Source organism: Perca fluviatilis, chromosome 14 (genome assembly GCF_010015445.1).
Source record: "Perca fluviatilis chromosome 14, GENO_Pfluv_1.0, whole genome shotgun sequence".
Classification (NCBI taxonomy): domain Eukaryota; kingdom Metazoa; phylum Chordata; class Actinopteri; order Perciformes; family Percidae; genus Perca; species Perca fluviatilis.
The window spans coordinates 34,965,499-35,037,587 of NC_053125.1; the positions used below are offsets into that span (position 1 = coordinate 34,965,499).

General features: G+C 41.0%; 4 protein-coding genes, 1 long non-coding RNA gene and 1 pseudogene across 5 annotated transcripts in view; 5 read left to right on the top strand and 1 right to left on the bottom strand.

Moving 5' to 3' along the window:
• The window catches only part of LOC120572767 (polyunsaturated fatty acid lipoxygenase ALOX15B-like), a 14,935-nt gene extending 13,001 nt beyond the window's left edge, over positions 1-1,934 (top strand). The window contains exons 14-15 of the transcript XR_005641491.1: positions 1,468-1,503; positions 1,671-1,934. The gene's annotated coding sequence lies outside the window, so the exon portion shown is untranslated. The remainder of the gene's footprint in view (positions 1-1,467; positions 1,504-1,670) is intronic.
• Positions 1,935-15,889: 13,955 nt separating this feature from the next.
• On the bottom strand, positions 15,890-20,706 carry LOC120572628 (asialoglycoprotein receptor 2-like). Its single transcript, XM_039821950.1, has 6 exons — positions 20,652-20,706; positions 19,748-19,846; positions 19,321-19,386; positions 18,283-18,437; positions 17,821-17,930; positions 15,890-16,192 (listed from the first exon to the last, which is right to left on the bottom strand). Exons 1-6 carry the CDS (start codon positions 20,704-20,706, stop codon positions 16,036-16,038), a joined length of 642 nt encoding a protein of 213 aa, XP_039677884.1. The 3' UTR covers positions 15,890-16,035.
• Positions 20,707-26,593: 5,887 nt separating this feature from the next.
• LOC120572629 lies at positions 26,594-40,400 on the top strand (annotated as a pseudogene).
• A 6,381-nt stretch (positions 40,401-46,781) lies between these two features.
• On the top strand, positions 46,782-57,149 carry LOC120572765 (polyunsaturated fatty acid lipoxygenase ALOX15B-like). The gene is made up of 15 exons (XM_039822192.1): positions 46,782-46,900; positions 47,070-47,238; positions 49,019-49,211; positions 49,387-49,468; positions 49,758-49,880; positions 49,986-50,089; positions 50,591-50,757; positions 50,925-51,068; positions 51,580-51,783; positions 51,981-52,067; positions 52,161-52,330; positions 53,277-53,398; positions 53,542-53,642; positions 56,255-56,425; positions 56,637-57,149. Exons 2-15 carry the CDS (start codon positions 47,095-47,097, stop codon positions 56,814-56,816), a joined length of 1,992 nt encoding a protein of 663 aa, XP_039678126.1. The 5' UTR covers positions 46,782-46,900; positions 47,070-47,094; the 3' UTR covers positions 56,817-57,149.
• A 5,512-nt stretch (positions 57,150-62,661) lies between these two features.
• Positions 62,662-67,277, top strand: LOC120572630 (low affinity immunoglobulin gamma Fc region receptor II-like; the record flags this gene model as incomplete). Its single annotated transcript, XM_039821951.1, has 6 exons — positions 62,662-62,782; positions 64,235-64,270; positions 64,460-64,723; positions 64,803-65,045; positions 66,796-66,963; positions 67,261-67,277. Coding segments are annotated over exons 1-6 (759 nt in total), but the record flags the coding sequence as incomplete, so codon positions are not given.
• The window catches only part of LOC120573017, a 5,164-nt gene continuing 352 nt past the window's right edge, over positions 67,278-72,089 (top strand). The window contains exons 1-2 of the long non-coding RNA XR_005641591.1: positions 67,278-67,350; positions 68,538-68,633. This is a non-coding gene — a long non-coding RNA (uncharacterized LOC120573017). The remainder of the gene's footprint in view (positions 67,351-68,537; positions 68,634-72,089) is intronic.

Below are 72,089 nucleotides of genomic sequence, written 5' to 3' on the forward strand. Positions count from 1 at the left end.
CACCTCCAGGCTGTGTAAGGGCTATTTGACCAAGAAGGAGACTGATGGAGTGCTGCGCCAGATGACCTGGCCTCCACAGTTACCGGACCTGAACCCAATCGAGATGGTTTGGGGTGAGCTGGACCGCAGAGTGAAGGCAAAAGGGCCAACAAGTGCTAAGCATCGCTGGGAACTCCTTCAAGACTGTTGGAAAACCATTTCAGGTGACTACCTCTTCTAGCTCATCAAGAGAATGCCAAGAGTGTTCAAAGCAGTAATCAGAGCAAAGGGTGGCTACTTTGAAGAAACTAGAATATAAGTCATGTTTTCACTTATTTCACACTTTTTTGTTAATGTGTTAATTCATAGTTTTGATGCCTTCAGTGAGAATCTACAATGTAAATAGTCATGAAAATAAAGGAAACGTTTACTGTAGTTGTTTATTTTTTAACATTTTACTGATGACGAAACTTTGAATCAAGCCTTTTTTGTGCTAGAGAATGGTGAATATAAAATGATGTGGCTGATTTGTCATGTAATAATCACAGCAAAGCCCTAATTGCACAGTGCTACACAAATTTGATTTATTGTTCACAATAATTAAAAATGTAACTTCTTAATAATTTGCATACATGCATGTATGCATACATGCATACATGTATGTATTGTGTAAGTTTACAGTATATATGCATATCATTGTCTCACCAGAAACAGGATTTTAACCCCGACGTTATTCATTTTATAACGTCGGCCCTGGAGGTAACGACTCTCCCCTGGTTTTCTGACCACGGTCAGGAGAGGTTAACACATTGAACATTAATAAATTAAACAGCTTATTAACCTGTGCTTGTTGCCCTGTGTGCGCTGATGCGGGTCGGGCTCGGACACAAATATCTTAATGCCTGTTGGGCTCAGTTACTGCTCTGTTGGATGCGGGCCGGGCTCGGACAGATCAGCACTCTAATACATACATACACGTGTATGCATACATGTATGTATTTCATGTATACATGCATACATGTATGTATGTATGTATACATGAAATACATACATGTATGTACTGTATGTATGCTCATGTATAGCCTAGCCTACATTTAGGCACATACATACATACATACATACATACATACATACACACATACATACACACATACACACATACACACATACATACACCCTGTTCTTTTCCTAAACCCAACTGTGCCGTTGTTGTCCCGCGTCCCGTTATTGTTTTCCTAAATGCGACCCGAGCTCGAAATGCAACGTCCCGTTCTGGCGTAGACATACACACGGATAGCTCATGATGCGTACAGAGAAAGCGCGCCACTTGGCTTTAGAAAGTGACGTATATGTTTACGCGAAGTCATTATGTCACGTTGCATAACTATCTCATATCAATGCAATATTTTTCGGTGCACTCCAGCCAGAGTTTTTCTGTTTTGATGTCTTCCTGCCTGTTAAACTAACCTGAGGTTCATTTCTCTTCAGTTCTGATCTCACTGCTGATCTGCACAACAAACCAAGGTCAGTACGCTTCTTTTCTTTCTTCACTCACTAATAGAAAAGTTAGTGTTTCAGACAGTGGTTGAGGAGTTAAACCGCAGTGCAGAGAACAGGGAAATGAGGAATATGAGGAATGTGTCAGAATGAAAATCATCTTCTATAACTGCATCTTTCTGTCCCTCCTCCAGTCTCTCTGACTGTGAGTCCCAGCAGCTCTCAGATGATTAAAGGACAGTCTGTCTCTCTGAGCTGTGAGGACGATGACAGCTCTGCTGGATGGACTCTGAGGAGGAACACAACCAGAGAAACCAGAGCTGAGTGTAAAGACATGGAAGGAATATCTGCTGGTTCTTCCTGTATCATCAGCTTCATGTTCCCATCGGACAGTGGAGTTTACTGGTGTGAGTCCAGAGAGGGAGCAACCAGTAACAGCATCACCATCACTGTCCCTGGTAAGATCAGACTGTGGAGTCAGTATTGATGAAGCTGTGTGTGAATGGATGACATGCTGTAGTTTGTCTCTGTGTTGAGGTGGACCAATGATCCTGCAGAGTCCTGTCCTCCCTGTGATGGAGGGAGAAGACCTCACTCTGACCTGTAAAACAAAGACGTCCTCCAACCTCCCAGCTGGTTTCTATAAAGATGGCTCCTTCATCAGGACTGAGCCTGCAGGTCACATGACCATCCACCATGTTTCCAGGTCTGATGAAGGCCTCTACAAGTGTAACATCAGCAGTGTTGGAGAGCCTCCACCCAGCTGGGTCTCTGTCACAGGTGAGGAGGTTAAAGGTCATCATTCATCTTAGGGTGCTTTCATACCTACAGTTCGGTAGACTCTGCGATTTGGGGGCATTATTTTTTATTTGGTTCTGTTTGTGTTTACACTACACTTTGTCACATGCACCAAACCTTGTCTTTGAGATGATGATGATGATGATGATGATGTGTGGTCATTGTAGGTTTTGGATCTGAAAGTTATCATCACTTGACTCATTTATACGTCAGTAAATTGTGCGCAAGGTGGAAATTGCAGGCTAGTTAATGCGTTGGTTTTTGGTCCACTTACTGTGTGATTGCGTTCTCACGTGAATTCGGCACCGAGCCCGACATTTTGATTGACAGCTTTTTAAAAGCCCGAACCCGTACCTGTACAAAAGGCAGTCTATCAGCAGCGATTAGAGTCGGAGAATAGCGCGGACACGTGCTTCACACCACGAGCAGGCCCACTCCCCATTTGGTGGAAAAGAGACTGCGCCGCATGCACACAGCTCTTTTGTCTTTCGTCAAGAATGAGTCATTTCTACATGTTTTAACATCATTTATTCATGACTACCGTAGCCTATAGGCCGCTTGGAAGTTGGAACAAAGAAATTAAATAAGTCTTCCAGAGGCTAGCTTTGGTTCATTTCAGCTGCTCAAGCTGAGGCTGGAGATGATGATGTCACATACAGTGATGTCACCATATCACGTAACCTGCAGCAGCCAATCAGACGATTGGTTTAATGTCCTGAGAAGACGTTTGAGGAAAAGAGCATTTTATAACATAAGGGTATTGTAAAAAACTAATTGAAAGTTTTTAGTCCACAACAGTCACACTGTAAGGTCTATTTTAGCAGATGATAGGGTGTGTTGAGCTTGTCATGAGAGTCTGGGTGTTTTGTACCCTGTGGTTAAACAGCTGTAACAGCTCTAACAGTTCTGTGGTCGTCCAGTTTCCTGTTTCTCATAGCAACCCTTCAGCTGAGTGTGGGTCTGAACACGCTTCACTGCAGGACACACGACAAAACAAAGATTATATATATAAACTATACATTTGCAGATTTACATATTTCTGTATGTTATAATCACTTACAATAAATCTAAAGTAATGGAATATGTGACTGTAAACAGTAAAATGCCATTGTTAAAGGAACACGCCGACTTATTGGGACTTTGTCTTATTCACCGTATCCCCCAGAGTTAGATAAGTCCATACATACCCTTCTCATCTCCGTGCGAGTCCTAACTCTGTCTGACGCACCCACTGCTAGCCTAGCTTAGCCCAGATCCTGGAGGTAACCGGCTCCAACTAGCCTAGCTTAGCCCAGATCCTCGAGGTAATTGGCTCCAACTAGCCTAGCTTAGCACAGATCCTGGAGGTAACCGGCTCCATCTAGCCTACTGCTCCCAATAAGTGACAAAATAACGCCAACATGTTCCTATTTAAATGTTGTGATTTGTATTTGTGTCACAGCGTGTACAAATAACAAGGTCATATGAGACACAGCCATCTTCTAACCGTATATAAACTGGGAACTATATTCTCAGAAGGTGAAGCACTGCTACTTCTGCTACTTGGGCGGAGTGATTAGTGCAACACCTGAAAAGCAGCGTTGTTACTCTCTGCTCCGCACCACGGGGCTTCTCAGGTGATGCGAGCAAATCCCTCCGCCCAAGTAGCAATGCTTCGCCTTCTGAGAATATAGTTCCCTGTATGTATATACAATGAATAAGACAAAGTTCCAATAAGTCGGCGTGTTCCTTTAAGGAAACCTCAGGAGCAGCACGACTCATATTCACATATGTGAAGAAGGTTCTGGAGACTTTGATGACTTACACAGAAGCATTTAATGAACTCTAGTCATCAGGAAAACAGTCCAGTTAAACCATGTTAAAGTGTAATGCCTCCCAACTCTGAAGGTCTGTGAGTCTGTAAGGTCTCGTTCTGACCTTTAAAATCTGGGGCCCTATCTTGCACTCAGCGCAATTGCCTTTGTGCACCCAACGCACAGCGGACTTTTCCCTCCACAGACGCACGTCGGTAAATTAGGGAATGTATTTGCGCTCCCGGGGGCGGTTCAGCGAAAAGAGGAGGCGTGTTCCGGCGCAAACGTTACTTTGTGCTATACTGCAGTTTCAGAAAACAATTCCACTAAAGTCAGTGGAGCTAGTCTAAAGTCAGTAGCGCGTTATTCAGATGCTATTTTAGGGGCGCATGCTTGGCCATAATGTAGCGTGTGCACAACGCATACACTTCTCTCATCTAAATGGATGCAGCAGTTCCCATTTTTGCAAACCATACATAATTACAAACGAAAATATTACTGAAAATGCGCTTCAGGTGTTTGGATAGATCAGGAGGCACTTACAGTACAGTCCTCAAAAAGTCCCAGCATTCTTTGTGGCTTGTTGTGATTTACACATTTCCATGAATCATGGATGTGTTGATGACATAAATGAGGAAATATTAGAGGACTTAAGGAGACGTGATGTTGAACTACGGCAGGATCTGGTCCGGGAGTAATGCCGCGATGGCCCTGGTGGAGCGGGTGGGCGGAATGGAGGGGGTGGGGAGAGGAAAGGGGCACAACAGGAGCAGGTGGTGCGTTTGGAGGCCCACGCTCCCATGGCTGCAGCAATCCCTCCAGACTTGAGGAGATGCGCCCGAGTGGCGCAGCAACATCGCCACTCGGCCAAGAACGGGCATTTATTACTTTGCCTCATCTCCGGCGCGCCGCCCGCAATGGCGAAACGCCAATCGCCGGCATAATAGCAATCTGCCATGGAACAAGCGCGCCTGCTCTTAAAGGGAATGTGAGATGACGCTCTGATTGGGTTTTTGCACGTTACGCCCAAACCACACCTAGCTACTTCAGACCAACCCATTTTAGATTTGCGTCGGGCTCAAGAGTCATTTATCCCGCCGGTAAAATAGCAACAGCGGCCGAGATCCGCCCACAAAGCTACTTGCGTTTTGCGTTTCATACTTGCGTTTCAGATCGTTAAAATAGGGCCCCTGGTGTGAGTGATCTGATCACTAGTAGACAGCTCTAGGTGTGTGTGTTCCCACCTGGCAGCAGAATCTTTCTCCAAATGCTTCCTGCTGGATCTCACTTCCCCGCTCTGTATGCAAATAAACACGCACATCATTTCCGTTTAAGCACACATAGACATTTAAAAGGGGTTGAGCACCTTCCTTATATCTTCCTACAGACAAAGTGACCTTTTTAAATGAATTAATTTATATTCCTGTTGGTGCACAGCTTTCCGGTCAAACAAATATATTTATTGAATAAATAATTGAATTATCAGGTCGGGAGATTTCTGAGTTCAGAGTTCCGGCTGGCCTCCCTCTCTCACTCCTTTTAACTTTCTCTCCTTCTGTCTCCCCCCACTCTCTCTCTCTCATTCCCTTTCCCCCTCTCTCTCTCTCTCTCTCTCTCGCTCTCCCTCCCTCTCTTTCTAATTATAATTTTGAACCGTCAGCTCTTCTAAATATATAATTTACTTGAAACTAGTAGCATAGAAAACATGCTCCTGTGATGAACCTAGTGAATACTAAAGACCATGGTCTCTGTGTGAACGGATTAGCATGTAGTAATGTGTTGAGTGTGAAACAGTTAGGAGTGTAGAGGGAATGAAAAGAAATTGGTAAGGAGGTTTGAGTTGTGTTTATATATTTACCATTTTGTTTAAAAAAGGGTTAGAGTTAGATAAATATATAATTATTTATCATTTGCCCTAAATTTTATTTGCCCTCAATTTCCCTGAAGCCGCTGCCCCTCAAAGTGTCTGTGTACGGCCCTGTTTCTGTTTGCATACAGGCTGGTTGTGTGTGAGCATGTGTTTATTAATGTCACTTTTTAATGTCATACTCATTAACTAAATCATACATTAGAAACTTGCTGTGAATTGAAAAAAGTGCTGCCTTCAGTCTTCTGTGTGCCAACACATGTACACATGCTGGAGACGTGTTATGTTAAGACCCGACATCTCCTGATTTTCATAATAAAATAATTTAAATAAGAAAATAACGGGGGCTTTTATTGTGAAGAATTTATAAGAAATGAAACCATTTCATAGCGGCTGATTTCAGTTTTCCAGCTTTCTCCGTAGCAAAAACAAGGCTGTGTAACTCTGGCATTAGAAGACTAATAAATAACTAAAGGAGATGACGTAATGGCAGGAATATCTGGAGTAATATCCTTCATATTGGTGAATTCTTGGACATTTTACTAAAAATAACGTTACTGTATACCGGTGGCTACCTTTTCCAATGAACAGCGCTGCAGAGAGCTCCCAAGAGCAGCAGCACAGTAACACAAACACAGTCACACCAATAACAGTTAACATAACAGTTAAGATGTTAACATCTTAAATACACAATTAAGTGGTTTCTGGCATGAGAAGTACTTTGGGTAGTTCTGCTCACAGTTGAGTAGACGGCCCTAATGTTGCCCAGGACAAATTTTCCATTCTCATTGTGTAACATACGGACACTTGGTTTACGGACACATTATTGACGCTAACAGTATCCTTTAGCGTCATCTCTAAATGCGCTTGGTCGGGACTATTGTATTCACTTCTGACACAGATATGGTTAAGGAAAAGATGGTGGGTGGGCTTATAAAAGGTATGTTTCTGTGTCACGCAGGACAAGAACGGGACAGTTGGGTTTTGGTAAAGAAGAACGGGACAGTTGGGTTTAGGAAAAAGAGAACGGGACAGTTGGGTTTAGGAAAAGAAGAATGGGACAGTTGGGTTTAGGTAAAAGATAACGGGACAGTTGGGTTTAGGTAAAGAAGAACGGAAAAGTTGGGTTTAGGAAAAGAAGAATGGGACAGTTGGGTTTAGGAAAAGAAGAATGGGACAGTTGGGTTTAGGTAAAGAAGAATGGGACAGTTGGGTTTAGGTAAAGAAGAACGGGACAGTTGGGTTTAGGAAAAGAAGAACGGGACAGTTGGGTTTAGGTAAAGAAGAACGGGACAGTTGGGTTTAGGTAAAGAAGAAGGGGACAGTTGGGTTTAGGTAAAGAAGAACGGGACAGTTGGGTTTAGGTAAAGAAGAACGGGACAGTTGGGTTTAGGAAAAGAAGAACGGGACAGTTGGGTTTAGGTAAAGAAGAAGGGGACAGTTGGGTTTAGGTAAAGAAGAAGGGGACAGTTGGGTTTAGGTAAAGAAGAAGGGGACAGTTGGGTTTAGGAAAAGAAGAACGGGACAGTTGGCTTTAGGAAACTTGACACACAGGACACAATCCCCGGTCTCCTGGGTGAAAGTCCTATTGTTTCGGCCTACCATACTACTCACTACCGTAGTCTCTCTTAATACTACGTCATCTTCAAGCCCCGTGTAGCTGCTGCTCTGCCTGGTGCGTTCTACACACACACTGAAGGGAGATTTTTTGCGTTGTATCTGACGCTGACAGCCACTGCCCAAACGTCCATATTTTACGAGTTCGGAGTGAGAAAGGATTGGGTCCAGGACACATTTTCTGTTCTCACTGTCAATAAGAATGTGGACACATGCAGCCGAAACCACCTACAAATGTGTTTTTTAAAATCTGATCTCCGAGTGTTTTCAGCTGTACTTAGAGCTGTCCTCTTGGGATCTGATCAATCAGGTCTGATCTTAGAAATGCTCAAGCTGTCAAGTTTGTGTAAGGCAAATATATTGAAGATATTGATCATAACAAAGACACTCATAAATCTAGTTCAGTCTCTTTCTGGGAAATTTACATTATTTCAAGTGTTAATAACCAAGTGTTGTTTGTGCGACACCCTGACATGTTGACACCGTGAGTTGTTCCTCCTGCGGTCAACATGTCTCTAAAAAAGATCAGCTCTGTGAGCGTGAAGTCCATTTCACATGAACTGGGTTTCCATCTAAGCCCTGCCATCAGCATCAAGTGATAAGAAGAAAAGAAAACTGTAACATTTTAAGTTTTACTTCCACTTAACTAATAGACTTTGTACACTGTAGTCTTAAAGCTATATCCTGAAATTTGCTGCTAAAATGTATCAACTATTAAATCTGTTTCTAAGACTATGGAAAATAGTATTATTGATTGTAGTAAAAGTTATTATTATTAGTTATTATAAAAGTATTTAGAGGTTCTACCAGAATAGGTTTACATGGTTTAATTTTCAAAAAACACCATATTTTTGTTCTGCACATTGCTGCAGCTCCTCTTTTCACCCTGTGTGTTGAGCTCTCTGTTTTAGCTACAGAGTGAGGCATCTCACTTCTGTTCCATCTTTGTTGGGAGTCGCACATGCTCAGTACCTAGGTAAGGACTACTAGCCAGTCAGAAGCAGAGTATGAGGGCGTGTCCTGACAGTACCTAGGTAAGGACTACTAGCCAGTCAGAAGCAAAGTATGGGCGTGCCCGGCGACAATACCTAGGTAAGGACTACTAGCCAGTCAGAAGCAGAGTATGAGGGAGCGCCCTTACAGTCCCTAGGTAAGGGCTACTAGCCAGTCAGAAGCAGAGTATGAGGGCGCGCCCGACAGTACCTATGTAAGGACTACTAGCCAGTCAGAAGCAGAGTATGAGGGAGTGCCCTTACAGTACCTAGGTAAGGACTACTAGCCAGTCAGAAGCAGAGTATGGGGGGCGTGCCCTGACAGTAGCTAGGTAAGGACTACTAGCCAGTCAGTATGAGGGTGCGCCTGCAGTAACCTATGTAAGGACTACTAGCCAGTCAGAAGCAGAAAATATGTAGGGCGCGTCACGCAGCTAGCAGCGAGCATTATAACGTGTGTTCCAAAGTGACCACGTTTGTCTCTGAAGTAAAGGCTGGACTACAATAGAGCTGTTTGGAGCAGTTGGTGAACAGTGTTTTCTGTTGGAGATGGTAAGTTCCTTTGGGGGGGACTTTGGGCTTCTCACTTTGTAAACCTATAACATGCAAACAAAAAAAGATATTTAAAACAATTTTTGCACCCTTGGGTAAGAACTGCACATTCCTGCACAAATGTACAAATTTAAAGCAGACATGTTATATACGTAGTCTTATATATTTCAATAAGATGCTCATTGTAAAACTCTGCTAAAATTTTTTTTTGATACATTGATTCTGTTAATTCCTCCTGGGAATAAATAAGAACTTCTATAGAAGTTTCTTATACGTGTTTGTTTGTTGTTGTTGTTGTTGTAGGCTATTGGTTACAGGCTGGTCATATTAAGAATAAGGAACTCCTTGTTTCAGGTCTGTTGTTGTTGTTATGGCATCAGAATACTACCTTCATTCTTAAAGGGAAGGTGACGTGATGTATTAAACATTTGAGTTTATTATTTTTGCAACTTATGCAGCGTTCTATTATTCTCAACGAACCGACACGGACCTCGGATATGACGTCACTTCCACATTTCTAGCATTCTGGTATGTTTTGCGCGTCCGAGTTGGATAAAAACATGGACGCCACCCGGAAAGCTGTTGTTGCGGTAGCACTGGCTGAGTACCAGGCCAATCCTACAAGCTTCTAGCACTTACAGTACATGTTTTGATTATGATTGTGACTATTACCCCGTCTTATCAAAACGCAGTCATTTGAACTTTTAAAATTTTCACTTGATTTCATGTTTTAGTTTATCTTCTGTTAGCAACGCTAGCCACGTTTAGCAACACCCGTTTGAAACAAGTCTTCATTCAATATTGCACTCACAACAAGACCGATTCCCATACCTACAGGCAGTGATACGGACGCAGTAAGGTACTGCAGTAATACGAGTGATTGAAATCGACATTTAAACAACCAAAGAGGTCCAAAAACAATGAAAACAATTCATACATCAAATGTGTTGCTACGCAACGTCTGTCTTTCTAGTCTGAACCCCGACAATAAATACGACGATAAATAATTAAACGCAGCATTAGTTCTGCTGTAGTACCTGATCGCTAAGAATGCTGGGATACCGGTTGGATGTCAAACACGGTGAAAAGTAAAGCCGCCTTCTGCTACGTGCTAATCTGTCTCACGTCTTTATAGGAAGACGTCACACAAAGATAATGAGTGTGCTGGTTAAATAAAATAAATTAACTTATGTAATGTAATATAATAATGAACAGAAACATGATGGAAGGTAATCACTTACCTACACAATAATGTGCCTAAAACTCTCCTAAAAAATTTATATTTTGTTACATTTGAATCCTAAACTACTTTTATATACTAATTGTTTTATTTATGTATGGTATTGTATTGTGTAACCTCTCAGTTGAAGGTTAATAGGAAGTTACAGTAAACATAGACCTTTTATTGTGATGGGGAAAACGGAAGTGGTTAAAGTGTGTATGTATGTGTTTGGTTTGGTCTGTGTTGTGGTTGAATAAATAAAAATAGAGACGTGCCCGTGTCTCTATTTTACAGCCAAACCTGAGTCTAGACAACATAAGAAACCCTCGGTTACATTTATATTGTATTCAGTGCACATTATTTTCTTTTTCCACTGTTGGAGGGTCACTTGTAACGTCAGGTTCCTCCCGCTACACCAGGGCGCCATCTTGTGGCGTCTTGTGAAAAGGACAGGTTTTATATTGGCAGTGTCTCTGTGTTAGTTCCAAGGTTACAAGTTCATGAAAGGACACCTGAGCTCCTGGCTTCACTACTTTCTTGTCCTCAGTTAAACTTATACTGTAGCTGTGAGTAACTCTTTGTATGAATGCAGATATTAAAGATAGTTTCAGAGGAAAGTCTAGTATTAGTTGTTAATGTTAATGTATAAACACTTAAACAGTGGGCATGGATTACTGAACAGGCCTACCGGGGAAAGGCCCAGGGGCCCCAAAATGTCAGGTTCCTCCTGGCCCTTCACCTGCAAAATGTCACTCAACAAGGCGCCGACCAACCAAGATATAAAAGAGAGTTCTAATAAACAGTATATTCACACAGCTCTCACTACTGTTGATGCTCGGAGCAGCCATGTTGGATTGTGATGTCAGAGTTGGTGAGGTTCTTCTCTTGGTGAGGACCAACAGCAGTTGGACAGCCAGTAAAAGCCTCCTCCTTCCTCTTTATATACGACTATGTCACATGTCAGCTACAAGGAAACAGGCAGGGCCCGGATTGGCTAATTGGGAGCAACGGGAGAATTCCCAGTAGGCCGGTCATAGTTGAATATTATGGAGGCTGTCCCTATGCTGCCTACACTCGCAGCCCACTTTTTGTATTTACTGTATTTCTTTTTTCTTGCAGCCCACCGTTCTCTTCATTCATGCAGCCCACTCGCAGAGTGTAGCCTGGTTAATGATGACCTATTTATGTTCGGAGTCCTCCGACAGCAGCACCTTGCTAAAAAAAAAAACGTCAGCGTACACAAGTCACTGGTGCTTGTTGGAGGATGCCACCGCAAGCAACAAGAAGCTGTTTTAAACGGGTAATAGAAAGTGCAAAATGGCACTGAAAAGGCGTCAATTTAAAAAGGAGAGCTCTAGAAAGTGACGCAGCCAGATGAACTTTTTCTATTTTTAGCAAAACGCCAAATGAAGACGTTGAGACGGGTAAGCTGAGTTAGTTAGGAGAGGTGCCTGCAAACCAGCGTTTATGTTTATAAATCAAACTTGTTCTTGTAGCTCCGCAGCAGCAGCTAGTAGGCCTACTAGTCCAGTTTGCTGCTAACAGTGACAATGAAGAGCCAGTAAGGTTACCAAGCAGCAGCTATATGAGCCCAGAACTCCAGTTTGGGCAGGTAGGGTCGATCATTGACTGAATATTATAAGAATTAATAAGAATGTGGTGTTGACCTGCTCTATATGAAAAATGCCCTGGGATAATTAATGATGCCAGATGATTCGGCACTACCATAATGACACTGACTTGAGTTGATCAGAAAGCTTTGTAAAAAGGAGAGATTTGTCCTGAGAATTATGACAATTTATAAAATGTGATTTAGTGTCAGAAGCAGAGCCAGTAGTGTGCATTAGGGATAGCTGCTGTCAGTGTGGATGGCACATCTACTGTAAGCTGTTGTATCACAGTGTGTGAACAAGCAAACATGATGAGATTAGCTACAATATAATCACTTTTTATTCCCAAATATTACTTGTGACCCATTATGAAAGTTGTATGAAATATTCAAAGGAAAAAATAGATGTCATTAGAAAGTGCAATACAATGTATCTTGTTCTTTATTTAATCTGTGATTACTTATTTGCACAGAAACAGATTCTGATATTGTTCAACATCATTGGGTTGTTGTTAAGATGTTAACTTTTCTAATAAATCTACATTGTGAAGCAACACTTGGAAATAGTGATATTTTACAAAATACACCGAATTACAAGGATGTAGAGAACAGGGCGCTATTGCAGACTTATGCTACTAAGGTTTTGATTACATTTTTTTAATATAGTCATTCGTGAAGTAAAGTGGGCCGGTCTAAGGCATGAAAATCCAGGGCTGAAAATGAGTTCCAATCCGGCCCTGGCTACTCCTTGATGACGTTGATTTTTTCTCTGATTTCTGGGTGGATTTATGGACATTTCTAGATTATGATTTCTGTTCTCCGCCTCCTCGCCCACACAGAACTAAAATGTGGATATTTTGAGAACAAGTTGAAATGTTATGAGCAAAAACACACACTATCTTCGAAAATAGTGTGAACATTTTCTTTTTTTAAAGTCAGATATATACGGACAACTGAAGTCAGAATATATAACACACACACACACACACACACACACACACACAGACACACCGACACACACACTCACACACAGAAAAGATGAAAGCTGAAAAATGATAACTTTGATACTGTCTTTTTTCTCTGATTTCTGGAGAAAACTGTTGAATATGCTATAATATATCTTTTTCAAAATCTTTTTGAAAAAGAAAAGTTACACGGACAGACAAATGAAGTCAGAAAATTTTGAAAAAGTTGTGAGAAAAACTGTGATGCTGAATATTATATATAATAGGTAGAAGAAGTTGAAACATGTTGACAGAGAAGCTGAGAAATGTTGGATGTACAGACAAGTATCCGGGGATTACTTTGATACTACTCTGATTACTTTGATGCTACTCTGATTACTTTGATACTACTCTGATTACTTTGATACTACTCTGATTACTTTGATACTACTCTGACGTAATGCAAGCACATCACAGAATCAACATGGTGGCTGGGTGGTAACAAATGATCTGGTATTACAGTCACATGGTAAACTACAGGTTGCTTAGGCATAAAATAGACAATACAGTAAGATAATCTTGGTTTCTATTTGATCAGCGCTGTCTAGTTTGACAGTTTAATCTGAGTTTGGCCTGTAGTAAGTGGAAGTCCAATCTGTAGTTGCATCAACAGCTCTAAGAGCCAGCTAGCTTTCTGCTGGCCTGTGAGTATGAAGATCTGGGCACTGGTAAGATGGAGGGAACTTTAACATAGTTCATTTACACATACTACCTATATACTGTTATGATGCCATTTAATTGTAAATCGGCAAAGTTTCCCTTAAAGTTCTTTTCAAAACAAGTCCAGGACCTATGCGGGCAGTTTCCCAGCATTGGGGGGTCTTGCTGGTTGACCAGGCGAGGGTATGTCCGAGCCTTTTCAGTGCACTGACAAACCGTGCAGTGCACTCACTAGATGTATACAGCCCAGTGTTTGGAGTTGCGTGAGAAACTGATCAGCTTGGGTTTGAGCTGGTCCTGGCTGTCTCCGTGGCCCAGTGGTCCGTAGCGAGCCTTGCCCCAGGTGAAGAGCTCTCCGTGGGCAGTGATGCAGGAGTCACTGTTACTGTAAAAAAGCACAACCCTATACCATTCATACAGTTCTTACAGTCACATGATTTATATTGACATTGTGTATGTTTTGAACTGATATTGCAAAATGCAAATAGAAGATGTTATCTTTGATTCAGTCTCGACCTTCTGTTCCCCATGGCCACACTCACCCAGCTCAAGATGACTGCATCATATCTGTTTCCAGCACAACAGAGCGAAAGCAGAACATGCAGAAAATCCTAAAGTTCTTCTTTACAAAGTAAATAAATGTCAGACTGACTGACTGACTGACATGTGATGTGCATTCTCTCTAGAAAATAATTCGTTTTTAGAAATGTCTCATGATCTATGTCTCTAGAAGTGGATTATTCAACTTTTGTTTTTGTTAAAGAAGAAAAAGAAAATGGCAATACTCAATACTGTTGAATCGCAATACTTCTAGAATCACAATTAATGGAAATCACAATACACATTGTTGCATATATATAGCATATGGTCCGCGCCCTACCAACCATGTATGCTAAGTTAGACAGACTAACCTCTCTTGTCTTAGTCCTGGTTCCAGCTGTGATGCTGGCTGCTCCAGGGTCATCGGTGACGGGGATGAAAGGACGCGAGGTGGCCCCTTCATCAGAGGGAGTCACAGCTGATGATGATGAAGGGGTGACGAGGGAGTCTACTCACACACACAAAAACATGGTAGGGCTCACATAATTAAATTATTTTCTACATTTCTAATCACATAGTGCTACTTGGCACATTTTTTGTGGCTCTGAGGTGTATTTCCCATTTTAGCTGCCAAAGCACTGCTGCTTTCTTCGACCCTCTCTGTGTCTGGTCCTGCGCTGAGCTCACTCAGTGTGCAGAGTGAGAGGGGTCAGCCGCTAGAGCAGCAAAAGCCGTTGTGTGCTTCTTTTACCGATATATATTTAACAATATCTTTTGCATTTCTAATCGAAACAATGTCAAACTTGGCACTGCACTTACTCGTCCCCGTAGCAAGACACGTGTCAAGTTTGGAATCCATCAGACTAACGGTCCGAGAGATATGCGCATAACACACACACACACACACACACACACACACACACACACACACACACACACACACAACACACACACACACAGACAGACAGACAGACAGACAGACAGACAGACAGACAGACAGACAGACAGACAGACAGACAGACAGACACATGCAGCATTAGTACCTTGAGATGATCATTGGTACAATGAGATGATCATCGGTACCTTGAGGTGATCCTTGGTACCTTGGGATGATCATTGGTACCTTGAGATGATCCTTGGTACCTTGGGATGATCATTAGTACCTTGAGATGATCATTGGTACAATGAGATGATCATCGGTACCTTGAGGTGATCCTTGGTACCTTGGGATGATCATTGGTACCTTGAGATGATCCTTGGTACCTTGGGATGATCATTGGTACCTTGAGGTGATCCTTGGTACAATGAGATGATCATCGGTACCTTGAGGTGATCCTTGGTACCTTGGGATGATCATTGCTACCTTGAGATGATCCTTGGTACCTTAAGATGATCCTTGGTACCTTGGGATGATCCTTGGTACCTTGAGATGATCCTTGGTACCTTGAGATGATCCTTGGTACCTTGAGATGATCCTTGGTACGCAGTGACGGACTGGGATCAAAAAATGGCCCTGGCATTTGCTCCACACCGGCCCTATTTTTGTCAATAACCTAGCTTGGAAATCAGGAACTCTGCCATCCTAGTGTATCTTTCCACGCACTTCGCTGCAGTACAAGCTTGAATATTTGTACAGATTGAGACATATTTGTTTACAATGAACTTTGTATTTTATTATTTGTATTATTAATATTTCTTATTTTTGTTCTTGAAATATTTCAAATTTAAAAAAAAAACATTTTTTAAATAAAATATCCAGACTGCCTTTCCTGATTTGTTTTTATTAAAATATTTTGACTTTGTTTTCTTGAATCACTGATGTTGAGTTTCCGATCGATGATGCGTTTCCTGTCGCTGCTGACGAGGGTTGTAATGGCTTGTTGGTGTTTGGGTTCCAGATGTTGTTCAGGCGTGCGTGCCGTGTTTCTGGCAGATGTAGCGCATGGCGGTGGAGCAGTGGATGTCGTTGAGGCGTCCAGTGTAATACAGTTGAGCACAGTCTTCGTCTCCGGGGCCGAGACCGTGATCGGTCCAGCTGTCAGGCTGACCGGGCTCCCAGCGCCTAAAACACACGGTAACACACGGTAACACACGGTAACACACCGGGAGAAAAACGTTATTGTTAAATCATCTTTGTTAAAGTTGACTCTGTTTTCTACGGATATAAAGTTACACTCAACTCACGATTCAACACGATTTTCTCTTCTTTCTTTTATACAGATTTAGCTGCAGACAAATGACTTTTATCACAATTTATTTCTCATGAAAATAACTAAATAGAAACAAATATCTTCAAATTAATAAACGAAGAAGACGTAGTGACATCTGAAGTCAAACAAGGTAAATCTAAAGTAGATTACGCCCTAGAACGTTAAAAACGCTAAAACTGCAGCAACATTCACTTTTTATCTCAACCGGTTTTAATCTTGACACATTTCTAACAATGTTGATCCCGTTCACCATGCAGCGAGACATCCCTGACTGCTCCGAGTCGGGAGACTTTAAGGTCGAGACACACCGACCAGACGGCTGATCAGTCTCCCCGAGGTGGTCAAAGAAGTGCCTCGGAACACACCAAAGCGTTCGTCCAATCAGCTGCCGGTTTAAATGTTTTTTGGGCGACAGTACAGATTAGCGCTACCTGCTGTTATGGAGACGTATTACATCTCGCACACTCGCAGAACGTACGCGCAAGTCGGTGTCGCTTCGGGATGAGCGTGACAAACAGCCTCTCAAAATCTGATGAAAATCTTTTAAACTGACCTTTATTGATCTGAAATGAAGACAGATTCAGCAACTGCACGGCCCATTTCTCCCTTAAAATGTTTTCAGAAACATATTTCGGTGAACTATTTTAGTACAATATGAGATCGTATTCCGAACAAGCCGCCATGACAGTCTGTCTTTGAATTTCTGGAGAAACCAAACCCACGTGACGCGTTCGTCCAATCATCTGCCGGTTTTCATTCTTTGGGCGACAACACATATTAGCCTGCTGTTATAGAGACGTATTACGTCTCATCTCTTCGTTCCGAGGCACTTTTTTGACCAACTCAGGGACACTGATCAGTCCAACTGCCTTTTTGGCCGAGGGTCGGCCGTCTGGTTGGTGTGTCTGGGGCTTTAGGAGACTTTAGGGCCGACTGGTCTGAGTTACGGCCCTGACTCACCAACCCGATAATCGGCCGTCAGACAGTCTGGCGAGGTCAGTGACTCGAGTCTGTTCGGTGTGTTCCATGCTGTTCCATGCCGTTGTCAGTCCGAGGAGCTGTAGGCCTTCATTTTGGCCGACCTGACACGTTGTGTCGGAGGGCGGGAAGTCGGACTCAATGACCAATCTGATTGGTGGAGTGCTAACCTGGAAATGACGAGAGGGATGAGCATGATGAACAGCCTCTCAAAATCTGACGAAAATCTTTTAAACTGACCTTTGTTGATCTAAAATGAAGACAGATTCAGACACTGCACGGCCGATTTCTTGCTTAAAATGTCCCCACGACGATGTGACCCACGACGACAATACGGATTAGCGCCGCCTGCTGTTATGCTGTATTACGTGTCGCGCGGGTGTGTTCTGGGGCACTTTTTTGACCAACTCGGGGAGGCAGTCAGTCCGACTGCTTTTTCTGCTGACGGTCGGCCGTCTGTTGGTGTGTCAGAGCCGTTAGGAGACATTAGGGCCGACTGTACCTGCGCTCCATGGTGTACGGTGTCTGGTTGATCCACTCCCAGCGGCCGGTTCTCCAGTCAGACAGACCCACCCAGTACACCAGGGGAACCGCACGACGAGTCACAAAGTCCTACAGACACACAGACAGACAGACAGACAGACAGACAGGGAGACAGACAGACAGAAAAGGAGATGTCTGTAAATCAGTGGAGATATTTTTTGAGCGAAATGACTCGTTTCACTGTCAGAGTTTGATCCATTCGGTCCCATAACATTTGGAAAGTCTAGAAGAGACGCATGATTAATTTATTCAATAATAATCATTAAGTTAACAGACAGACAGACATACATACAGACAGACACACACACAGACAGACAGACTAGACAGACAGACAGACAGACAGACAGACAGACAGACAGACAGACATAGAGACAGACAGACAGACAGACAGACAGACAGACAGACAGACAGACTGTCTCACCCAGGTCTTGTCGTCCTGCAGTATGAGCAGGTGAGCGTTGCGTTTCTCACACCAGACTCTGGACTCGTTCCAGGACCGAGAGTCACGGCTGAAGAAGTAGCAGCTGGAACCAAACTCATCCCAACCTGGAGGACAACACATGCTCTCTGCAGAGCCTGAGAGACAGACAGGCAGACAGACAGGCAGGCAGACAGCGACAGACAGACAGACAGACAGACGACAGGCAGACAGACAGACAGACAGACAGACAGACAGACAGACAGGGAGACGGGGAGACGGGGAGATAGGTGTAAGTTTCTTTCTGTAAATGTGTACTTTAAATCTATGACTCTATGTGTGTGTGTGTGTGTGTGTGTGTGTGTGTGTCAGAGTGTGTGTGTGTGTGTACTATTGTTGATGATCCGTTCGAGGGAACATTTGAGCGAAACGACACTCCGGCTGAGAGAGTCGACGACTGCCAGCTGCGTCAACGCCTCGGCCACTGAACACACACACACACACACACACACACACACACACACACACACACACACACACATATACACACACAAGTAAATGCAGAGATGTTTCAAACAAACACAGACGTTTCACCCAGGAGAACGGAGGTTCATGTCCCGTTAGAAAAAGAAAAGGAAACTTTAGGGAACAAACGAAGCTACGTCACATTCTGCGTCATGTTCTGCGTCACCACGGTAACCTTCAGGAAGTGAAGTCACATCTGATTTGAACACAAACCTCCATCTTTTTATCAACTTAACTCAGTAGTTTTGGTGTCTAAACTCAACCAAACTGGGACCATTTCACAACGTTAACTACTTGTTTAAAACCACCACCGTTACCTTCTCTGGTCCAGATATGAGGACGGTAAACTCTCAAGTGGGTGGGGTGGGAGGAACACAAAAAAAAACCCACTAGGGGGCCCTATCTTATGAAACGCTCCTGTGGGTCGTTTAAAGGGGGGGGGGGGCAGACCATGTAGTGACAGAGTCAGAACCAGATGTTGCAGTGAAGTTACAGAGTTCAGAGAGTCAGACTGACCTGACATGAGCTCGTTTTTGTTGTTGTCCATAGCAACCTGCAGCTGGTGAACCTGCTTAGATGTTTCTGGAACAAACAGAATGACACACATACACACACACATACACACACACACACACACACTTACAGAGACACACACACAGACACACAGACACACACACACACATACACACACACACACTTATATATGAAAAGTCAACACACCACCCTGCTTTTATTTTGAAAAGCCAGACCAGAGTTGTGTGAACACAGCTGACTGTGTGTGTGTGTGTGTGTGTGTGTTTTAGTGTGTGTGTGTGTGTGCTCCATGTGTGTGTGTGTTTTAGTGTGTGTGTGTGTGTGTTTGTTTTACTGGTGTGTGTGTGTGTGTGTGTGTGTGTGTCTCTATGTGTGTGTGTGTGTGTGTGTGTGTGTGTGTGTGTGTTACCCTGAGCGTGCTGCAGAGAGGTGTTCAGTGATTGGATGACGTGGCTCAGGTTGCTGACACTCTGCTCCACAGACCACAGACGATTCCATGTCTTCGTGTCTGATGAAAACCAAATGTTTAGAATGACAAGTCTCCAAACTCAACAAGACACAGATCCTTTTACCCATCATGCACTGCAGCCTGAAGTTCTCTAAGGTTCCTCAGAGGAGCAGACATAAACTCTCTGAACCCCGCATCTCTCTTCATCTCCCGAAACTAGAAAACACCACTTTTTATTACAAAATGTAATCATCTGTGTGTTTCAGTGTGTGTCTATGTGTCTGTGTGTGTGTGTGTGTGTGTGTGTGTGTGTATGTGTGTGTGTGTCTGAGTGTATGTGTGTATGTATGTGTTTTTGTCTTCGACTTCAGTTGTCCGTCCGTGTATCTTTTCTTTTTCAAAAAGATTTCAACTTTGTTTTCTCAGAAATCGGAGAAAAAAGACACTTTTCTTCAGTATTAAATTTATAATTTTTCAGCTTTTATGTCTGTGTGTGTGTCTCTGTGTGTGTGTGTGTGTGTGTGTGTGTGTGTGTGTGTGTGTGTGTGTGTGTGTGTGTGTGTGTGTGTGTGTGTATATGTGTGTGTGTCTCACTGCTAGCTCCCAGTGCTATGATCAGAACCAGGATGAATTTAGCTGTCAGAGCAGGAAACAACCAGCGTCTGAACCTGGAGACAGCTGAGAGAGAGAAAGATACAGGCTCTGTTGAGAGACAGACAGACAGACAGACAGACAGACAGACACACACACACACACACACACACACACACACACACACACACACACACACACACACAGAAGCGTTGGACTCTTATGATCTCCCCACTAGCAGTTATCAGGTGATCTTCACTGACCAATCACAGACCTTTGATCCAGAGAGTGCTGCTGTCCTGTTCCCTCTCGTTGTAGTAGTCTGCCATCACGGCGGTCTGTCTGTCTGCCTGTCTGTCTGTCTGTCTGTCTTTAAAGATGAAGACTTCTCTCCGTCTGAAACAGACAAACTGGGATTATGACCTGTGTGTGTGGAACATTGCTGTATCCTTGGCTTTACATACTGTGCTCCAACATCTAGAGCTGGGGCGTCAAACTCAGTTTCCCAGAGGGCCACACTGGAAAATAAGAAACTCATCAAGGGCCAGACATTTGGAGTTTATTGACATGTTTTTATTGAATTGAATTGTATTAATGCATGTCTAACATACTCTTCTCATTTACAGCTTGGTCGACATAAAGACCCAAAAACGTTGACAAAAGTTGCAAAAACTTCCGAAAAAGCAACAAAAACTAAGTGGGCCAAAATTTATTATGAACCTAAATTATTATGAGTGTCGGATCTAAATCTGCCAGGGGCCAGATTTGGCCCGCGGGCCTTGAGTTTGACACGTGTGTTTTAGAGGGCAGGGATAAGTAAGTCAGGATGCTATTTGTTGATTATAGCAGACCTTCTATTAATTTTAATACCTTAATATCTAAGCTGTTAGACCGGGCCTCTGCAATTCCATCTGCAGGTGGATACAGGAGTTCCTAACAGGCCGCTCCCAGACAGTTGGAGTGGGCACTACAGACTACATACCTCTATAGTGGTAAACACAGGAGCACCTCAAGGCTGCTTAGTCCTCCTATTATATAGTCTGGATAGTTATGACTGTAATGCAAAACATCCCACTAACATTATTGTGAAATTTACAGACGACAGTAGGGGAGAGCCGGTACGATTGAAACGCGGGACGGATGAAACATTCCAGTTATCTCCGAGTGCAATGATGATAGACAGACTTCCTTAGGTCATCACATAGAGCATGTTAACGTCCTACTATCAGCCAAATATCTTCCTGTTATTTCCTTTTATCACGGAGTTACAGGCGATAAACGAGTTTTGATGGTCGAAAGTAAACTTCATTAGCGGTTAAATTTTTTTGATTATTAATGAGTGTTTTTCATTTAAAGGTTCGACTACGTGCTTATTCAGTAGACCATTTAGTGTTCTCCACAATCCCAGACTTTCACTTTGCATGTTTGTTTACATGCAAAGCAAAACAGGTTATAATATATGTCGATGTCGGGACGGTTGAAACAGCTGTTTAAACTGTCCCCGACCTGGCTGTAACTCCATGTATTTTAAGTAATTGCACAAATGTCTGTGTTTATACAATAATTTATGGAGGGGAGACATGGAAAAGCAGTTTTGGAAAGATGAAAATATATTTGGGCCCCCACCAGGTAGGGGGTCGAGTTTTCCCATGTTATCCTATGGAGACTGTTGAGCTGTGGGCACTTATTTGGATGTGCAGTGACCTAACCCACGTAAAAACCTAGTGAAACGACATTTTCCACAATAGAAACATGATATAAATGGGAAAATGTACTGTTCTAGCTATAAAAATGTCAGAATCACCCACAGTGCATGATATTTCAAAAAACGCTTCATAGACGCTTCAAGGTGACGGCAATTAGTGTTTAACATATATTCACGAAGACGTATAGCCCAGCAACAATCTATCTTAAATAACACCTTTTGGGAGTACCATTCATGATATGTAGTAAACAATTGAAGTTGTGGGAAGTTTATATGGATTAAAATGTATGTTTCATCTGTCCCCCCATGCTGTTTCATGCATCCCGACCAGGAGGGACGCATGAAACATTACACACGCCCCACTTTTACTGTAATAATTTCTGAACGGTTTTGTTCAAAGCTGAAAATGCAACTTTATTTGACAGAGGACAGGTGTAGGTTGCTAGTGACAAAATATTAGCTTTCAACCCTCCAAGTTTTAAGTTCTTAGGCATCCACATGTCAGACTCCCTCTCGTGGTCTGTCCATATCAGCTGTGCTGATAAGAAGGTCCATCAGAGGACTGCACAGTAAAACCCGGCCCCAGGCAGCTGATTTCAGCCCTGATACTGGCCCCTGCTAGACAAAGGGACAAAAAGAGACAAAAAAGACGAAAAAATAATGACAAAAAAGGCAACAAAAAAGTGACAAAAAAGGCGACGAAAAGGTGACGAAAAATAATAACTCTTATAGTCTCAGTCAAAAAGATTAAACACATTATATAATACTCTGAGTATCTCACCCCCAAAACGTCTAAAAAAAGGCGACAAAGAAAACGACAAAAAGGGTTGCAATGTGACCCTACAGGACAAATGTTCACCCACCAGACTCCATGTAAATAATCAGGACTTTTATCATTGTAAAACACACTTCATTCAAAGTGCACAGAAACTAAATAAAACTACCAAAAGCCATCTTGGTTCATCTTTCCACTGTTCCAACAATCACCACTCTGGTTTGGTTGAAATAAACCCTTAATTCACCCATTTACATGTTGAGATATGCTGGCTCTATACACGCTAAAAGTCCTGATTATTTACATGGAGTCTGGTGGAGATATGCTGGCTCTATACACGCTAAAAGTCCTGATTATTTACATGGAGTCGGATGGAGATATGTTAACATCAGGGAAACCTGTAATCTCTTTTCCTGGGAAAACATGCCCCCCCTCTAAAAATACGGCATTATAAACCTAACTATATACTTTATAATAAAGTAATTTAATACTGTGTAATGTGCATTTATTACAGACGCAAAAAGATGGTTTTTTTTAAAGTCTCCACTTCCCCACTTCCTTTGTCATCAGGAGCAAACACTAGACACACACAGATACATGCACACACACACACACACACACACCACACAACACACACACACACACACACACACACACACACACACACACACACACGCAGGACACACACACACACACCCACCACACACACACACACACACACACACACACTGTGTGTACTGTAAGTACCACCTTACTTTCTACTACACTGTACCACCCTCTACTACACTGTATACTGTAAAAATGATATTAAATTACCTTTTCTTTAACGTTTGAATGTTAGCAGAGAAACACACTGTAATGGTTAGCTCCCTGTTTTTAACAAAGACCTTAAAGAGGAACCTGAGAGACTCCAGCTGAGAAACACAAAGACACCCAGAGGACTTGGACATGGTCCAGGTGAGTCACTTGGTCTGTGTGTTGTGTTTCTCCTGCTGCAGTTCTCTAGAACACAGGCGTGGTGGATGTTCCTAGATCAACAGTACATACAGTAGATAGATAGATTAGATAGAGAAATGTTAGTACATGTACAACAGGTTCAACAGCTTGACTTCTACACAAACTAAACTACTGCACCTGAACCTTTATCATATTCCAAATCAGGTCTACCATAGGGGGGCAAAGCATCACCAGATTGTTTTCTAAAGGATAGTTTGGAGAACTGAGCAACCTTCAAAACAGGTTTCATGTTTCTTATCATCAGCGCCAGTGTTGCCAAGTCCACTTATTATAAGCTTACAAGTCGCTTACAAATATTGGTAGTCGCGGGTCGCGTTTTTTTTGGGCTTGTTTCTAAAGTGTAGTTGCCTATTTGGGCTTGTTCCCAGCTCCATAATAAGTTGTCAAGCAGTCTTGCCTGTTCCCTCTGTCCCTCCCCTTTCCCCATGCACACAGGAGACAGCAGGGTTTTTCCCACCCACATCCTGCTTCTAATTGGCTCTGAGCCAGATGGCAACGAGTACTAGCCAACCAGAGGCAGAGCAGGTCAATCTGTTTGTTCTGTTTAGGAAAACGTCAGTGAGTGACGTTTAAAATGAAAATACGCGCGAGTCGCGACTGATGGTGAGGGACTGGACTGTAGGAGAGTTTTTGGAGGAACAAATGCCCGGGACAAAGTGGGCGAAATACAGCAAGAAATAGGGATTCAACATGTCGCAGATTGAATCAATACTTTCTCCTGTTTCTGGGTTATAGTTATTTAAAAATGGGATCTTCTGCAGTCCCTGCAATAATAAATAACGAATTTGTGAATTCAGGATGATATTTATATGTGTGTGCAGATTTTAATTATCAGAGGTTTACTGTGTATATAATGTACTTGGTACATCAGTCTATATTTGATATCCCATCAGTTTTCTAATGTTAAATAATGTTAAAAGGTGGTTTAACTCCCTATTGTAGTCATTGGGCCTCATTCACCAACCGTTCTTACGAAGAAATGTGTTCTTAAACCCTTCTTACGCACTTTTTACGAAGATTCTGGCATTCACTAATGTTTTCTTAACTTGGATTTGTTCTTAGCTAAGAACAAAATCTACGAACACTGAAAAGCACTCTTACGCACATTTGAGTGATGACAATTTGCTCCAAATGATTGGTTACTGCATTTTATTTAATTATACAGTCGTTTACAATGATAGTATTGTACTGTAATGTATTTCTGATCGTTTGTTGAAAAAAAAATCATATTATGCAAAAAAAACCACTAACACTGCAATTTACATCAGCACTTAAACTGATTAAATCCTGCGTTATTTGGTGATTGATCGCTATTTATGGAGCCAAAATGCAGTGGTAGAATGTAACAAAGTACAAATTCGTCCTAACTGTACTTAAGTACATTTTTCATGTATCTGTACTTTACTTAAGTAGACTGAATAGTGCATAGCCTACTTTTGACTTTTACCTTGTTACATTTTGCAGCAATTATCTATACTTTCTACTCCACTACATTTCTACAATGTTCCGTTACATTTTCTGATCAGTTTCCCCCCTGCCAAAACGTCTTCCTGACCGTCACACGTTTGTCTCACCAGTTTGGTTGCCATAGATACTGTATATATGGGTTGCCATAGATACTGTATATATGGGGCACCGCTGATTCAGGCCGGCTCCGGTGCTCCAGAGCCCGGGCGCAGCGCCGCTGACCCTCGGTAATACAGCCCCCGGTAAAAGTGAAAATGAAAACGTTTGTTTTTATTATTCCCGTTTTTAAATCAAAGTTGCTATATCTATTTCTCTCCGCAGCGTCGTTTACTCCTCCGCCAGGCTGCGTAAGACGCGTTCATATCTTATTTATTTGGCTGGACCTCTTCACATCTCCCCATCTGCGCTGCTTCACATACTTTATTTGCTTAGTTGCATGGTTAAAGAAAATAAAATACATCCATGAATAAAACCAACCGCATTCCGACTCTAACAACACATTTCCGTTTTATGCCTGTTAGGATAGGGACTTCTTTTAAAAGCCAGGCCTTGTTTGTGGTAGTGGACACCTTCTACTTTAACTAAAGTAAATATGTCTCTATTTATACTTTTATTTAAGTACTGAGATTCAGTACTTCCTCCACCGCGGCTCCGACAATATCCGAAAACCTGTCTCCCAGGAGGTGTCATGTCCTTATATGGTGTCATGTCCTTATATGGGAATTTGCGGGACGTTATTTTATGCTAATTAGGAACAACTGGCACGCGCTTTCAGTTACAAAGACGTGGGATTCATCAATCCTAAGAACACAGATGCGAATAATTCTGCTGTTTAAGAACACGTCATGAATCCGACGTAGACTTTTCTTAGGAACCTTCTTAAGAACATATTTAAGAGAAAACTTAGGAAGATATTGGTGAATGAGGCCCACTGTCCTGAAGCTCGGGGAGAAAAATAAATAAACTACCGTGTGTACAGTTTTGCGAAACTGCGCACAGTTTACCAATCTGTCCACATGGATGTAAAGTGACAATCTGTACCCACGGATTGTAAAACCGTGCACACAGTTTATTTATTTTTCTCTTCCCGGAACCTAGGGGGGCTCCGTAGAAAAAGTCCCTTGTTTTGGGCTTGTTTTCACAGGCCTGGTTGCTTATTTGTCTCGCGAGATCTGGCAACACTGATCAGCGCGCATGTTAAACGTCTGGTTGTTTATACTGATAGTGGTTAAAGGTAGAGAAGCTCCGAGAACTGAATTCTTCTCTTACGGTCTGTAGTATAGTGTCTGTGTCTTTACACAGCCTTGCAGACTCCCCGTGCAGCCGCCCAGGCCGAGGTTGGGATATATCTCCGTCCACATCGCCCTGACAACGCTGACTGAGAGAAGCATCAAACAAGTGTGAGTGTGTTTGTGAAATCCTGGAGACATGTTGGACAAAGGTGTCTTCAGCTGAGACCAGAGACCCTCCATCAGATTCAGATCTTAGTCTCTCAGGATCACATCCTTCCCCCAGTCTCTGCTCCTCCTCAACACATTTACAACATTAATATAATACAGTTTTTTACAATCACTTTGGCACTAATTTCAGAACCTTGACATAATTTTTCAAAACTCTTCAAAACTAACCCTACAAAACTCACAACCAATGATAAAAATACACGTTTTTCAAAACTCTAACACTTGTTTCTATTGCTTGGATACAATACACATAAACCAAAGATCATATGTTCATTTAACAAAAATCAGCTGTTCAATATGACACAACTTAACATCAAAGTACTACTATTTCAAAAGGCAATTCACACATTACATTTCAGATGATTGTCTATTCATTTCATTACAATCATCTAACTATCAATGGATACAACTGCTCAAAATGATAAGTAACTGTTGCATTACTCTTAATGACTAGTTGTATGGAAACAGACAAACAATATTCCATGTTTAGATCATGAAAGTTTCAAGATACAAGAGATTCATTGTCACCAGTTAGTGTGGAGCATGAACCAATCAGAATACAGTATCTATGGATGGATCCATGTACTACCTTTACTGTAATGTACTATTGTTTTTCAGACACTGTTTCTATGGTCCCATGTACTACCTTTACTGTAATGTACTACTGTTTTTCAGAACACTGTTTCTATGTCACATATACTACTACTGTAATGTATTACTGTTTATCAGACACTGTTTCTAAGGTCCCATGTACCACCTTTGAGGGCTATTTCAGTATTGCGACGGATCGAATAAGACAAGACAGAAAACAGACTATCAAAATAAAACAGGAAACAGAAAATAAACAGAGAAGTCACAATAGGGAACACAACAAAATATATACAGACCACAATACACATCACAGGATACAGGAACAGAAAACTACAGAATAAACATACAAACACAGGAAACATACAGAAATCAATAATACAGGCAACAGAAATGAACAAACAGGTAACAGAAATGCCGTAGCCATCACAGTATCACCTATTTTTGTACTACAATATTTAATGATTAACCCGCCCGTGAAAATATGGGTAGCTTGTGTGTGGGTGATCTAAAGTAACGTTTCAATCACAATCAATTAGTTTTTTGATCCAATGATTTTGCAAGTGCAAGATTTCTTTTTTACTACGATATGAATGCACAATGCCATGTTTTGAACATTAGACAGTCTGTGTTACAAGTGATGACCGTTGTGAGTTTTGTGTCTAGAGTTTTTTTAAATGAAATCAACGTTCTGAAATTAGTAGCAAAGTGATTGTAAAAAACTAAAAAATGTAGGTTCACAATACATGTTTGCCATCCTAGATGTATGCCAAAATAAAAAGACAGAAACCTGTTTTTCAAAATGCAATCACGTGCCATCTGAGCAGTGTTTGGAAGATTTGTTGACTTTGAGACTCAGAAATCCCCCCAGAACCTGAAACTTTTAATATTCAGGCTGTTCAATATTCATTCATTCATTGTATTACTGTGTCTATCTGTGTCTTGTACACATGTGTCTATCTGTGTGTATCTGTGTCTATATGTGTCTATATGTGTCTATCTGTGTGTATCTGTGTCTATCTGTGTGTATCTGTGTCTATATGTGTCTATATGTGTCTATCTGTGTGTATCTGTGTCTATCTGTGTGTATCTGTGTCTATATGTGTGTATCTGTGTATCTGTGTATGTGTATATCTGTGTATATCTGTGTGTATCTGTGCATCTGTGTATCTGTGTGTATCTGTGTCTATCTGTGCGTGTATCTGTGTAACCTAAAAAGTATTGAATTCAGTAGCCAGCCCTAATCGTGAGGCCTCTGTGAAATGTACGAGTGTATATATATCATGTGCATGTAAACATAGTCAATGCTGGTGAACCACATTGGTTCAGACTGAATGTTGCCATTACATTTTCTAAAGACCTTGGGCCTGTTTCACAAAACCAAGATAAGGGATTAAGCCGGGATTTCCTGGTTATCCTGGATGAATTAAGCCTTGATTCGGTTTCACGAAAGCGGAGGCACATAAATCACCATGGAGATTTATTCTGTGCAGCTAGCCTGGTCCTGACCAGGCTAACAGTCAGGATTTATTTAATCCTGGAGCCTTTTCTGATCACCCAGCAGAGGTTTTCCCCCTATTGTTATTATCAGCCTGGATTAAAATACAACAGGTGCATATTGCTGTTTATTTACGTACTGTTATTATTTTATTGTTGTGACCATTATTTTTTTATTTATAATTATTCATGTGACAGTCATTGTTACTGTTATATTGCTGTATGAAGACTGCTGTTCATATTGTTGTTAGAAGTTTGATGAATATATTATGGCAGTTGTTGAGATTATTAGAAAAGGCTGATAACATTTCAAATGTGTTTTAAATGAAGTCTGTTACTAAGGGCAATACATACAATGCTGTACATTTCTATAGTTGGCCAATGCACCTTGAATTATCTTAGTTGATTAATTTTTTTAAATTCTTTAACAATAAGGATCATGTTTGCATTGTATTTGGCATTCTTAGCACACAATTTATGTTGTCCAGTAAACTGGGAATATAATTTGGGAGGATTGTACAATTTAAGAACATATCCTAATGGTACAATCCTCCCAAATGATAGTCTTAGTTCACTGGACCACTAACTATCTAGTGATGTAGGCTACTGTACATTCATGTAACAACAGGGAGAGGACACCTCAATGGTTTTTGACCTCATATTTGGGGGGAAATAACTAATGAATATACTCTGTTCCATTCAGTGTGCATGGAATTTATCACTTCATTTATCATCACTTCATTATTATCTTCATAGTTTCTAGATTTTAGAGTCCAATTTCTTCAGTGTCTTTATTTTCTATGTCCATATATACAAGGAGCAAGGCATATAATATGTAGAGAAGGAAACTCGGCCTCTATAAAAAATAAAAAAAATGAATCGCGAGAAAAAGCGTGGCAGATATCGGACCGACTGAATGATAGTCTAAAAATATACATTTATGAACTACTGTTCTTAACTGAAACCATTCAATGAGTCACTGTCATTTGCAAAAACGAACAGTTGTACACTTTGCATTAAAAGCGAGCAGTGGAAGTTAATATGACTTAGGAAACTTATATTTTAGCCCATGAGAGAGGAGGAGGAACAGAGTGAAAGAGATATTTACGCATCATGCTCACTTTTAAGGCAAAGAGTACAACTGTTAATGTGTGCAAATGATTAGTAGCCTAATCCTTGAATGGAATGATTATGACGGCTTCTACAGGCCGTGGTCAGTTAATGTATATATTTAGGCTACAGATTGCATTCAGTCGGTCCGTGGTCGTCTGCTAACTCTCTCGCGGTTTCATTACAGCGGCCGTTTCTTTTCTTTTTATACAAGTAATGTGTTTCACGTCGTCATACTTCCACAAGAAGCTGCTGCTCACTCTGTATAAAGTATGTACAATGCGTTATTCTCCATTGTGGCATCAGTAAATCTGTGATCGAGCCTGCGCGGTCTTTTGAGGAAAGCCCGGTGCGGCCAGCATCTATCTGAATTACTTCAGCCTGGCTCAACCTAGTCGCTCCTCCTCAGCCTGGCTTGGTCTTTGTGAGAACGCACCAAGCCAGGCTGCACAGATTAGACTAGGTCAAGCCTCGCTTTATCACTTATCCTGGATTTAGATATTCTGCTTTTGTGAAACAGGCCCCTGGTTGTTCCCCATGAGAATGACTCAGGTTTTTAATTCAACTGTTAAGTTGTTTTTATAGTTGTTTGCTCTCTCCCCACAAAAGAACACTGGAATAAGTGTCTGTACAGGGAAGCAGGCACCGAGCCAGAAGTATGAGGAAACAGATCATATGTCATATCATATTGTTTGATAGCCATTAGCTGCCAAGATGGACAAGTCTCAGGGTCAACAGGGTTGAACAAGTAAACATGACATGAACAGCCATGGTCCTCCTCCCAACTATTCTTTTGATGAGCTCTATTTTTTAAGCTTGTTATGCACTCATGAGCTGTGTGTGTGTTCATTTCTCCTGAACTAAATCTATTGCCATCTCTCTGTTTTCGCCGCATTAATGGTTAAAATGAGTCTTTACACCAAGATGCTCTACATCGGGAGAGATTTGACGTCATTTAAAAAGCTTACGCTTAACAGACATGCTGCCCAATGTAGTGCAGTAAAAAGTACAAAATGTGCATTTCAGTGACACGCAGGACAAGAACCGTCCGAAGATATGGGTGGTTTGTTCCTCCCTCTAAATACGACACACAGGATCATTTCATAACACTGAGTGTATGTTTGTGTTAATAACAAAATAAAAACTACAGTGATTTGTGCAGTTGGTGATTCCATAACTAATATTTGCATTTACTTTGTTTACATGTCACTGAATTCTCTCTACTGTATAATCCACTATATGTATTTGCAATGCCATAGAAATTGCTTACTATCATGTTACAGATTTTTTATATATATATAATAAAACAAAATCTGATGAATCTGGATAAACTTTGTAAGTTGAACCCTTTGTTTTGTTATTTTGTAATACTTTTATTTGACTGTGATGCTCCGTCATATACAGTAAAGTATTTCATCACCACAGTTGACTATGTTACTACTCCTACTGACTATTTACTACTTCAACTAACAGGACACTCCCACCAAAGTGTATGTATAAAAGAGCAGTCAGTGGTGACTACTCTTATCAAAAGAACAGTTCATCAAAGGAACATTGTGGCGGTCATTAACAGGTAAGAGAGAGGCTTTCATGAAATTTAAAAGACCAATTTAATAGTAGGTCTTATAATGCCATTTTCATTGTGATACCAGTATTTCAAAGATTTTTGCACTCAGTTTCATCTAGTGGTAGTTAACCTAATCCATGCTGAGAATGGTTATTATTGATCTCTCCCCACCAGGATTCTTCTGCTTTCCAGAGTGAAAATGGTGAATTATGAAGTGACTCTATCCACTGGCGATCTTGCCTATGCCACCACTTTTAACAAGGTCTTCATTAAGCTGGTAGGAACAGATGGGAGAGCAAACGCTACGTGGCTCAAAGGAGCTTTACAATTCACCAAAGGAACAGTGAGTCTGAAATATCCCCTCTCCGTTTAAAATGTATTACATGCTTCCCTCAGCGTTGCCTATATGAGATCTTATTCACATCAAATACTGTGATTGTATTGCACAAGTTAGATTTTCTCCACCCTTTTACATTTAGGGATTGTATAATTATTGAGATGTTATGGCTCCAGTTCTTGGTTATCAAATACACTTTATCTTCATCTCTTGTTTGATGTCCTGGCTGTTTTAAATGTAGCTGCAGGTTTCACAATTCAATTGAAAATTATTTAAATGTAACAATATATTAACATTTTAAAGCACTTAAATATATATTAGTAAACTTAAGTCACTTAGCGATCACATGCAGTGAATATTTAATATACTTTTACGTCCGTTTGGTGAGCCCAAAGTTGAAAATATGGCATTTTAAAAGTAGCCTACATTTCCGGTAGCACTAACTCGGTAGACTACAGAGAAAGTGTGATACTTTTCGTCCGTTTCGGGAGTTATAGAGGGAAAATATTTCAGTCGACACATTAAGCAGAACCAAAATGTGGAACCAAAATTTACATTCTAATCCGTCCGATTCCTGCGGTTAGTAGGGAACCGGTTCCACAGTTGGAACCGGGTTTCGGGTACCCAACCCTAGGTAGGACAGGCCAGGTTAATGGAATGAGCAGGGTAATAGACCTTTTTCACGGCAGACATGTTGACATGTCATAGTAGTAAAAGCACAGGCATATTCTAACCATTAATGATGGCTGCATTCCACTTAGGAGAGGCCCTAGTATTAAACCATTACTGATGGCTGCATTCCACTTAGGAGAGGTCCTGGTATTAAACCATTACTGATGGCTGCATTCCACTTAGGAGAGCCTGGTATTAAACCATTACTGATGGCTGCATTCCCACTTAGGAGAGGTCCTGGTATTAAACCATTACTGATGGCTGCATTCCACTTAGGAGAGACCCTGGTATTAAACCATTAATGATGGCTGCATTCCACTTAGGAGAGGTCTGGTATTAAAACCATTAATGATGGCTGCATTCCACTTAGGAGAGACCCTGGTATTAAACCATTAATGATGGCTGCATTCCCTTAGGAGAGGCCCTGGTATTAAACCATTGCTGATGGCTGCATTCCACTTAGGAGAGGCCCTGGTATTAAACCATTAGCGATGGCTGCATTCCACTTAGGAGAGTCCTGGTATTAAACCATTACTGATGGCTGCATTCCCACTTAGGAGAGGTCCTGGTATTAAACCATTACTGATGGCTGCATTCCACTTAGGAGAGGTCCTGGTATTAAACCATTACTGATGGCTGCATTCCACTTAGGAGAGGTCCTGGTATTGTGCGTGCTGACTCACTTGAAATATCTTACTGGGACCGCTTGCTCTGTTTGTGTGTGTATGTGTGTGTGTTGTGTGTGTGTGTGCGCTTACTGGGACACCAGATGGAACTGAGTCATCCTTAAGGTTATCAATTTCCGATATTTTTCCTTCTACATGACAAGTCAAACTGTCTGGTCCATACCAGAGCAGGACGGAGTAAGCAGAGTCAGAAATGACATGGAGGTTAATAAGGCAAAAACATGAAACGGGCAATGTTTCTAACAAACTAAAGCATGGCTGAAGTAGGACTTGAAGCAGTTCAACATATTTGATGAAGTTGCATGATTCTTGCAATTTTGGGGTTGTATCCAAAATGGTTGAATGCACTTAATGTAAGTTGCTTTGTATTGTAAATGTCAAGTAATGTATAAACACTTTTATTTATTTTTTCTTTTTACTCCAGTTGATATCCTGCCCTGTTTCCATTGGTACTGCCAGATAGAGCTGGACAAACAGCCTCTCCCACCTGTTCCTGAAGACTCTTGGTTCCCCCGCCAAGGTGGAAGTGAAATCTCCTGAGGAGATACCTACACCCCTTCCTATCTACCGTTGGATCACTGACAGCAAGGTGCACCGCTTCGGGAGGAACAGGTTTGTCTAAATTAGCTTGGCATCCTGTCACGGCTGTTCACTTGACCACAGAAAGCATAAAATAAAGACATTCGCCAGCCGGCGGTCTATAAGAAGGCTGGGGTTAATTCATGCCAACATACTATACTGTATATACAGTATAAACAAGTTCAAACTGGGTTGTGGTTCTTTCTCCAAGCTCTGAGAGTCTTCGAAGACAACCATCATCTTGGCAGGTACAGTCGGCAGATGGAACTGGGTCAAAGAGAGAAGGCCTATCGGTGAGAGCTCAGAGCAACACATTTTATTTCAGGCACTCCAAAACTAACATGCCTCCAAACCTCCTCCACCTTTGGTTAATATACATTCATGGCACACAATGAAAAATGAATCACAATATGACATTGTTACACCTGCCAGAGTTTATTTAAATTCATTATACTATAACATACAGTATGCTGCAAAATTGCAATATTACATAGATAAATAAATGCCAAGGACAGTACATTATTCTTAGATAAATGGGAGTTACACTGGTATGTCTTTCTGCTCTTCTATATTTATTCCAGCTGGCATGTGTATGCAGAGGAATACCCCCACTGCACTGAAGTCAACGGACCCTCTTTCTTTGCCTTGTGAGATCCGCTTCTCCTTTACTAAGACCACAGAGTTTCTCTACACTGCAGCCACCGGGTAAGGTCCTCAATTTCTGTCGAAATCTATCTGTGTTACTATGTACCTGACTATCAATGGATTTTAAGGCAGTATAATGAAGTTACTCTACTTTCATTTTCTAGGTTGACTGAACTGCAACTTAGGGTCTGGCTGATTGCAAGAAGAACTGGACAAATATTGATGATATCAATCCGGTTGTTCTGCTCCAAAGCGGACTGACATATCAGGTACACTATCATGGGCGTTTCATGAAATACTTGATACTGTATTTATAGTAGTACACAGGGCCGGACTGGGGAGGGGAAGGGACTGAGTACACAGCGCCCTCATGTGAGGAAGGGTCCAAAAGATACTAGAATGAATAGCTGTACGATAGCGGGGAGGGGCCCATAGAAAATACCCTTTTCTACAGGGGCTAGAATTTTTGCTACGCCCTGGTAGTACACTACACTATATTTACTCAGATAATTAGACTGCATTCCTACCAAAAAAACAACTACTAAATAGTTTATTGAGCTCGTGGCTTGGCTCCAAAAGGTGACAGAAGTAAACATGTATAAACCTAAGTTAGGGTGTCCTAATTTTATGATTTTTCCATGTGTAAGACATTGTTTTCCTTGTTCCAGTTTCACGCGTGCAGCACATAAGCTGATAACAGTAGCAGAGTAAGATTTTCTGGCCAACATTTTGAAACTCAGTCAAAGTTTAACTCTGTTCATTTCCAGACTATGTCCAGGAACATTGGAAGGAGGACGCTTTTTGGCTACCATTATCTAAAATGGTCTCAACCCCATGTTGATCCGGACGTTGTTCAGCTCTGCCCGATAACTTTCCTGCATCACTGACAACATGGTCTCCCTCCATGGTCAAGGGTAAGCTTGAGAAATGAAATGGAGGTGGATATCCTGATCTTGATTGACCTTAGTTTTTTAAACAATCGTGTTCTGCCCCACGACATGTTCAATTAGGGAATTGCATGTTGAGATGTTTACTTAGTGTATGTAATATCCACACTGTATGCGTAGCGAGTCAAATAGTCTCTCATCCTCACTAAACTTTCAAACAGAAAGGCAACATATTCCTCTGTGACTACAAGCTTTTTGGATGGAGTGAAAGCAAACACCATCAATGGGAAGAAGCAGTACTTGATGGCTCCCCTCGTCCTGCTCCATGAAACACCTGATGATAAACCACGTGCCAATTGCTATCCAGGTGAGATTAGAACTCAAATGTAGCTTATACTGAAGCTTTAGGTTAGGGAGTAATCCCTCTTCCAGGACTGACAGACATGCACTACTATACTGTATATGTCATATATACAATATATAGCAGGTTAGACATAAATACCTTTTAGTAAAATTACTAATGAAGAACAAACATACTGCATATGAAGAATGTGGGTTTAGAGAAAAGCTATATTTTAAGGTATTTTCATTGTAATTGCCAGACAGCATACCTCCCTCTTTCCTTTGTGCAAAGAGCATAAAGTTAGACATGAAATCATTGATGATAAGAGGATCAACAATCCTGTGCTCTGACCTGGGATTCAATGAAAATCTGAATTTCCTCGTAAGGGATCAACTAACTGAATAGCAGAAGAAACCTTTAGTAAATAGACGACAACATACAAAAATTACAGAACATTCTATAAGAACATTGATAACCAGTACTGCAAGATGGATCCGTGGATTGAATAAACCGCACCCACCCTTCCTTCTCCTGCAGCTGAAGCAGACTCCAGCAGATGACAACCCCATCTTCTTTCCTACCGATTGTCACGGTGACTGGTTGATGGCCAAGATTTTTGTGAGAAGTGCAGATTTCAGTGAGCATCAATATGTTCACCTGCTGCGCACTCATCTGCTGGCTGAAGTGTTTGCAGTGTCACTGCTGCGTAATGTGCGCCAATGGTGCATCCCTGTACAAGGTAACTGAAGGCTGAATACTCAACTTACTGTAGTTGTAGTTTTATCAACTTGATTTTATCTTCAAAGGTAGATGAATCATGTTTGTGTGTTTTTATTTTGCAAGCATTTCTCACTGCTAAATGGTATAGAAGCATCCCGATTTCTGACTTTGTTAACATGTAATAGTGTTACTAACAGAGTTCCCTCTTTCCCTCAGCTCCTCATACCTCACACTTTCGCTACACTCTGCAGATCAACTACTTAGCTCGAAGTCTTCTAATATCTAAGACTGGAGTTTTTTACACGAATGCGTAAAGCTCACTAAACAACGTTTTTGTTTCAATGTAATTTACAGTATTTGTGTCTAACTACATCCCTTACATATCTGACTGTTATCTAGTTTGCAGCTTCTGGTGGAGGTATGATAACAATCCTGAAGAGATCACTGTCCTCAATGACCTACAGCTCCCTCTGCATACCAGAGCGACATTGCTGAACGTGGTTTGGAGGCTGTGCCGAACTTCTACTACAGGGATGATGGACTCAAGCTTTGGGATATCATCCAAAAGGTAGTACAAGGTGGAAAAAAGTATCCCCAAATCCTGCCCTCTTTAGTAGCTAGCGTTTGTTCTCTTATGTAACTCAGTTCAATTTCTCATTAATCATTTTGAGTCAGCCAACATTTGTGTAGGGTTTCCTGTCCATAATCTAAAGGTATTAACTACTAATCTGCAACATTTGAGCTCCACCACGCCTATTAATGTCTTTTTCCAAATAACCTTAACAACAGGCCGAACACCTACAGTACTTTGACATCGCTGATGAAGTTACCTCAAAGTTACCACACTATGGGCGCACTCTACCACGTGAGCTACCCAGGCCTAGCTACTGCCTCTTGATTTGAGGTAGAGTGGCAGTTGGTTCTGACATTTTATCAATATTCCTGCCTGAAATACTTTGATAGATAATCTCGGCGAGATGAGATGAGAGGCATCCTTACACTTAAACATTGAAGGTGTCAGTTTCAATAAAAAACTATATTCAGTGTGGTTGAGTCCTGTAGCTCTGAGGTGATATCCAAGTATAATCCTTTGTAATGGCAGAGGGGACTGTATTGGAATGACAGAATATGAAATGTGCACTTCTTTTGGAGTTTAAATAAAATGGATGATTCACCTACATAAATAGTTTGAATATAAACATATTTACTTTCTTGCCCAGAGTTAGATGTGAGAAGATCAATAAGTTTGCGTGTTAAGTACGGAGCTACAGCCAAGAGGCTATTATCTTAGCTTAGCATAAAGACTGATCTCTCCAAATGTCCAAAATACGCCTACCAAAGCCTACCTCACTGTAAAACCCAGATCATTACTTGCTCCAAATTTTTGGGGGTGGCGGTAGCTCAGTCTGTAGGGAGTTGCGTTAGGAGCCTGAAACTAGCTGGATCAAGCCCCCGTAAGGACCAAAGTCGGAGTGTGGATTTCAGGCCTTTGTGTGATTTCTAACAAAACAGAGTGTAAATTGTAATTTCCCCACTCAATAATAAAAATAATAGTCTCACTACTGTAGTGTGTATAACAATACATATCTCAACTAGGAATGTGCTTTATATTTTACCTACCTACATTTCTCAAAGGTTTGTGCAGGGAGTGCTCAGCTTCTACTACAAGAATGATGCTGAGGTCCAAAAAGACTCCGAACTGCAGAAGTGGATTTCAGACATTTTTGAACATGGATTTCTTTCCCAAGCATGCACAGGTGAGTTTTAATTTAAAAAAAGCTTATTATGGTGATAAATGATGCTTTATGTGCACATTTAGATATTATATTATCATAGTGCAAACATAACTCAACTAGTCATCTGGATGTCTTTGAGTCAGTTTATTCTTTCTAATTCTCAGGAATTCCACAGAGTTTCACCACCGTGGTTGAGTTGGTCAAGTTTGTCACCATGGTGATCTTCACTTGCTTTAGGACACCACTCAGCTGTGAATGCTGGACAGGTGAAGCCTTTTAACTTAACCTATTTTTTGTGGAATTGTGTTGCAGTTTAGTTTTAGTTTAGAGGGCATTAACAAGAGTCTACAGCATGCTAACAGGTCTGTAACGCTGCACTTAGTCACAGTGATGCTTTGAACTAAATGCAACCGCGTACTAAAATACTCACAATGAAAACGCTAACATGCTGACTTTTTAGTATTTATGTTTACAAAGTTCACAATCTTAGTTCACCATGTTAACATGCAAACATTTTAGTAATTAGCACAAAACACAAACAACAGCTGAGACGGATGGAAATGTCAGTTTTGCAGGTATTTGGTCATAAAGATTGGACAAATCTCATTTTGATGTGATGATGGCGCTGGATGACAAGTCAGAGGATCACCAAAGTGATTCCAACATGAATGTGTGAACGGGATTTAATGACAATCTAGGAAATAAAGTTGTTAAATTGAAAACCACAAATGTTAACCTCATGGTGGTGCTAAGTAAAAGTCAGGGGATCACCAAAGTCATTAGGACCTATCCTCTGGGGACCACGCATCAGTGTGGACCAAAGTGGTGAACCGACTGACCTATAGACTGGCGCAGCGTGACTTCAAGGAGTATTAAAGTGTAACTCTCACCAAAATGCAACCTAGGACCTTGTTGTGAATGTACCCAAGTTAAACTTTAGTTTAAAAGCATATTTAGGGCCCGGAAACGCCACTTTTAAGATTGACCGTATTTTCGTTTTTCAGTCAAATGGCCCTTTGAATGGAAGTGCTAGGGCACTACTATGATAGCATCAAAATCACTATTTTTAAAACACTAAGGGACTGTTCGTTTATTTATTTAAGGGGCCACCAGAGGAGTTTTGGGACCTTTCATCAAAAGACATGACCCCTCCCTCTCTGCGACAATAAATTTTGTATGACCCTCCAAAATGATTAGGAAAAGAGGCATAACCCTCCCCAACATTTCATTGATGCCTGCTATGCTGGTTTGCGCTTGGTAAAGCAGCCTAGATGCCCAGTGTTTGTTTACAGCTTTGAGATACACGCTTTACCTCTCTCTTATCTCACCTCACACTCCTCTGTAATGGTGATGGGGGCCATTTCAGTAGATTTACTTACTAACATTGTTGGGAAACACAATAAGCATGGAAACTAAATGCACACTTGCATTACTTCAAATACTAAGTTACTCCTCTAGTAAACTAGTATTCACATGAAATAAAACATTGAGACCATTCAACAAAGTACACTGGGTAATAATCAATCGCCAATCATGGTACGGCAGTCTTGGAACGTAATAGACAGACGGTGCGGAAATAATTCAACTAAAATGTAACAGTGAACAATCAGTGTTCGACCTACAGTCTGTTGAGATGCCTCTCCAAACGCGCGCGCAATCACACCATAAAACGTTAAGACACATTAAGAAAAAGATCCGTATTTTGGTCAAATCAATGACACGTAAAAAAGAAATCTACAGCGATCAGTAGATCCACAAAAGGGTCACGGTGTATCCAGCAAGGCCTATATGAGTGTCACATTCACCAGCCAGCTCCAAACAGGTGAAAGAGGCCTCTCCACTTCGCCCGTTTAAACAAATTGGAATAAATGTAGAAAAGTCAAAATCTACACAAAACGCGCAATCAAGCCCGACATCAAATTTATATACATGGCATTTAGGAAACCTTTATGGTAACGTTGGATGGCTAGATGTCCCATCGTCAGCCAGGTAATATTTTTTTACCTAAAGCAGTATATGAAATCAGATGTATTACCTACCACCATTTAGTTGTTTTGTGTTATTTAAAATATTTATAAAATATCTGGTCATGCCAAACGTGGGGCCTAATTATTCATTCATTCATATTCACTCATTTTTAAACAATGCAATTACCCGTTTCAGCCACCAGGGGAGGCAGTGCACCTCTTGCCCGCAGCAAACTCCACGTATGCGGTCAGACCCATCTGCTAGGGTGCTGATGGGGGCCGAGACTACTACATGGAAAAATATGCACCAAACAAGCCACTTTGAAATGTTGTTGCTCTTTTCATGTCACCCAACTTTCCGAAAGTTGGGTGACCCCTCTCCAGAGTAAAAAATGTTGGGCGACCATCCCCAGCAAAGAATAAAATGAGCATGACCCCTTCCCTATTTTCCTCCGGTGGTCTATTCCATAAATACCGAATGGTCCCTAAGAAGGCCCCTCACTAACATGAAGTATCACCAGGGCTCTACGCATGAACTCAGCATTGGGAACATTGTTTGTGTACACACAGAGTTTAGTAAAAGAAATGTTTTAACAACTCACTTTAGTCAAAGTGTCTGTGAACACAATGTTCTCGATGCTGAGTTCATGTGTAGAGCCTCCGTGATACTTCGGAGCAAGTGTCAAGCCTTCTTAGAGTGTTAAAATAATGATTTTTGATGTGATCATAGGATTGCCCCCCTAGCACTCAAACAAAACACCATAATTCCTAAAAGGTAGCATTTCATCCTAATTATGCTATTAAACAAAAGTTTGACTCGGGTACACTTCCACACAAAAGACCCCAGGTTGCATTTTGGCGAGAGTTACGCTTTAAGCAGTAATCTGTCAATCATGAATTCATTGCAGTATGACTATGATGGCTGGAGACGCGTTCATATCTTATTTATTTGGCTGGACCTCTTCACATCTCCCTACCTGCTGCTTCACATAATTTTATTTGCTTAGTTGCATGGTTAAAGAAAATAAAATACATCCATGAATAAAACAAAACCGCATTCTGACTCTAACAACACATTCGCTTTATGCCTGTTAGATAGGGGACTTCTTTTTAAAAGCCAGGCCTTGTTTTGTGTAGTGACACCTTCTACTCTTAACTAAAGTAAATATGTCTCTATTTATATTCTTTATTTAAGTACTGAGATTCAGTACTTCCTCCACCGCTGCCCGACAATATCCGAAAACCTGTCTCCCAGGAGGTGTCATGTCCTTATATGGTGTGTCATGTCCTTATATGGGAATTCTATGGACGTTATTTATGCTAATTAGAACAACTGGCACGCTTTTCAGTTACAAAACATGATTCATCAATCCTAAGAACGCGATGCATTACTCCTGTTGTTTAAGAACACCCACAGAATCCGACGTAGACTTTCTTAGGAACCTTCTAGAAACATATTTAAGAGAAAAAACTTAGGAAGATATTGGGTGAATGAGGCCCACTGTCCTGAAGCTCGGGAGAAAAAAATAAATAAACTACCGCAGCTTGTAAAACTGGCGACAGCTTACCAATCTGTCCACATGGATGTAAAGTGACAATCTGTACCCACGGATTGTAAAACCATGCACACAGTTTATTTATTTTTCTTCCCGAACCAAACTTCCATAGGGGGCTCCGTAGAAAAAGTCCCTTGTTTTGGGCTTGTTTTCACAGGCCTGGTTGCTTATTTGTCTCGCGAGATCTGGCAACACTGATCAGCGCGCATGTTAAACGTCTGGTTGTTTATACTGATAGTGGTTAAAGGTAGAGCAGCTCCGAGAACTGAATTCTTCTCTTACGGTCTGTAGTATAGTGTCTGTGTCTTTACACAGCCTTGCAGACTCCCCGTGCAGCCGCCCGGCCGAGGTTGGGATATATCTCCGTCCACATCGCCCTGACAACGCTGACTGAGAGAAGCATCAAACAAGTGTGAGTGTGTTTGTGAAATCCTGGAGACATGTTGGACAAAGGTGTCTTCAGCTGAGACCAGAGACCCTCCATCAGATTCAGATCTTAGTCTCTCAGGATCACATCCTTCCCCCAGTCTCTGCTCCTCCTCAACACATTTACAACATTAATATAATACAGTTTTTTACAATCACTTTGGCACTAATTTCAGAACCTTGACATAATTTTTCAAAACTCTTCAAAACTAACCCTACAAAACTCACAACCAATGATAAAAATACACGTTTTTCAAAACTCTAACACTTGTTTCTATTGCTTGGATACAATACACATAAACCAAAGATCATATGTTCATTTAACAAAAATCAGCTGTTCAATATGACACAACTTAACATCAAAGTACTACTATTTCAAAAGGCAATTCACACATTACATTTCAGATGATTGTCTATTCATTTCATTACAATCATCTAACTATCAATGGATACAACTGCTCAAAATGATAAGTAACTGTTGCATTACTCTTAATGACTAGTTGTATGGAAACAGACAAACAATATTCCATGTTTAGATCATGAAAGTTTCAAGATACAGAGATTCATTGTCACCAGTTAGTGTGGAGCATGAACCAATCAGAATACAGTATCTATGGATGGATCCATGTACTACCTTTACTGTAATGTACTATTGTTTTTCAGACACTGTTTCTATGGTCCCATGTACTACCTTTACTGTAATGTACTACTGTTTTTCAGACACTGTTTCTATGGTCCCATGTACTACTACTGTAATGTATTACTGTTTATCAGACACTGTTTCTAAGGTCCCATGTACCACCTTTGAGGCTATTTACAGTATTGGGCTGGACAAGACAAGACAGAAAACCAGACTATCAAAATAAAACAGGAAACAGAAAATAAACAGAGAAGTCACAATAGGGAACACAACAAAATATATACAGACCACAATACACATCACAGGATACAGGAACAGAAAACTACAGAATAAACATACAAACACAGGAAACATACAGAAATCAATAATACAGGCAACAGAAATGAACAAACAGGTAACAGAAATGTCCGTAGCCATCACAGTATCACCTATTTTTGTACTACAATATTTAATGATTAACCCGGTGAAAATATGGGTAGCTTGTGTGTGGGTGATCTAAAGTAACGTTTCAATCACAATCAATTAGTTTTTTGATCCAATGATTTTGCAAGTGCAAGATTTCTTTAACGATATGAATGCACAATGCCATGTTTTGAACATTAGACAGTCTGTGTTACAAGTGATGACCGTTGTGAGTTTTGTGTCTAGAGTTTTTTTAAATGAAATCAACGTTCTGAAATTAGTAGCAAAGTGATTGTAAAAAACTAAAAAATGTAGGTTCACAATACATGTTTGCCATCCTAGATGTATGCCAAAATAAAAAGACAGAAACCTGTTTTTCAAAATGCAATCACGTGCCATCTGAGCAGTGTTTGGAAGATTTGTTGACTTTGAGACTCAGAAATCCCCCCAGAACCTGAAACTTTTAATATTCAGGCTGTTCAATATTCATTCATTCATTCGTTATCTGTGTCTATCTGTGTCTATCTGTGTCAATATGTGTCTATCTGTGTGTATCTGTGTCTATATGTGTCTATATGTGTCTATCTGTGTGTATCTGTGTCTATCTGTGTGTATCTGTGTCTATATGTGTCTATATGTGTCTATCTGTGTGTATCTGTGTCTATCTGTGTGTATCTGTGTCTATATGTGTGTATCTGTGTATCTGTGTATGTGTATATCTGTGTATATCTGTGTGTATCTGTGCATCTGTGTATCTGTGTGTATCTGTGTCTATCTGTGCGTGTATCTGTGTAACCTAAAAAGTATTGAATTCAGTAGCCAGCCCTAATCGTGAGGCCTCTGTGAAATGTACGAGTGTATATATATCATGTGCATGTAAACATAGTCAATGCTGGTGAACCACATTGGTTCAGACTGAATGTTGCCATTACATTTTCTAAAGACCTTGGGCCTGTTTCACAAAACCAAGATAAGGGATTAAGCCGGGATTTCCTGGTTATCCTGGATGAATTAAGCCTTGATTCGGTTTCACGAAAGCGGAGGCACATAAATCACCATGGAGATTTATTCTGTGCAGCTAGCCTGGTCCTGACCAGGCTAACAGTCAGGATTTATTTAATCCTGGAGCCTTTTCTGATCACCCAGCAGAGGTTTTACCCTATTGTTATTATCAGCCTGGATTAAAATACAACAGGTGCATATTGCTGTTTATTTAAGTACTGTTATTATTTTATTGTTGTGACCATTATTTTTTTTATTTATAATTATTCATGTGACAGTCATTGTTACTGTTATATTGCTGTATGAAGACTGCTGTTCATATTGTTGTTAGAAGTTTGATGAATATATTATGGCAGTTGTTGAGATTATTAGAAAAGGCTGATAACATTTCAAATGTGTTTTAAATGAAGTCTGTTACTAAGGGCAATACATACAATGCTGTACATTTCTATAGTTGGCCAATGCACCTTGAATTATCTTAGTTGATTAATTTTTTTAAATTCTTTAACAATAAGGATCATGTTTGCATTGTATTTGGCATTCTTAGCACACAATTTATGTTGTCCAAAACTGGGAATATAATTTGGGAGGATTGTACAATTTAAGAACATATCCTAATGGTACAATCCTCCCAAATGATAGTCTTAGTTCACTGGACCACTAACTATCTAGTGATGTAGGCTACTGTACATTCATGTAACAACAGGGAGAGGACACCTCAATGGTTTTGACCTCATATTTGGGGAAATAACTAATGAATATACTCTGTTCCATTCAGTGTGCATGGAATTTATCACTTCATTTATCATCACTTCATTATTATCTTCATAGTTTCTAGATTTTAGAGTCCAATTTCTTCAGTGTCTTTTTTTCTATGTCCATATATACAAGGAGCAAGGCATATAATATGTAGAAGAACTTCGGCCTCTATAAAAATAAAAAAATGAATCGCGAGAAAAGCTGGCAGATATCGGACCGACTGAATGATAGTCTAAAAATATACATTTATGAACTACTGTTCTTAACTGAAACCATTCAATGAGTCACTGTCATTTGCAAAACGAACAGTTGTACACTTTGCATTAAAAGCGAGCAGTGGAAGTTAATATGACTTAGGAAACTTATATTTTAGCCCATGAGAGGAGGAGGAACAGAGTGAAAGAGATATTTACGCATCATGCTCACTTTTAAGGCAAAGAGTACAACTGTTAATGTGTGCAAATGATTAGTAGCCTAATCCTTGAATGGAATGATTATGACGGCTTCAATTCAGAGCCGTGGTCAGTTAATGTATATATTTAGGCTACAATTACGCATTCAGTCGGTCCGTGTTTCACGCTTTCTCTCGGTTTCATTACAGCGGCGTTTCTTTTCTTTTTATACAAGTAATGTGTTTCACTCGTCATACTTCCACAAGAAGCTGCTGCTCACTCTGTATAAAGTATGTACAATGCGTATTCTCCATTGTGGCATCAGTAAATCTGTGATCGACCTCGCGGTCTTTTGAGGAAAGCCGTGGACGCGCATCTATCTGAATTACTTCAGCCTGGCTCAACCTAGTCGCTCCTCCTCAGCCTGGCTTGGTCTTTGTGAAACGCACCAAGCCAGGCTGCACAGATTAGACTAGGTCAAGCCTCGCTTTATCACTTATCCTGGATTTAGATATTCTGCTTTTGTGAAACAGGCCCCTGGTTGTTCCCCATGAGAATGACTCAGGTTTTTTAATTCAACTGTTAAGTTGTTTTTATAGTTGTTTGCTCTCTCCCCACAAAAGAACACTGGAATAAGTGTCTGTACAGGGAAGCAGGCACCGAGCCAGAAGTATGAGGAAACAGATCATATGTCATATCATATTGTTTGATAGCCATTAGCTGCCAAGATGGACAAGTCTCAGGGTCAACAGGGTTGAACAAGTAAACATGACATGAACAGCCATGGTCCTCCTCCCAACTATTCTTTTGATGAGCTCTATTTTTTAAGCTTGTTATGCACTCATGAGCTGTGTGTGTGTTCATTTCTCCTGAACTAAATCTATTGCCATCTCTCTGCTTTTTGCCGCATTAATGGTTAAAAATGAGTCTTTACACCAAGATGCTCTACATCGGGAGAGATTTGGCGTCATTTAAAAAAGCTTACGCTTAACAGACATGCTGCCCAATGTAGTGCAGTAAAAAGTACAAAATGTGCATTTCAGTGACACGCAGGACAAGAACCGTCCGAAGATATGGGTGGTTTGTTCCTCCCCTCTAATACGACACACAGGATCATTTCATAACACTGAGTGTATGTTTGTGTTAATAACAATAAAAATAACTCAGTGATTTGTGCAGTTGGTGATTCCATAACTAATATTTGCATTTACTTTGTTTACTTGTCACTGAATTCTCTCTACTGTATAATCCACTATATGTATTTGCAATGCCATAGAAATTGCTTACTATCATGTTACAGATTTTTTATATATATATAATAAAACAAAATCTGATGAATCTGGATAAACTTTGTAAGTGAACCCTTTGTTTTGTTATTTTGTAATACTTTTATTTGACTGTGATGCTCACGTCATATACAGTAAGTATTTCATCACCACAGTTGACTATGTACTACTCCTACTGACTATTTACTACGCCTACTAACAGGACACTCCCACCAAAGTGTATGTATAAAAAGAGCAGTCAGTGGTGACTACTCTTATCAAAAGAACAGTTCATCAAAGGAACATTGTGGTCTCATTAACAGGTAAGAGAGAGGCTTTCATGAAATTTAAAAGACCAATTTAATAGTAGGTCTTATAATGCCATTTTCATTGTGATACCAGTATTTCAAAGATTTTTTGCACTCAGTTTCATCTAGTGGTAGTTAACCTAATCCATGCTGAGAATGGTTATTATTGATCTCTCCCCACCAGGATTCTTCTGCTTTCCAGAGTGAAAATGGTGAATTATGAAGTGACTCTATCCACTGGCGATCTTGCCTATGCCACCACTTTTAACAAGGTCTTCATTAAGCTGGTAGGAACAGATGGGGAGAGCAAACGCACGTGGCTCAAAGGAGCTTTACAATTCACCAAAGGAACAGTGAGTCTGAAATATCCCTCTCTCCGTTTAAATGTATTACATGCTTCCTCAACGTTGCCTATATGAGATCTTATTCACATCAAATACTGTGATTGTATTGCACAAGTTAGATTTTCTCCACCCTTTTACATTTAGGGATTGTATAATTATTGAGATGTTATGGCTCAGTTCTTGGTTATCAAATACACTCTATCTTCATCTCTTGTTTGATGTCCTGGCTGTTTTTAAATGTAGCTGGCAGGTTTCACAATTCAATTGAAAATTATTTAAATGTAACAATATATTAACATTTTAAAGCACTTAAATATATATTAAGTAAACTTAAGTCACTTAGCGATCACATGCAGTGAATATTTAATATACTTTTACGTCCGTTTTGGTGAGCCCAGAGTGAAAATATGGCATTTTAAAAGTAGCCTACATTTACGGTAGCTAGCTAACGGTAGACTACAGAGAAAGTGTGATACTTTTACGTCCGTTTCGGAGTTATAGAGGGAAAATATTTCAGTCGACACATTAAGCAGAACCAAAATGTGGAACCAAAATTTACATTCTAATCCGGTCCGATTCCTGCCGGTTGCGTAGGAACCGGTTCCACAGTGGAACCGGGTTTCGGTACCCAACCCTAGGTAGGACAGGCCAGGTTAATGGAATGAGCAGGTAATAGACCTTTTTCACGGCAGACATGTTGACATGTCATAGTAGTAAAAGCACAGGCATATTCTAACCATTACTGATGGCTGCATTCCACTTAGGAGAGGTCCTGGTATTAAACCATTACTGATGGCTGCATTCCACTTAGGAGAGGTCCTGGTATTAAACCATTACTGATGGCTGCATTCCACTTAGGAGAGACCCTGGTATTAAACCATTACTGATGGCTGCATTCCACTTAGGAGAGGTCCTGGTATTAAACCATTACTGATGGCTGCATTCCACTTAGGAGAGACCCTGGTATTAAACCATTAATGATGGCTGCATTCCACTTAGGAGAGGTCCTGGTATTAAACCATTAATGATGGCTGCATTCCACTTAGGAGAGACCCTGGTATTAAACCATTAATGATGGCTGCATTCCACTTAGGAGAGGCCCTGGTATTAAACCATTGCTGATGGCTGCATTCCACTTAGGAGAGGCCCTGGTATTAAACCATTAATGATGGCTGCATTCCACTTAGGAGAGGTCCTGGTATTAAACCATTACTGATGGCTGCATTCCACTTAGGAGAGGTCCTGGTATTAAACCATTACTGATGGCTGCATTCCACTTAGGAGAGGTCCTGGTATTAAACCATTACTGATGGCTGCATTCCACTTAGGAGAGGTCCTGGTATTGTGCATGCTGACTCACTGAAATATCTTACTGGGACACTTGCTCTGTTTGTGTGTGTATGTGTGTGTGTGTGTGTGTGTGTGTGTGTGTGCTTACTGGGACACTTGATGGAACTGAGTCATCCTTAAGGTTATCAATTTCAGCTGTGCTTTTCCTACTATGACAAGTCAAACTGTCTGGTCCATACAGAGCAGGAGGGAGTGGCAGAGTCAGAAATGACATGAGAGTTAATAAGGCAAAAACATGAAACGGGCAATGTTTCTAACAAACTAAAGCATGGCTGAAGTAGGACTTGAAGCAGTTCAACATATTTGATGAAGTTGCATGATTCTTGCAATTTTGGGGTTGTATCCAAATGGTTGAATGCACTTAATGTAAGTTGCTTTGTATTGTAATGTCAAGTAATGTATAAACACTTTTATTTATTTTTTCTTTTTTTTACTCCAGTTGATATCCTGCCCTGTTTCCATTGGAAAGCTGGTCCTGATAGAGCTGGACAAACAGCCTCTCCCACTGTTCCCTGAAGACTCTTGGTTCCCCGCCAAGGTGGAAGTGAAATCTCCTGAGGGAGATACCTACACCTTTCCTATCTACCGTTGGATCACTGACAGCAAGGTGCACCGCTTCCGAGAGGGAACAGGTTTGTCTAAATTAGCTTGGCATCCTGTACGCTGTTCACTGACCACAGAAAGCATAAAATAAAGACACGTTCTGCCAGCCGGTCTATAAGAAGGCTGAAGTTAATTCATGCCAACATACTATACTGTATATACAGTATAAACAAGTTCAAACTGGGTTGTGGTTCTTTCTCCAAGCTCTGAGAGTCTTCGAAGACAACCATCATCTTGGCAGGTACAGTCGGCAGATGGAACTGGGTCAAAGAGAGAAGGCCTATCGGTGAGAGCTCAGAGCAACACATTTTTATTTCAGGCACTCCAAAACTAACATGCCTCCAAACCTCCTCCACCTTTGGTTAATATACATTCATGGCACACAATGAAAAATGAATCACAATATGACATTGTTACACCTGCCAGGGTTTATTTAAATTCATTATACTATAACATACAGTATGCTGCAAAATTGCAATATTACATAGATAAATAAATGCCAAGGACAGTACATTATTCTTAGATAAATGGGAGTTACACTGGTATGTCTTTCTGCTCTTCTATATTTATTCCAGCTGGCATGTGTATGCAGAGGGAATACCCCACTGCATGAAGTCAACGGACCCTCTTTCTTTGCCTTGTGAGATCCGCTTCTCCTTTACTAAGACCACAGAGTTTCTCTACACTGCAGCCACCGGGTAAGGTCCTCAATTTCTGTCAGAAATCTATCTGTGTTACTATGTACCTGACTATCAATGTGATTTAAGGCAGTATAATGAAGTTACTCTACTTTCATTTTCTAGGTTGACTGAACTGCAACTTAAGGGTCTGGCTGATTGCAAGAAGAACTGGACAAATATTGATGATATCAATCGGGTGTTCTGCTCCAAACGGACTGACATATCAGGTACTATCATGGACGTTTCATGAAATACTTGATACTGTATTTATAGTAGTACACAGGGGCGTCGGACTGGGGGGGGAAGGGGACTGAGTACACAGCGCCCTCATGTGAGGAGGGTCCAAAAAGATACTAGAATGAATAGCTGTCGATGCGGGGAGGGGCCCATAGAAAATACCTTTCTACAGGGCCCAGAATTTTGTGCTACGCCCCTGGTAGTACACTACACTGTATTTACTCAGATATTCGACTGCATTCCTACCAAAAAAAAACAACTACTAAATAGTTTATTGGCTTCTGTGCTTGGCTCAAAAAGGTGACAGAAGTAAACATGTCTAAACCTAAGTTAGGGTGTCTTAATTTTATGATTTTGTCCATGTGTAAAACATTGTTTTCCTTGTTCCAGTTTCACATGCAGTGCACACATAAGCTGATAACAGTAGCAGAGTAAGATTTTCTAGCCAACATTTTGAAACTCAGTCAAGTTTAACTCTGTTCATTTTCCAGACTATGTCCAGGAACATTGGAAGGAGGACGCTTTTTTTGGCTACCAGTATCTAAATGGTCTCAACCCCATGTTGATCCGACGTTGTTCAGCTCTGCCCGATAACTTTCCTGTCACTGACAACATGGTCTCCCTCCATGGTCAGGGTAGCTTGAGAAATGAAATGGAGGTGGATATCCTGATCTTGATTGACCTTAGTATTTGAAACAATCGTGTTCTGCCCCATGACATGTTCAATTAGGAATTGCATGTTGAATGTTTACTTAGTGTATGTAATATCCACAGTGTATGCATGTGAGTCAAATAGTCTCTCATCCTCACTAAACTTTCAAACAGAAAGGCAACATATTCCTGTGTGACTACAAGCTTTTGGATGGAGTGAAAGCAAACACCATCAATGGGAAGAAGCAGTACTTGATGGCTCCCCTCGTCCTGCTCCATGAAACACCTGATGATAAACTGATGCCAATTGCTATCCAGGTGAGATTAGAACTCAAATGTAGCTTATAGTGAAGCTTTAGGTTAGGGAGTAATCCCTCTTCCAGGACTGACAGACATGCACTACTATACTGTATATGTCATATATACAATATATACAGGGTAGACATAAATACCTTTTAGTAAAATTACTAATGAAGAACAAACATACTGCATATGAAGAATGTGGTTTAGAGAAAAAGCTATATTTAAGGTATTTTCATTGTAATTGCCAGACAGCACACCTCCCTCTTTCCTTTTGTCAAAGACATAAGAAGTTAGACATGAAATCATTGATGATAGAGGATCAACTGATCCTGTGCTCTGACCTGGGATTCAATGAAAATCTGAATTTCCTCGTAAGGGATCAACTAACTGAATAGCAGAAGAAACCTTTAGTAAATAGACGACAACATACAAAAATTACAGAACATTCTATAAGAACATTGATAACCAGTACTGGAGATGGATCCAATGGATTGAATAAACCGCATCCCCCTTCCTTCTCCTGCAGCTGAAGCAGACTCCAGCAGATGACAACCCCATCTTCTTTCCTACCGATTCTGAGTACGACTGGTTGATGGCCAAGATTTTTGTGAGAAGTGCAGATTTCAGTGAGCATCAACTCAATGTTCACCTGCTGCGCACTCATCTGCTGGCTGAAGTGTTTGCAGTGTCACTGCTGCGTAATATGCCAATGGTGCATCCCCTGTACAAGGTAACTGAAGGCTGAATACTCAACTTACTGTAGTTGTAGTTTTATCAACTTGATTTTATCTTCCAAAGTAGATGAATCATGTTTGTGTGTTTTTATTTTGCAAGCATTTCTCACTGCTAAATGGTATAGAAGCATCCAGATTTCTGACTTTGTTAACATGTAATAGTGTTACTAACAGAGTTCCCTCTTTCCCTCAGCTCCTCATACCTCACACTCGCTACACTCTGCAGATCAACTACTTAGCTCGAAGTCTTCTAATATCTAAGACTGGAGTTTTTACACAGGTACGTAAAGCTCACTAAACAACGTTTTTGTTTCAATGTAATTTACAGTATTTGTGTCTAACTACATCCCTTACATATCTGACTGTTATCTAGTTTGCAGCTTCTGGTGGAGGGGGTATGATAACAATCCTGAAGAGATCACTGTCCTCAATGACCTACAGCTCCCTCTGCATACCAGACGACATTGCTGAACGTGGTTTGGAGGCTGTGCCGAACTTCTACTACAGGGATGATGGACTCAAGCTTTGGGATATCATCCAAAGGTAGTACAGGTGGAAAAAAGTATCCCCAAAATCCTGCCCTCTTTAGTAGCTAGCGTTTGTTCTCTTATGTAACTCAGTTCAATTTCTCATTAATCATTTTGAGTCAGCCAACATTTGTGTAGGGTTTCCTGTCCATAATCTAAAGGTATTAACTACTAATCTGCAACATTTGAGCTCCACCACGCCTATTAATGTCTTTTTCCAAATAACCTTAACAACAGGCCGAACACCTACAGTACTTTGACATCGCTGATGAAGTTACCTCAAGTTACCACACTATGGGCACGCACTCTACCACGTGAGCTACCCAGGCGCCCTAGCTACTGCCTCTTGATTTGAGTAGAGTGGCAGTTGGTTATGACATTTTATCAATATTCCTGCCTGAAATACTTTGATAGATAATCTCGGCGAGATGAGATGAGAGGCATCCTTACACTTAAACATTGAAGGTGTCAGTTTCAATAAAAAACTATATTCAGTGTGGTTGAGTCCTGTAGCTCTGAGGTGATATCCAAGTATAATCATTTGTAATGGCAGAGGGGACTGTATTGGAATGACAGAATATGAAATGTGCACTTCTTTTGGAGTTTAAATAAAATGGATGATTCACCTACATAAATAGTTTGAATATAAACATATTTACTTTCTTGCCCAGAGTTAGATGTGAGAAGATCAATAAGTTTGCGTGTTAAGTACGGAGCTACAAGGCTAATATTTAGGCCAAAAGAATTACTTTGCTCCAAATTTTGGGGTGGCGTGTAGCTCAGTCTGTTGGGATTGCGTTAGAGAAGCTGAAACTAGCTGGATCAAGCCCGTGGGACCAAAGTGGGACGTGTGGATTTCAGGGTTTGTGTAGTTTATAATGAGTCAGACCACTGTAGTGTGTATAACAATACATATCTCAACTAGGAATGTGCTTTTATTTATCTACCTACATTTCTCAAAGGTTTGTGCAGGGAGTGCTCAGCTTCTACTACAAGAATGATGCTGAGGTCCAAAAAGACTCCGAACTGCAGAAGTGGATTTCAGACATTTTTGAACATGGATTTCTTTCCCAAGCATGCACAGGTGAGTTTTAATTTAAAAAAAGCTTATTATGGTGATAAATGATGCTTTATGTGCACATTTAGATATTATATTATCATAGTGCAAACATAACTCAACTAGTCATCTGGATGTCTTTGAGTCAGTTTATTCTTTCTAATTCTCAGGAATTCCACAGAGTTTCACCACCGTGGTTGAGTTGGTCAAGTTTGTCACCATGGTGATCTTCACTTGCTCAGGACACCACTCAGCTGTGAATGCTGGACAGGTGAAGCCTTTTAACTTAACCTATTTTTGTGGAATTGTGTTGCAGTTTAGTTTTTAGTTTAGAAGGCATTAACAAGAGTCTACAGCATGCTAACAGGTCTGTGACGCTGCACTTAGTCACAGTGATGCTTTGAACTAAATGCAACACGTGCTAAAATACTCACAATGAAAACGCTAACATGCTGACTTTTAGTATTTATGTTTACAAAGTTCACAATCTTAGTTCACCATGTTAACATGCAAACATTTAGTAATTAGCACAAAACACAAACAACAGCTGAGACGGATGGAAATGTCAGTTTTGCAGGTATTTGGTCATAAAGATTGGACAAATCTCATTTTGATGTGATGATGGCGCTGGATGACAAGTCAGAGGATCACCAAAGTGATTCCAACATGAATGTGTGAACGGGATTTAATGACAATCTAGGAAATAAAGTTGTTAAATTGAAAACCACAAATGTTAACCTCATGGTGGTGCTAAGTAAAAAGTCAGGGGATCACCAAAGTCATTAGGACCTATCCTCTGGGGACCACGAATCAGTGTGGACCAAAGTGGTGAACCGACTGACCTATAGACTGACACGGCGTGACTTCAAGGAGTATTAAAGTGTAACTCTCACCAAAATGCAACCTAGGACCTTGTTGTGAATGTACCCAAGTTAAACTTTAGTTTAAAAGCATATTTAGGACGGAAACGCCACTTTTAAGATTGACCGTATTTTCGTTTTTCAGTCAAATGGCCCTTTGAATGGAAGTGCTAGGGGCACTACTATGATAGCATCAAAATCACTATTTTTAAAACACTAAGGGACTGTTCGTTATTTATTTAAGGGGCCACCAGAGGAGTTTTGGGACCTTTCATCAAAAAAGACATGACCCTCCCTTCGCCGACAATAAATTTTGTATGACCCTCCAAAATGATTAGGAAAAGAGGCATGACCCTCCCCAACATTTCATTGATGCCTGCTATGCTGGTTTGCGCTTGGTAAAGACGTACAGATGCCCATTGTTTGTTTACAGCTTTGAGATACACGGCTTAACCTCTGCTTTCTCATCTTACGCATCACACTCCTCTGTAATGGTGTGGGGGCCATTTCAGTAGATTTACTTACTAACATTGTTGGGGAAACACAATAAGCATGGAAACTAAATGCACACTTACTGCATTACTTCAAATACTAAGTTACTCCTCTAGTAAACTAGTATTCACATGAAATAAAACATTGAGACCATTCAACAAAGTACACTGGGTAATAATCAATCGCCAATCATGGCACGGCAGTCTTGGAACGCAATAGACAGACGGTGGCGAAATAATTCAACTAAAATGTAACAGTGAACAATCAGTGTTCGACCTACAGTCTGTTGAGATGCCTCTCCAAACGCAGCGCAATCACACCATAAAACGTTAAGACACATTAAGAAAAAAGATCCGTATTTTGTCGTAATCCAATGACACGAAAAAAAGAAATCTACAGCGATCAGTAGATCCACAAAAAGGGTCACGGTGTATCCAGCAAGGCCTATATGAGTGTCACATTCACCAGCCAGCTCCAAACAGGTGAAAGAGGCCTCTCCACTTCGCCGTTTAAACAAATTGGAATAAATGTAGAAAAGTCAAAATCTACACAAAACGCGCAATCAAGCCGACATCAAATTTATATACATGGCATTTAGGAAACCTTTATGGCAACGTTGGCATGGCTAGATGTCCCATCGTCAGCCAGGTAATATTTTTTTACTAAAGCAGTATATGAAATCAGATGTATTACCTACCACCATTTAGTTGTTTTGTGTTATTTAAAATATTTATAAAATATCTGGTCATGCCAAACGTAGGCCTAATTATTCATTCATTCATATTCACTCATTTTTTAAACAATGCAATTACCCGTTTCAGCCACCAGGGAGGCAGTGCACCTCTTGCCCGCAGCAAACTCCACGTATGCGGTCAGACCCATCTGCTAGGGTGCTGATGGGGGGCCGAGACTACTACATGGAAAAATATGCACCAAACAAGCCACTTTGAAATGTTGCTCTTTTCATGTCACCCAACTTTCACAAAAGTTGGGTGACCCCCCCCTCCCAGAGTAAAAAATGTTGGGCGACCCTCCCCCCAGCAAAGAATAAAATGACATGACCCTTCCCTATTTTCCTCCGGTGGTCTATTCCATAAATACCGAACGGTCCCTAAGAAGGCCCCTCACAACATGAAGTATCACCAGGGGCTCTACACATGAACTCAGCATTGGGAACATTGTTTGTGTACACAGAGTTTAGTAAAAGAAATGTTTTAACAACTCACTTTAGTCAAAAAGTGTCTGTGAACACAATGTTCTCGATGCTGAGTTCATGTGTAGAGCCTCCGGTGATACTTGGAGCAAAGTGTCAAGCCTTCTTAGAGTGTTAAAATAATGATTTTGATGTGATCATAGGATTGCCCCCTAGCACTCAAACAAAAACACCATAATTCCTAAAGGTAGCATTTCCATCCTAATTATGCTATTAAACAAAAGTTTGACTCGGGTACATTCACAAAAAGACCCCAGGTTGCATTTTGGCGAGAGTTACGCTTTAAGCAGTAATCTGTCAATCATGAATTCATTGCAGTATGACTATGATGGCTGGATGCCCAACACTCCCATTACTCTGCAACTTCCTCCACCAACCACAAAGGGGGAAACAAGCGAGGCCACGATGCTGAAGACATTCCCTTCCATCAACACAACAGTTCATGGAATGGCCACCGTGTGGCTACTCAGCAAGCAGTCGTCTGACTTCGTAAGTGCCCAAGATTTTATGAAATATTATTATATAAATCACCTTTATGTTCAGGTTGAAAAAAAAGGGGTCACTATGTTGTTACGGCTAGACACCCTTTTTGAGCCACAGAAAGAAATCATGCTCACTACAACTGTACATTATATAGCCAATAGTTTAAGTTCAAACATTTCTAAACAGTATTTTTTAAATGTATCATTTATCTCATTAGGTCCCTCTTGGCCAATACCCAGAGGACCATTTCAGTGAGAAGATTCCCTGCAAGCTGATAAAGGATTTTCAAGGAGAGCTTGAAGGGTTAAGTGTGGTCATCAAAGCCAGAAACAAGAGGCTGGAGGTCCCATACACATACATGGATCCAACAAAGATGGAAAACAGCGTGGCCATTTAAATAGCAGAAGGTGTGACCTCCTCAGCTGTTGGCCAAATTCAGCTTCATATTAACACAAGTGAGAAAGGGAAGAACTGCATGTTTCTGTTTTTAACTGATACTATAGTGGAAAGAAATGACTGCATGTGATTGTTGTGTTCATGTATACAGTCTGATTGATTAAACTGTGGTGAAAAAAGGTGCTGTTTTAAATCATACACATCCTAAATCTTCGTAGTTTATCAATGACTACACAGGGCATCTTATTAAAATAAATTACAAACGAAAAGTAAAAAATAAAAAATGTGAAGCTGCTGCATTGAGAAGTTTCTTATAAACACATGTATCTTTCAGAAATAAAATGTGTCAATTTGCGCATGTCTGCCCTCATTGAACTATTTGATTATTTTCTGTGCTGCTCTACAGCAGTGTGTATTGTGTAGTAGCCTTCCACTGATAACTGAGCTATAGCTTGTTCTGTATGTGAGATTGTTTGTTCTCTGCCAGTTAATCTACAGAACAAAATATACATTATTCTGAGAAAACAATGAAATATATACAGTACAGGCCAAAAATTTGGACACACCTTCTCAATGCGTTTTCTTTATTTTCATGACTATTTACATTGTAGATTCTCACTGAAGGCATCAAAACTATGAATTAACACATATGGAATTATGTACTTAACTAAAAAGTGTGAAATAACTGAAAACATGTCTTATATTTTAGATTCCTCAAAGTAGCCACCCTTTGCTTTTTTGATAGCGCTGCAAACCCTTGGTGTTCTCTCAATGAGCTTCATGAGGTAGTCACCTGAAATGGTTTTACCTTCACAGGTGTGCCTTGTCAGGGTTAATTAGTGGATTATTTTTCCTTATTAATGGGATTGGGACCATCAGTTGTGTTGTGCAGAAGTCAGGTTGATACACAGCCGACAGCCCTATTGGACAACTGTTAGAATTCATATTATGTCAAGACCCAATCAGCTAAGTAAAGAGAAACGAGTGCCCATCATTACTTTAACAAATGAAGGTCAGTCAGTCCGGAAAATTGCGAAAACTTTGAATGTGTCCCCAAGTGCAGTCGCAAAAACCATCAAGCGCTACAACAAAACTGGCTCACATGAGGACCGCCCCAGGAAAGGAAGACCAAGAGTCACCTCTGCTGCTGAGGATAAGTTCATCCGAGTCACCAGCCTCAGAAATCGCAAATTAACAGCAGCTCAGATTAGAGACCAGATGAATGCCACACAGAGTTCTAGCAGCAGACACATCTCTAGAACAACTGTTAAGAGGAGACTGCGCCAATCAATTCAATTCAATTTTATTTATAGTATCAAATCATAACAAGAGTTATCTCGAGACACTTTACAGATAGAGTAGGTCTAGACCACACTCTATAAATTCCAAAGCCCCAACAGTTACAATAATTCCCTCAAGAGCAAGCATTATCAGTGGCTGTTGCGACAGTGGCAAGGAAAAACTCCCTTTTAGGAAGAAACCTCGGCAGACGCAGACTCTTGGTAGGCGGTGTCTGACGGGGCCGGTTGGGGGTGTGATGAACAGTGGCAAATAATAGTCACATTAAAGATAATGGATCAGTGACTTAGAAGGTCATCGTGGACGTTCATGCCATAGCAGGGCACATTGTGTCATACTGAGTAGTGCAGTCTCCTATACCGGATCCTGACTACTCACAGCAGGGCGTTGCGGGATGTAACGTGGCGCTGCAGAGCACGGGTGGATGCGGTGGACGCAGCAGGACACAGCAGGATGTGGCCGGGAATGAAGAATGAAATGAAGAAGAAACATAAGGACTCCGGAGAGTAAACGACCCATAGCTAGGTTAGTAACAAGCATTTCTGGGACAGGATGCATACAAAAGGAAACAAGTGAAAACAGAGATGAGAGAGCAGCTCAGTGTGTCATAGGAAGGAAGGAACTTCCCCGGCAGTCTAGAATTATAATAGCATAACTAAGAGAGGCAGGTAAAGATGAGTCCAAATTTGAGATCTTTGGTTCCAACCGCCATGTCATTGTGCGATGCAGAAAAGGTGAACGGATTCCCACCGTGAAGCATGGAGGAGGAGGTGTGATGGTGTGGGGGTGCTTTGCTGGTGACACTGTTGGGGATTTGTTCAAAATTGAAGGCATACTGAACCAGCATCCTGCAGCGACATGCCATCCCATCCGGTTTGACTTTAGTTGGACCATCTTTTATTTTTCAACAGGACAATGACCCCAAACACACCTCCAGGCTGTGTAAGGGCTATTTGACCAAGAAGGAGAGTGATGGAGTGCTGCGCCAGATGACCTGGCCTCCACAGTCACCGGACCTGAACCCAATCGAGATGGTTTGGGGTGAGCTGGACCGCAGAGTGAAGGCAAAAATGCCAACAAGTGCTAAGCATCGCTGGGAACTCCTTCAAGACTGTTGGAAAACCATTTCAGGTGACTACCTCTTGAAGCTCATCAAGAGAATGCCAAGAGTGTTCAAAGCAGTAATCAGAGCAAAGGGTGGCTACTTTGAAGAGACATGTTTTCAGTTATTTCACACGTTTTTGTTAAGTACATCATTCCATATGTGTTCATTCATAGTTTTGATGCCTTCAGTGAGAATCTACAATGTAAATAGTCATGAAAATAAAGGAAACGCATTGAATGAGGTCTGTCCAAACTTTTGGCCTGTACTGTATATATATAACTAGTATTAGCTTTGTTCACTGTAGTTGTTTTTTCATTTTTTACATTTTACTGATGATGAAACTTTGAATCAAGCTTTTTTTGTGCTAGAGAATGGTGAATATAAAATGATGAGGCTGATTTGTCATGTAATAATCACAGCAAAGCCCTAATTGCACAGTGCTACACAAATTTGATTAATTGTTCACAATGATTAAAAATGTAACTTCTTAATAATTTGTCTATATTCTATACATTGTTTATGTTTTAGAATGTTATGTTGTCGTGTTAATTTGTGTGTGTGAATTTCTGCATTCATATTGTATGGTTTCTCCACACCAAAATAAAGTATTGCTAAACCTATGTAATCATGAGTGGGAGATTATTATCATCATTACCGAACTACATCAGAGGCCTGTACTACGAAGCGAGATTTGGCGTTAACAAGATAACTTCAGGTTCAACCAAGGGTTTTGTGTATCATGACGGTGGATCAGTTGTTACTTATGCTGAACATCTACCCTGGTAGGTAGCAGGTTATGTTGGTGATCAGAGATCAACCGGTGTAAAAGCACCGCCTACTGACCAATCAATACCGATAACGGCGTCACCGTTCTTAGAAGATCAGGCGGAGCTCGGTGCGAGGAGAGAGAGAGAGAGAGAGAGAGAGAAGAGGTGCGCTCATAAAATTAAAACATTTAGAGACCCGTTAACATTCTCTGATGGGTGTCTTTACGAAATATATAGATTTTCAGCAGAGGGAATTACGTATTTTTGTCGGCTTCTTGAGCCGTGTGTCGCCAATGCGCGCATCGGTTTGAATTATGTTTTTATATTTTTATTTGCTTCCACTGCCAGGGCTGCAACTGAAATAATAGGCTAAAGCAACGGCAGTTTATGGAAAGCACAAGTGTAATTATGGTCAGATCTTCATCCTGACTAATGGGGAAGTGATATTGATAAGAGTTGTGATTTACGCATTTACAGCGTCGCCTATTTGTTTGCCAGCTTTCATTCCTATTTTAGGAAGCAGCGACTGTATTGCGTTTTGCCTGCAAAACCATGTCTGTGTTCTTAATATTTATGTAGAATTATAGTTTGCACTTCTTATGTAAAATATGCGGCTCTGGTAGATGTTTGTGATTTTTCACGCAGTGCAAACACCGCCACTTTTATGTGAATGTGTGAGCTGCTGGATCAGGAAACCCTGATGGTTGATTGAACTAGTTTTTAACCACCGTCGTGACACAGGTTATGCAGGACCGCGGTTTTTAGGTTAGGTGAAACCGGGTAACTGAAAGAAATACAGGGCATGTTGATCTGGATTCGTAGTACAGGCGTCTGGTGTTAAACTATTGTACTTGGCCCCAAACACCTCCGAAGCTCCTTATCTGAATATAGCTCTGGATGAAATCACCCTGGCCTCCAGCACCAATGTAAGGAATCTTAGAGTTATCATTGATCAGAATATATCCTTTAACACCTACAGTACATAAACAAACTTCAAGAACCGCCTATACTTAGGCACAACCTGTCTCAAAATGATCCAGTGGGATGGCCCCTCCTACCTCTGTGTCTGCCTGCTCTAATCCTATGCATGACTGGTTTTTAAGGTACCAGCTGAGGCAGCCTGATTTGAAGCACCTGGGCCTATTGCTCCACAGGAAATAAAAGGACCAGCTTCCTAATAACCTGATTTATTGGCATTTTTGTGTCTCTTCCAAGTTGTTGCCATGACCTAGAGCCAGGTTTATGACACTAGTCCATGCATTTGTGGACTATTGTAATTCCTTATTATCTGGTTTGGCTTCCTGTAAAATCCAGAATTGATTTTAAAATCCTTCTCCTGACCTACACAGCTCTTAATGGTCAGACACCATCATATCTTACAGAGCGTGGGAATTCCTATGACACACTGAGCTCAATTAAGGTAGATGTTACCTTTTCACCCCTGAGTGTTAAATTTATTCACACACGCATATATATATATATAATAAAGTCTACCATTTTAATAAATAAAGATTATCTGATGATGCATACATTGAGCCGATCATGTGCTGAGACTTTGAGAAGAAAGAAAGCATGATGTAATGCAGTCAGACAGCCAGCAGGAGGCAGCTTTCACTCTATTCTCCAGAGGACCATTTCACTGGAAAGTCTTTCACCTCCAGGAAGTCTACAGAATAATCAGTTCCACCACTGGAGGGACAACAGGCCCAGTGGACAGACAGAAACAGAACTGCATTTATCATTAATATTTAAAAAAAAGAGTTCAATGCATCTGTTTCCTGTCCAATCAGAAGTAAACATGTTTCTGTTTTTGGTGGATCAGTTCCAACAAGTTATTCTGTCTGAATACAAAACGTGTCACATTTAGGTTCTTCTGCCAAAGACACAACAATGATGCTGAGTTCCAACAACAACAACAAGACAAATATGTAAAACTAAAACACACACACCCATTCAGACACACCTTGATGCATTATAATATAGAAATAAAGATGATCTGAGAGCTGATTCCATCTGTGTTTAGTCCAAATGATCCACACAGAGAGTGAAGAGATGACTCAAGTCAAAGGTCACAACTGCATGTTGGTTGCCTGAGAGAGAGAGAGAGAGAGAGAGAGACAGACAGAGAGAGAAAGAGAGAGAGAGAGACAGACAGACAGACAGAGAGAGAAAGAGAGAGAGAGAGAGAGAGAGAGAAGAGAGAGAGAGAGACAGCAGGTCAGACTTGGAATGCATTGGGTTTGGGATCCCTTGGAACACACACTGTGGGAGGAGTAGAACACACACCTTTTTTTAACCATTTAAAGTGGCCATTTTAACATGTATTAGCTTGACTCTATAATTAAAAAGAACATTTCAGATATCCATAACGTCATTCTTCCTATCCACAATCATCAGATAGATATGTGCACGTCTAAAAAAAGAATTAAAAAAATATGAAGTACTATAAAATAACCAATCAAAGCTAGAGGTGCTCGCTGCGTATACACTTAGGTCTGTTAGCCCTATAGCTGACACACAGCATGAAGCCCAGCTGTCTAATGCAGGTCCATTAAAGACTCTCAGCATCTGTCTGGACGGTCCAGCTGTGACTGGGACTGTCCAGGTGTGTCCTCCCACAGTGAGCTGGGTGATACTGACATTAGTCTTCTATTACTGCTTGTCAGAAAGCCTCATGAGTGACACGTGACGAGGAAGGAGGTGGGCTGTACTCGGTGTGTCTGCTTAGACGCTAATGTGCTGATCTCAGATGACCAACATTTCAAATGGAGGAATCATCTCTACAGCTGCTGCTGGGTAAGTTCAACGTAATGTGTGTCTCCAACAGGGACGTCACTAGGATCAAAAGAAAGGGGGGACTTAGCCCCTAGGCTATGCTAAATCTTACTTATAAACGTTACTCTAATGTTAGCTTTTAGATACATCAAAACTGCATGGGGGGGAACTTACTTAGGCTGTCTTCCTGCTGAGTTATTCTGTAGGCTAGGACTTAAATGCTATCTATCTGCTCGTGTAAATGTGTGGTGAAGTAATAACATACCTAATTCCTCTCTCTATTAGATAAGTTGTCAAAATAAGACTATTTAATTACACTAGTTATTGTTATTGACAGTAGAGTGGTTGAATCAGTGTCATGTCAACATCCAAAATGTCACGTCCAGCTCGAATAAGTAAAACAGACAAACAGAGGTCAGTGTACTACGACAAATAGCAGTACAATAGAGAGAATACAATAATAAATAGACTTTGTTGCATACTTTATCATGTAAGCTGTTGATAAGGATCCTATTTAAAGTAGCTACTGTCTGAATTTAATAACCTGATGATGGAGGAATAAAAGTTTCAACGATTACTATATGTATGTATATATGCATACATGTATGTAAGTTTACGGTATGTATGCATATCATTGTCTCACCAGAAACGGGATTTTAACCCCGACGTTATTCATTTTATAACATCGGCCCTGGAGGTAACGAGTCTCCCCTGGTTCTCTGACCACGGTCAGGAGAGGTTAACACATTGAACATTAATAAATTAAACAGCTTATTAACGTGCGCTTGTTGCCCCGTGTGAGCTGATGCGTTAATCTGTTGACATTTCTGAATGCCTTCCTACAGTTGCTTCATAAAAGCTTTCCAAAGAAATAAACGTACATGTGTCATTAGTATGAGAAAGAAATGAGATTTTAACTGGGTCGGGCTCAGGTCGGGCTCGGACACAAATATCTTAATGCCTGTTGGGCTCGGTTACTGCTCTGTTGGATGCGGGCCGGGCTCGGAAAGGTCAGCACTCTAATACATACATACATGTGTATGTACTGTATGTATGCTCATGTATAGCCTAGCCTACATTTAGGCACATACATACATACATACATACATACATACATACATACATACATACATACATACATACACACATACATACATACATACACCCCGTTCTTTTCCTAAACCCAACTGTGCCGTTGTCCCGCGTCCCGTTATTGTTTTCCTAAATCGACCCGAGCTCGAAATGCAACGTCCTGTTCTGGCGGCGACGTACACGCGGATAGCTCATGATGCGTACAGATAACACGCGCCACTCAGCTTTAGAAAGTGGCGCGTATGTTTACGAGAAGTCATGATGTCACGTTGCATAACTATCTCATATCTATGCATTGTTTTTCGGTGCACTACAGCCAGAGGTTTTCTGTTTTGATGTCTTCCTGCCTGTTAAACTAACCTGAGGTTCATTTCTCTTCAGTTCTGATCTCACTGCTGATCTGCACAACCAACCAAGGTCAGTACGCTTCTTTGTCACATCTGAAAAGTAATTCACTCACTAATAGAAAAGTTAGTGTTTCAGACAGTGGTTGAGGAGTTAAATCGCAGTGCAGTGAACAGTGAACAGGGAAATGAGGAATATGAGGAATGTGTCAGAATGAAATCATCATCTATAACTGCATCTTTCTGTCCTTCCTCCCTCCAGTCTCTCTGACTGTGAGTCCCAGCAGCTCTCAGATGATTAAAGGACAGTCTGTCTCTCTGAGCTGTGAGGAGGACGACAGCTCTGCTGGATGGACTCTGAGGAGGAACACAACCAAAGAAACCAGGACTCAGTGTGGAGAAGACTGGGGAAGACCTGCTGGTTCTTCCTGTAACATCAGCTACATGGTCCCATCGGACAGTGGAGTTTACTGGTGTGAGTCCAGAGAGGGAGCAACCAGTAACAGCATCAACATCACTGTCCCTGGTAAGATCAGACTGTGGAGTCAGTATTGATGAAGCTGTGTGTGAATGGATGACATGCTGTAGTTTGTCTCTGTGTTGAGGTGGACCAGTGATCCTGCAGAGTCCTGTCCTCCCTGTGATGGAGGGAGAAGTCCTCACTCTGACCTGTAAAACAAAGACGTCCTCCAACCTCCCAGCTGGTTTCTATAAAGATGGCTCCTTCATCAGGACTGAGCCTGCAGGTCACATGACCATCCACCATGTTTCCAGGTCTGATGAAGGCCTCTACAAGTGTAACATCAGCAGTGTTGGAGAGTCTCCACCCAGCTGGGTCTCTGTCACAGGTGAGGAGGTTAAAGGTCATCATTCATCTTAGGGTGCTTTCATACCTACAGTTCGGTAGACTCTGCGATTTGTACAAATCGTGTTTGTGTTTACACTACACTTTGTCACATGCACCAAACCTCATCTTTGAGATGATGATGATGATGATGATGATGATGTGTAGTCATTATAGGTTTTGGATCTGAAAATTATCGCCACTTGACCCATTTCTATTTGCTAATTAATGCATTGGTTTTCGGTCCACTTACTGTGTGATTGCATTCTCACATGAAGTGACCAAAATGTTGAGCACTTGAGACCTCCGTATTCAAGGGCCCAGAGTTCTGTTATTTCAACCCAGCCAGTTCGTAAATAGTCACATTATTTAGATTTTTGAATGTGACCATTTCACAAACTGCCATGACACTGGGATGCTCTGGGGGACGCAACAACGGAAAAATTAAACGCCATAACGGGGAAATTAAAATGAGCTTTCATACCGCCCCAAAACCAACGGGCGTATCCAAGGAAACGCTCCAGGGTTGGGTTAACACAGTGTGAAAGCAGCCTAACACACTGTCTGATATTAGATATTTCTTCCTCTAACTAGACCACATGTGTCAAACTCAAGGCCCGCGGGCCAAATCTGTCCCCTCGCAGATTATGATCCAGCCCACATATCAATTTACATTCACAAAGCCTTTTGGCCTGCCTAGTTTTTGTCACTTTTTCTGATGTTTTTGTCATTTCTTTTGACGATTTGTAACTTTTTCTGACATTGTTGTCACTTTTTCCGAAGTTTTTGGTCGCTTTTTTTCTATGATGGCTGAGGAACTTTTTCCTGACATCTTTAGGACTTCATTTCGACCAAACTGTAAGTGAGAAGACTATATGACATGCAATAAGACAGTAAAAGATATTCGAATTTTTTGATTAAATAAAAGCATGTCAATAAACTCTACATGTCTGGTGGCCCTTGGTGTGATTCTCACAGAGCTGTAATCGGGCCTTAAAAGTTCGACCCGAAAAAGACCGAGCCCAACAGAATTCAGCCCGAGCCAGACAGGTACATTTTGATTGACAGCTTTGTAAAAGCCCAAATCCGTACCTGTACAAAAGGCCGTCTATCAGCAGTGATTAGAGTCGGAGAATAGCGAGGACACGCGCTTCACACTTGGCGGAAAAGAGACTGCGCCGCATGCACACAGCTCTTTTTGTCTTTCGTCAAGAATGAGTAATTTATACATATTATATTATAATATATATATATATATATATTTATGTTTTAACATCATTTATTCATCACTATGCCTATCGGCCACTTGGAAGTTGGAACAAAGAAATAAAATAAGTCCTCCAGAGGCCAGGCTCCGTTTCACCTCCTCAGCATCCATTTACACGCTAATCCAAAAGCATCACCTGACCGCTCATTTACCCCGCAACCTGGAACGCAAGCCGAGCCCGGCCCGAGCCTGTGTTCAATGATAGAAATTAAGACAGAACCAGACCGAACCCGTCGGGTCCCGTAGGGTTCGGGCAGAGATCTTCAGCTCTAGATTCTCATTTTCCAGTGTGGACCTTTGTGAAGTTGAGTTTGACCCCCCTGAACTATGCCAAGGGAATTCACTCAATTACAAACATGATACACAACACTGAAGTTAAAAGTCTAAAGCTTCACATAAAAAAAGAGGAACAGTGAAAGAGCTGAACGTGTTATCTACTTACTTTTATTTCTATACTTTTAATTCAATATTTTTTTGTTAATTTTAGAGAAACCCAAGACGACAAGTCCTCCTCCAGCCTTCACCACCTCTGGCTCCTCTCTTCCTCCTCCCCTTGTGTTCTGGTCTGCTGTTTCAGTCGGTATCCTGGTTCTCCTGCTTCTCCTGGTTCTCCTGGTTCTCCTGGAGAGACGATGCATCCGTAGGAAACCTAAAGGTTAGTCTCAATAAGACTCATATTGAGCTGCAGTTTAAAATCTAAATTTACTGTTGATGTTTTCAATTTCAGAAGTGGAGTGAAGTGTTCAAACAACTGTTTCTTGAAGTCAAACGTCTCTTAGGATTCTCATGAATCACTATTCTGTTGTTGACAAACCATCTCACCACGAGGGCCCTTTAGCATGCTCCGGAGCTTTTGATCCAATCACATAATCTTCCTCATGTTTCCATCTTTACGGATGTCTCTTGAATGGATAAACTGATTGAAATTGATGTTAACTTTGGTTTATTTCAGCTGCTCAAGCTGAAGCTGGAGATGATGATGTCACATACAGTGATGTCACCATAGCACGTAACCTGCAGCAGCCAATCAGACGGAGCAGAGGTAAAGATGTTTTTATTGATTTTCAGAAGAAAACCGTGTGTGTTCTTGGTTTAATGTCCTGAGAGGATGTTTTGGGAAAAGCTATTTTATAAAATAAGGATATTGTAAAAAACTAATTGAATATTTTTAGTCCACAACAGTCACACTGTAAGGTCTATTTTAGTAGATAACAGGGTGTGTTGTGCTTGTCATGAGAGTCTGGGTGTTTTGTACCCTGTGGTTAAACAGCTCTAACAGCTCTAACAGTTCTGTGGTCGTCCAGTTTCCTGTTTCTCATAGCAACCCTTCAGCTGAGTGTGGGTCTGTTCACGTTTTACTGTAGGACACAGGACAAAACTAAGATTATATATATAAACTATAAATTTGAAGATTTACATATTTCTGTATGTTATAATGACTTACAATAGATCTAAAGTAATGGAATATGTGAATGTAAACAGTAAAATGCCATTGTTAAAGGAACACGCCGACTTATAGGGACTTTGTCTTATTCACCGTATCCCCCAGAGTTAGATAAGTCCATACATACCCTTCTTATTTCCGTGCATGTTGTAACTCTGTCTGATGCCCTTACTGCTAGCCTAGCTTAGCCCAGATCCTGGAGGTAACCGGCTCCAACTAGCTTACTGCTCCCAATAAGTGACAAAATAACGCCAACATGTTCCTGTTGTGATCTGATCACTCAGGTCTGATCTTAAAGCCAGTTAGAAATGGGGAGCAAGAGGCATAAATCTCCCGCTCAAGCTGTCAAGTTTGTGTTAGGCAAATATATTGATGGCACCATAAAAAAGATAAACAGTCTCTTTCTGGGAAATAGGCACATTTTTACATTATTTCAAGTGTTAATAACCAAGTGTTGTTTGACACGTTGACATCGTGAGTTGTTCCACCTGCGGTCAACATGTCTCTAAAAAAGATCAGCTCTGTGAGCGTGAAGTCCATTTCACATGAACTGGGTTTCCATCTAAGCCCTGCCATCAGCAACAAGTGTTAAGAAGAAAAGAAAACTGTGACATTTTAAGTTTTACTTCCACTTAACTAATAGACTTTGTACACTGTAGTCTTAAAGCTATATCGTGAAATTTGCTGCTAAAATGTATCAACTATTAAGTCCCTTTTTAATACTATGGAAAATAGTATTATTGATTGTAGTAAAAGTTAAATAATTAATGTCATGTCTTTTCCAGAGAGTGATCCTACTGCAATCTACTCCGGAGTGAGAACAGAAGACGTCTGTTACGGACAAATAGTGATCAACGACAAGAAATCAAACAGGAAGAGAGGTACGGCTCCTCTTCTATGTCTCCATCACTAGAAACATCTGTTAGAGGAGAACACAGAACACTTAAGCTGCTCACTTTCTATCAAACAAACATAAGGAAATAGTGACTTTATTAGAGACTATTTTCATTAGCGGATTAATCCTCATCTGGTACTAATGAGCATTTGTGAATGAACTACAGTGTGTGTTCATGGTCATGAAGAAACATGTCATCCAGTGCAACAGGGACCATCTTTACATGCACAATATTCATTATATATTTTTTGCCCTTATTCTGAAAAAGACATTTTTCCGACTAAGCTGTTTACAATCTTAATACATGAATATTCCAGTTACAGCCAACACGCAACCTACTGCTAAAATGACTTCATTTAATAACTGTTAAGACGAAGAAAACCTGAAAACTTGTACTTCCTCTTAAACAGTGGACTTTTCTACTTAAAGAGCTCATATTATGCTCATGTTCAGGTTCATAATTGTATTTAGAGGTTGTACCAGAATAGGTTTACATGGTTTAATTTTCAAAAAACACCATATATTTGTTGTACTGCACATTGCTGCAAGTCCTCTTTTCACCCTGTGTGTCAAGCTCTCTGTTTTAGCTACAGAGTGAGGCATCACACTTCTGTTCCATCTTTGTTGGGAGTCGCACATGCTCAGTAGCTAGGTAAGGACTACTAGCCAGTCAGAAGCAGAGTGAGGGCGTGCCCTGACAGTAGCTGGGTAAGGACTACTAGCCAGTCAGAAGCAGAGTATGAGGGCGTGCCCTGACAGTACCTAGGTAAGGACTACTAGCCAGTCAGAAGCAGAGTATGAGAGCATGCCCTGACAGTACATAGGTAAGGACTACTAACCAGTCAGAAAAAAGTATGAGGGCGTGCCCTGACAGTACCTAGGTAAGGACTACTAGCCAGTCAGAAGTAGAGTATGAGGGCGTGCCCTGACAGTACCTAGGTAAGGACTACTAGCCAGTCAGAAGCAGAGTATGAGGCGTACCCTGACAGTACCTAGGTAAGGACTACTAGCCAGTCAGAAGCAGAGTATGAGGGCGTGCCCTGACAGTACCTAGGTAAGGACTACTAACCAGTCAGAAAAAAGTATGAGGGCATGCCCTGACAGTACCTAGGTAAGGACTACTAGCCAGTCAGAAGTTATGAGGGCGTGCCCTGACAGTACCTAGGTAAGGACTACTAGCCAGTCAGAAGAAGAGTATGAGGGCATGCCCTGACAGCAGGGGCGGATCTACAGGATCTCAGCTGCCCCCCTAACTTTGGTGATCCAAAAACTGTACTTGTAAAAACAAACTGCCACTATGTCCCCAAGCTTCTCAAAACATTGAACTAAACAATACATTTACTAAAAGTTAACAATTTAATTTTTTATTTTAAATGTAATATTAGCCCCCTGCCCCTCAAATACTTAGCTACTTCCCTGATTTAAACATGCGAGCGGCATTCTCTCAGTCTGGCTCACACACAGTGAGTCAGCTGCGGTGCGGTGGCCCCCCCCCAACCCGGCTGGAGAGACTGAGCTGCCCCCCCCCCCGAGCCTCTGAAGGTGAAGTCAGTTTCCCCAGGGGAAGTTTAAACACACGTTTACCTTAAAGTTACATTTGTAATGAATGTATTGTATGCTAAAGACGATTCAGCATCAGCAATAACAGCGAGTCTATTACGTTAGCCAAAATCAGCGGTCAAATCACTCCCTCGTGATTTGTAAGAGCACTCTGCCCTTTGATTAGCCTAATTTGTATTTAATAAAGACAAGAACAGCTTAATATAAAATATAAAATCTTGTTTGTATCCATAACGTTGATGGTCGCCGTTACGCCGATGTTACGTTACAACACACAATACAGTGCCAGTTAGGAGATTGATCATGTTTATTTGATTAGCTAAGCAGTCCTATAAAATCCACTTCCTCTCACATATCACAGTAATAAGGCTGCACAAATGAAACCAAGTTACAACTGGGGAAATAACAAATACAATAGGATTAAGTAGTCTAACCATAACAGTTGTGTGCATGTGATAAATCTTTCTGATTTTATATTTGTTATAGGCTACTTATTAGCTACATGGCCCTACAGTGTAATGTTATACAAGGATAACCAGAGGTTTTCACATATTGACTTTTGCAGGCCAGAGTAGCTCAAGAAAGTAGCTGGAGCCTAAACATGAAAAAGAAGGGTAAAAGTAGGGATATGGACAGCTTTTTTGCTAAGAAAATTCAAAGAAGTACACAGGAGGAAGAGCGTGAGGGAAATGAAGGAGAAGGCAGTAAACTGGAGAGACCATGGAGGGTCAGAGCAGGAGAAGACCACAGAAGTAGAAGAGGAACTAAGTGAAGGAGATGAGGAAATAAGTGAAGGAGATGAGGAAAAAGAAGAATCAGTTAGGGATGAAGAGGAGGCTCCAGATTCAGAGAGGGACAGAGGCAGGGAGTGATCAGGAGGAGGCAGATGAAGATGACAGGGAGGAAGAGGCCTGCAGTTACCCCTGGACCATATGGTATGTTTTTATTCTTCTTCCATATAAATTGCCGTACAGTAGGATAATATGTCAATTCATTCATTTCAAACTCTAGCAGCAAGATAATGAGGGATATACAAGCTTTTAACCTATCAAACAATGACTTCTTAAAGGACGAATTGGTTTTGTTAGTAGCTGAGGAATATGGCTCTGAAAAGTATTAAAAGTATTTAAAAGTATTTTTATGTTTGTTTGGTTAAAGCCATTCACATATAGGGATTCCCACGTACCATATACCCATGCCACCCTGCCAAAACCTCTTGCCCCCTCTTTACCACCCCATGTAAAATGTTCTAGATCCGCCACTGCCTGACAGTACCTAGGTAAGGACTACTAGCCATTCAGAAGCAGAGTATGAGGGCGTGCCCTGACAGTACCTAGGTAAGGACTACTAGCCAGTCAGAAGCAGAGTATGAGGGCGTGTCCTGACAGTACCTAGGTAAGGACTACTAGCCAGTCAGAAGCAGAGTATGAGGGCCTGCCCTGACAGTACCTAGGTAAGGACTACTAGCCAGTCAGAAGCAGAGTATGAGGGCGTGCCCTGACAGTACCTAGGTAAGGACTACTAGCCAGTCAGAAGCAGAGTATGAGGGCGTGTCCTGACAGTACCTAGGTAAGGACTACTAGCCAGTCAGAAGCAGAGTATGAGGGCCTGCCCTGACAGTACCTAGGTAAGGACTACTAGCCATTCAGAAGCAGAGTATGAGGGCGTGCCCTGACAGTACCTAGGTAAGGACTACTAGCCAGTCAGAAGCAGAGTATGAGGGCGTGCCCTGACAGTACCTAGGTAAGGACTACTAGCCAGTCAGAAGCAGAGTATGAGGGCGTGCCCTGACAGTACCTAGGTAAGGACTACTAGCCAGTCAGAAGCAGAGTATGAGGGTGTGCCATGCTATTATAACGTGTGTTCCAAAGTGACCACGTTT

Coding starts and splice junctions, on each gene's coding strand:
- LOC120572628 (XM_039821950.1), bottom strand. CDS start 20,706: ATGGCAGACTACTACAACGAGAGGGAACAGGACAGCAGCACTCTCTGG. Junction 19,387..19,747: donor CTCTCTGCAGCACGCTCAGG/GTAACACACACA, acceptor TGTTTGTTCCAG/AAACATCTAAGCAGGTTCAC. Junction 16,193..17,820: donor CCGTACACCATGGAGCGCAG/GTACAGTCGGCC, acceptor CGTGTGTTTTAG/GCGCTGGGAGCCCGGTCAGC.
- LOC120572765 (XM_039822192.1), top strand. CDS start 47,095: ATGGTGAATTATGAAGTGACTCTATCCACTGGCGATCTTGCCTATGCC. Junction 53,399..53,541: donor TCTTTCCCAAGCATGCACAG/GTGAGTTTTAAT, acceptor TCTAATTCTCAG/GAATTCCACAGAGTTTCACC. Junction 53,643..56,254: donor CAGCTGTGAATGCTGGACAG/GTGAAGCCTTTT, acceptor AATTCATTGCAG/TATGACTATGATGGCTGGAT.